We start from the raw sequence: 60,948 nt of genomic DNA on the forward strand, positions 1-60,948 counted from the left end.
TAAGAGACGCACTGAGAATGATTTGGTCTTTATTTATAAACTTTTGAATGGCCTTGTGATTTGTCCCGAACTACTTAATAGGATTTCATTTAATATTCCATACCGTAATCTGAGGGCAAATTGATTGTTTTCTTTGCCTTATCATCGTACCAACTATGCTATGCACACGCCTGTCGAAAGGACCTTGAGGCTGGTAAACTCTACTGGAATTGAAGTTTTGGGAATTTCCTTATTGCATTTTAGGAGTCTTATTAAGAGTTTGTAGGATTTTGTTTTTTGAATTAATTTTGCTCCATGATTAATGATTTGAAATACATTTGATCATTGTCATTGATAATATATTTTGTTTTTTCTTAGCTAATTTTGCATTGTTAATTGTTCTGATTTTGAGAGAATATTGTTACTACTTGTAAAACGGTTTAATTATCCTTGGTATTAAGATTAAGTCTGATAATTATTGTTAATTAGTAATTAGTGGTTAGGTAGTATAGCTTTTATTTCTTTTTCAGAAATATATATATTTTTTGTAATGGAGTTGATCCCGTGTATAAATAAATATAAATAAATAAATAAATTTTTTTGAACCTTCATCGCCCTGTATCTCAGAAACAAAGCAACTCCCGACATACGCTCATAGGAACTTTTTTTCATAAAACGACCTAACGATTCACCCTGTATAGTTTTGTACCCTGTATATATCAAACTTAATTGCTAAATATGGGACAATCAAACTCCTTGATTTAATTGGTTTATTTAGGAACCAATGTTCTTAAGGCAACTGCTTCCAGGGAAAAAAAAGAAAGACAGATTTTAGCTTACTTAGATAAATGTATTCTTTTTTCAGTGTACTGGCCCTTTCCATGAGTTGAGTCTTCAATCTTCTTATTTTCAACTACTTCTACCCCTTCTCCATCTCCAGACTGTTCCAAACTATGTCTGGCAATCATGTAGAGCTGACCAATTCGATACTAAGAAAAATGGAGTTTTGATGTTTTTTTATATAAGGTGTGGGATGGAATTTTTGTAAATATATATAGCATTTAATATATTATTCCAAAGCTCTAAAATAACTTAGCCAAACTAGGCCGTGTAATCCTTTTTCTTGCCGAATATCATTAAGTTAAATAATAGTTATTGATTTTATAAAAATAACTTATGGAGGTTACCTCTTCCACTGTTAATGGCATACATATGCGATATTCTTTTGTTAGCACCATAGTAATTTATTGAGAACGCTTCTTAGATTAAAATCAGCGGTTTTAATGATTAATTTTTAAAATTTTGAATTATGAACTTTTTTGATCTAATTTCAAAAATTTAAAAAAACATTCAGCTGAATTTGACAGAAGAATCAGCTGAATTTGACAGTTGGTGACTGCTAGTGCTGGGCGATGCTTATCGATGGTTTTGAAACATTGATATTTGATGTTTGCGCCATCGATGTTTTATTTCACAAATGTTGATGTTTACCTTTCGATACTCGACGCTAATAAAAGTTAATAAAAATTAGTGCAGCTTGTGGCAGGTTCAAGGAAGAAGCATTCAGAACGACTTAAATAAACTATTTTTAGTATTATTAATATTTTCTTGTCATGTGGACTGAAGAGAATTGACTTGCCTTAATTGAATTGTGTATGCACTTTCAAAATTCGGAAAAAGAAATTTTTCGACCTTTTTTTTCAGCCCAAAAGTTGGCTCTAAAAATGCGTTATCTCGGCTAATATGAGAGCTACCAGTTCTCATTAGATTTGGAAGGAGAAAACTAAGTTACAACCGTTTGAATTTTCCCGATAGTGCCCATAGAAGCCGAGATATCGCCCTTTAAAATTTGGGTTTTTTTCATTTTTCGGGTACATCCTCCCCGTATCGATTTTTTCACCAAAAATTGATTTTTTAAGATTTCGAACTAATCATATAATCATCTTGTTCGCTTTCCGTACATCACGAAAACACCTTTCTTGTTAATACAATAATAATAATGTATAATTATTTTTATAAAAGCTACAAAGAAAACAATAAAAATTGTAATCTAACGTAATTGCATACATAAACATTTAAAGAATACAATACATTTCACTAAATATAGAGACCCCTGTATATCTCCCCTCTCCTATATATATATTTTTTTATTTAAAGGGCTTTTGCGTAATCAGCAAAAAGCACAAGATGATTATCGACAAATGATTCTATGTCATTTATATCTGTACTTTGGTAGAATAAAGGCCAATGTCCATTTCAGCTGTTTTGAGAAAAACAGGGTTAATGAGATTGACTTTATAGAAAGAAAGAAAGAAAGAAAGAAAGAAAGAAAGAAAGAAAGAAAATGTGCTATATTACGTAAGACAACAAAATCTTGTGTACAAGCATCCTAAAAACTAAATTTGTCTGATACATAGAGGAACATGGTTGTAAATTTTTTTGCTAAGGTATATAAGTGAGTTCTTGGTGAGGGAGGATGTAGGGATTGGTAAGGGAAAATCGTTAACCTGGCGAGTCATATGACCAGTGTTAGAGGGAGGTTTAGGACATTTATGAATAAGAGTAGCTGTTTCTAAGATAAAAAGAGAAAAAAGAGTTAGGATTTTTTGAGATATAAAGGGAGGTTTACAAGAATCTCTTAACCCAGCGGAACATAGGTATCTAACTGCCTTTTTTTGAATCACAAAAATTATGTTTAATAATCCCTTGTTGCTTAAACCCCAAAAAGGCAAGCCATAACGAAGGTGGGACTCAATAAGAGAAAAGTACACTGAACGTGCAACTACCCCTCCCAGCTCATGCCCCGCCATTCTTACTGCAAAGCATCCAGAGGATAATTTTGATGCAAGATTTAGGATATGATCTTCGAAGCGAAGGCGACCATCAATGGTAATACCAAGGAACTTACAGCTTTCTTTGTTTTGCAAGGGGGAGTTTTCACTAAACATAAGGCCCTGAACGTCACACTTAAATCCCATAATAAAGGTTTTGTCCACATTAAATACAAGCCTGTTTGCAGCACACCACTCCGATAAAATCTTAAGATCTTTAAAAACCTGAGCTCTAATATTATCAGAATCTCTATGATTCCATAAAATAGTGGTATCATCAGCAAACTGAACCACTTTGCCCTGCAGTTTTAATAAACCCAAATCATTTACACAGAGCAAAAATAATAGTGGTCCTAACACTGAACCCTCAGGTACTCCAGTTTTAAGGGATCTGGAATCGGATATAGACATAGAATAGACAGATAGGAATCCAGCCATTGCAATGCCACACCTCTAAAGCCATAATTATTGAGCTTAGACAGCAGTATTCCATGATCTACACAATCAAATGCCGTGGATAAATCGCAAAACACTGCCGCCGCGGACTCTCCAGAATTCAGGGACACATAGACACTCTCCAAAAAGCCGAAAACAGCGTCATGAGTCCCTTTTCCCGTTTGAAATCCCAACTGATTTGCAGATAAAATGCAATTATGTTGCAAAAAAGATAAAATTGTAATTTTTGCAAGTTTTTCAACTATCTTGGAGAGGGTAGATAATATAGAAATTGGACGGAAATTACAAGGCTCACTCACATCTCCACCCTTATAAAGAGGGATAACCACTGCCTCCTTTAAACATGCTGGAAAGATGCCATTATGAAAGGAATTGTTTATGGCAGAAGCTAAGGCATTCAATGCTGAGTCAGGCAAAAGGAGTAGTAATTTTGATGATATTCCATCAGCTCCAGCTGATTTATGGTTTTTTAAGCTTTTAATTGCATCTCTAACATCAGTAAGGCTAACAGGATAAAAGAAAAAAAATTTTGAACTGACACTTGTTGAATATAATGCAAAGGATCAATATTAGTATTCACATCCTTGAGCAATAAATGAGGAATATTACAGTAATAATCATTTAAACTATTTGGTCTTACTTCTGGTTCTGAAACTTTCTTGTGAGAATGCCTGAAGTCATTTATAATTGACCAACATTCTCTCTGCCTATTTGAGGACATATTCAAGCGGTCACTATAATATTTAACCTTAGCTGCTTTTATCGTCTTTCTATATAGACTACGATATTTCTGATGATAAAGAATAATGTTTGCATTAGTTGTAAACTTGCACAGCTTAGCCAAAAAACGGAGGTTTTTAGCTGAAGTTCTGAGGCCTGCTGTGACCCATGGTTTTCTATTTTTCATTTTAAGCCTCTTTTTAGGAAAACACTGATTGATCTTGTCACATAGCACATGAAATAACAAAGTAAACGGGTCAGGAGCCATTTCAACTGCATTCCAATTAACCAAACCTGTAGTAGAAGAAAAGGCATTAAAATTTGCTCTGCTGAAAATTCTTCCTATATAATGAGATGAAGGAAATACAGTGTTGCATGGAATCCTAGCGAGAATGGCTTCATGGTCAGAAATACCAGATGAGAGTACTCTACATGACACATCATTTAAATTTGTATACAAATAATCAATAGTAGTTGCAGATGAGGATGTTATACGTGTGGGTAAAAGAACATGCATCTTCAAGTCATAAGTTTCCAATATACTTAAAAGGGATGTATGATATGATGGCAAGCTTACATCAGTGAAGTTAATATTAAAGTCACCAGCCAATATAACTATGGAGTGTAGAGACAATTGGGATAATAGAGAATCAAGTTTGTCCAGGAACATACCAATATCTCCTGTAGGTGGTCTATATATATTTTTATAAATTGTGACCCTTTTTTCCTACTTTACTTATTTTTGGGATTTTAAATCTTAAGAAGGGATTCTTTTTGAAAATGTATTGTTAGTCTTCTAAATTGCAAAAAAAATGGACATTGGCCCCTAAGCACGGACATTGGCCAAGGCGGTATTAAAGAGCTAATGGACATCGGCCTTTTTGCTACAATAAAACAATCCCAATTACGAAAATAATCTTTATTTATACACGAAATTCGTATTTTTTAGCATTAGAAAATTAATTTTCTGTGGTCATAAATCTTTACTGTTTATGATACCTACACTAAAATAACAGAGAAAGATAGTTATTTTCTTCATGCTCAGGGTCTTGTATATCTTCAACATTTAAGTCGGAAGATCTTTATAAGTTCTCATAAAATGGCTTGTTATAATCGCTAATGTAAGGCAGCAAATCTAACAAATCTTTAATTTTAAGATCTGCCAATGGTAAAGGTTCTTGATTTATAGGTTTAGGCATATCAATATCCAGAATCGCAGGCCGGTTTCGTACAGAACCTCTTCTCAGGTCAACAACCTTAAACTCTTTACTATTGTTAAAGTTCGTTTTGTAAAAAATCTGAAACTGGTGTTCAACGGAGAACTTCATCCGTTTAATCCGCATCCACGGGACAACTTCAGGAATCTCATTTTTTTTCTATGAACCAATTTTTCCGTCAAAAGTACTGTTAAAATTTAGGAAGTCTTTTTATAACATTTCCTTAACTTGTAGGGGTGGATTTCGGCGCACAGTTCTCTGATAAAATTAGTCCAGTCATGGGGGCCTTCTATTTCAGCAGTCGTATTTTTCTTGCATATTTCGATTGCTGCATGGATTTTGTCGGCCTTCATATGAGTGTGACCAGGCTTCATAAATTTGTGGTTGATTTCTTGCAAATTATGTCCTAGATCTTGACATTCTTTCAAGACATAGGTCATCATAGTACACATAAAAATATTTCTGTTTTGCCCCGAACATGAATCACTATAAAGATTTAAAACTTCCGTTTCCTTTGGTAATGACAAGATGTATTTTCGGACGCATGAAGCAATTTCTTGACCTCCACGAGCAGCAATTGTCTCATCCAATAAAAAGCAAATTCCCAAATTGCCGGCAGTTGAAGTCTGATGAATAGTTAAGTTATAAGTCCAGAGTTGTCTTTTATAAAAAGAAACGCCATTACGCAAATATGGTGTAGGTAAGCACTTTTGTAGGTCGAATGATGCAACAACAAATTTGATGTCTTTCTTGCTGTTTTCTTTATCTAGTGACTTAAATTTCAGAGAGATTTAAGTGAGCGTTTCTTTGTTCCAAAACTTCAATTTTAGTTTTTTCTTCTTCTGTAAGATTTTTACCATTAAATGTCTTAAACTTTACATTTAGAGCCAGTGTCGTTCGCAGGGGCATGAAATGAAAAGTTGAATTCTTCATTAAAAATCTGTCTGTAAAGTGACTCTTTTTCGGGGCTTATGTTTTGTTCCTCGCAATACTGAATGTAAATTCGATACATTTGGGCAATTGAAAGATCGGGACTTAAATATTTTTTTGATGTCCTCTCTCTAGAGTAATGACTGCTGGATGTAGGAAAACTATTAATATGTGATTTAATAAAATCTCTTTTTTCCTCGGTAACTTTATAATGATTTTGATGTTTTCCCAGACCGTCTGAAGAGCAAATATTTGAATCATTTAATCTTTTTTTTTCGACAATTACTCTCACTTTTTTAAGGGTCAAATCAAAAGTATTTAGGTACATTTTCTGACAAACCTCAAAATTCTTGTGATCTTCATTTGTGAGAAAGTACTTTCTTAAAAAGTTTCTTCGACTAGGTTTAATTTTCTTATCAGCTGATTTTCTTTGTCGTTCTCTAAATTTTGCACATTCCTTAACAGTTTCCGCTATAAACTGATCTTGACCATGCCTTGATAAATTGTAGAAATCTCTAAATAGATTCTGCCTTTGGACATTTTCAAATTTTCTGCCAACATTTTAGTTTACATTCGCACGGCTCCTTTAGCTCTTTTGCCCTTTGTAGGATTCCTTTTTTTGTCTTATATTCTTTTCCTTTTTCTTTGCGATCCCTTCTTTCATTTTCCATCCAACTTTTTTCATTCCTTACACGTTTTTTAGTTTTTTCTCAGTCATCTTTGCAAAATTTCCAGGGTCCATTTGCTCATTTTGATAATTTAACGTTATTCAAACACATAACACAGTTTACTAATAATATAATAAAATACATTAAAAATTTGAGGTTTTAAAAACTAGGTACGCATTAAAATCTTAAGGCCAATCTCCTAAATAAAATAATACAAAAGGGCCAATGTCCATATTATGGACTTTGTCCATTTAATTTATTCTTCTAATATATTGAAAAGGCCTAAGTCCAGAGATTGGCCTTTTTTCTATTAACTAGAATTGGACATAGGCCTTTGTGTATTTTGTTTATTTCGCTAAAACACAAGTATTTTGGACTTTGGCCTTTTCAATAATGTTAAGTCATTAATAAACTAACTTCCTATGCCTATAAGTCAAATATGGGAAATTTGGACATTGGCCCTTTTTCTACCAAGGTACAGATATAAAGAACGATAAAAGCGACTTTTATCGTTCGTTCCTTGTTTGTATCTCGTTATTTTTCAAGTTGAAAATTAATTGTTTTTTGAGATTTTTGGTTGTTTTTAACGCTTCATTTGAGATTAAAGACATTTTTTCTTTTGGGCAATTTCTGACGATGGATTTGGCACGACAAACGTCCTTCTGGGTTAAGGATTTTCCGGGCTAAACCTATTGTTCTAAAAATTTCCCTGAGGTATTTCCTGCAAATTTAAATAATGTTTCCTGGAAATTAAACAAATCGATTTGCTTCAAACTAAGTGAAAACTCAATTTTCCCTGTACTGCTCTTAGAAGCCAGATATCGACCTCCAAACTTTGGGATTTTTCATTTTTCAGGTATATCCTCGTATCGAATTTTTTCACTAAAAATTGATTTTTTTCGAAATCGAACTATCTATACGAGCGGCTTACTCCCATCCTACATACATTACGAAAACATCTCGTTGAATTCGGAAAAACAATTTACTTTATCTCTACCCGTTCCAAAATGGCGGCTTATTAAAAATGTGATTTTTTATATTAGTATTCCTTATTTTTAATATTGACTTCCGAAAGTTACTTTCTTTTTTAGTGATTTGCGGTCCTATTTTTTGCAGAAAAGATTAAAAGTCTGTTGGTGACTTTTTATACTGAATTTTTATATTGTCCGCTGATCTGCTGAAACTTTACGTCTTGCAAGTTCTAAGCCAGAACGTTTTTTATATAGTACGCCACTATCGGCGAGAATTTCGTTTTTTTTAGTAAACTTTCTGCAATTACTATGCAACCACTACCCAGGGTTATTAACGCTGCAATGTTTTCGTTCTCAGACATAGTAACGAAGTCATATATATACAATAAAGGTTCTTATATATATATATGAACTTTATATACAGGGTGTTCCGTTGATCATGTTACAAACTTCTAGGGCAGATAGAAAACGTCAAAAGAAAAACAAAAGTTCATATAAACATGGGTCCGGAAAAGCTTCCTCAGGGAGGTAGAGCTCTTTGAAAATAACCTTTAAAAACTAGTTTTTTTTTAATAGCTCCGGAACTACTTTAGCTACCGCAACCAATTTTGGGAGGTAAATTATTGTTAGTACGTTTATTCTTTTGAACCTACTAAATAAAAAAAATATTAACCAGGGGCTTCAGAATCAGGGGGGTATTTGGTAAATTTAGGCCCATTTCTTTAAGACTTTAATTTCTGTCCGTTTGGGCATTAGATTATGATGTTCCTATGCTTTTTACATAGAAAAGGTGCTCTTAGTAAAAGTCGGTAAATGGCAAATATCACCGTTTTTGTTAAAATTGACGAAAAGCAAGTTATGAGATACAAAAATGAATTACCTACTATTATTAATAAACAATTAAAAAAAAATATAGCGTAAATAAAAAATAAATGTTTAAAAAAAGTTAAGGTAGCCACTTTATTAAATTGGTACTCAAATTAATTAACTGTCACTTTAATTACCTTGAGGCATAAAATGTTTAAATGATTTTAAGTGTAATAAAAAGCCAACAAATTAACAATTTTAGAAACGTAAACAAATTTTATTAAAGATTGGTATTACAAAAATAAACTTAAAATATTAATTGCTCAAAATTCCGGCCGCCACGATCGATACATTTATTGTATCTACGCACCATATTAAGGTTGACGTGGTTAAAAATATCAGGCGTGGTTTGGATTACTTCAGCAGCTGCGGAAATTCTGGCCACCAGGTCTTCTTCTGACTCGACTAGAGTTTCATATACGACACTTTTCATATGCCCCCAAAGAAAAAAATCTAAGGGTGTCAAATCTGGTGAGCGCGCTGGCCAGGTGACAGGGCCTCCGCGGCCAATCCAGCGCCTTCCAAAATTTTCATTTATAAACTCGCGGACATTAAGTGAAAAATGAGCTGGTGCTCCATCGTGTTGTAGCCATAAGTTCTGTCGTATATTTAGGGGCAGATCATTTAATAGTTCTGGCAGTACATTTCTTAAAAAATTGAAATAAATATTTCCCGTTAAACGAGGAGGCAACATAATTGGACCAATTAAGCGTTCTCCAACAACCGGCCCTATTAACCGAAAACTTATGTTGATAGCTCCTAAAATGAATACCATAAGGGTTTTCCTCACTCCACACATGATTATTCTTAGAATTAAAAATGCCTTCTTTTGTAAGCATCGTCAGTAAAAAGGACATATTTTGGAAATTGAGGTTCTTCTGTACACCGGTCAAGAAACCACTGGCAAAAATTCACGCGGAGCATAAAATCATTGGGTCCTAATGATTGCACCTTTTGCAGGTGGTAGGGCTGAAGAAGCTGTTCATTAACAACGTTCCATACCCTAACATGATTTACATGCATCGCATCAGCTACTGCTTGAGTACTTACTGATGGGTTATCTTCAAATCGCTGAAGCACTTCTTCCTCAAAATCCGGGATTCGGATGTTCCTTTGCGCGCCATTATCTTGGCGTTTTATTTTAACGGAGCCAGTCTCCCTGAGCCGTTGATTGACCCTTTCAAAAAGTGTGTGAGCTGGGATTCGCCTTTCGGGAAACCGCTCTTCAAATAGTCGAAAAGCAGCTCTACCATTACATCGAATTTCCCCATAAATTAAAAGCATATCGGCGTATTCAGCAAAAGTGTAATCTTCCATTACTTAACGGTAATAAAAAGGGAATTAATATCATGTAAAAAATAATGACAGTGGCAATGAATTAGCATTATTATTTTTGCACTTTTAATATCAAAGCTAAACCATAATGTAATAATAGTGAGCGATTTTAACGTGTCTGATTTCTCTATTAACTCACCTAGAGGTAATCATGTTAGTCAAAAGTCTATTGCTGTGAATAATTTTGCTAACACTTTTAATCTTGTTCAGTGTAATCACATCCTAAACTATAATAACAGACTGTTGGATCTTGTTTTATCTAACTTCACCTGTACTGTTTCGCGTAGTGACGTGCCTTTTGTCTTGGAGGATTTGCATCACCCTGCACTGGAAATTGATTTTACCGTCTCAGGCCAACGTGTCCATAATTTTCAGCTTAATAAAAACTTATCTCATTCTTTTAATTTTAGAAAGGCCAACTTCCATCTCCTTTATGACTCGATCCTTGAAGCTGACTGGTCTACTGTGTATTTATCCTCTAACGTTAATGATGCATGTGGAGCCCTATATGATATATTGAATGGCATATTTGCCGCACACATTCATCTTAAGCAGCAACGTAAAAGAAGATTTCCAAATTATTATTCTCGAAAATTGATTAGGAACATTTATAGGAAAGAAAAGGCTTTCAAGGACTTTAAAATGTACAATTCTCCATTCTTTCAAAATAAATTCCATTCTCTTAGACGCCTTATCAAACTACAAATACGCAATGAATATAAGTTGTATATATCAAACACCGAAAGGAATATTTCTTTGGACCCATCTATCTTTTGGAATTTTATTGGTTCTAAGAAGGCTGGCACCAGGATTCCTGGTATGATGAGGCTACCCGATGACGTGGTAATTAAAGACCCACAAGACATAGTTGATGCTTTTGCACTGTTCTTTGGTGAGGCATTTATACAATCAAATTTCATTAACCATTCGTCGACGTCTGATAATGTGCCCCACTTTGACATTTCCAACGTTGATGCTTCCCCGATTATTTTGGCCAGTAAAAAACTCAAAAATAAGTTAACATCTGGTGTAGACGGTGTGCCTAGCTTCTTGATTAAATATTGCATTGGTGTGCTGGCTGATCCGCTGACCTACATTTTCAACTTAATACTGTCAACAGAACAAATCCCTGAAATTTGGAAGACTGCTAAAATAATACCTTTTTTAAAAGCTGGGGACTCTGATCAAATCGTGAACTACAGGCCAATCTCATTACTCTGTAACTTCTCAAAAATTTTCGAAATTATCCTGAATCGGTCGCTATTTAGTCACGCAAAAGAACTCATCTCTGTAGACCAGCATGGATTTTTTAGCGGGCGATCTTGTGTTACTAACTTATCCTGTCTGTCTAGCCACATCTGTGAATCACTTGATGTTAATACTGTTATTTATACCGACTTCCAAAAAGCTCGGAAGATCGGATAGATCACTATATTTTGCTGCATAAATTAACTCAGTATGGTTTTTCAGGGAGATTATTTAATTTATTTCATTCCTACTTGATTGGTAGATCTCAATATGTTGAATATGAGGGCTTTAAATCGAAACTTTTTAACGTAACGTCGGGTGTGCCACAGGGCTCGAACCTGGGTCCGCTCCTGTTTAGTTTTTTTATAAATGACTTGATTGAGTCACTCACTTGTCATAGGCTGGCTTTTGCCGATGATTTGAAGCTATATTTAAATGTATATGGTTTGGAGGATTGTGTTTTTCTTCAGAACTGTCTAAATACATTGGAGGTATGGTGCGCTGTTAACAGGTTAGGCTTGAATGCGGCTAAGTGTAGTGTGGTCAGTTACTCTAGATCAAAAATACCCTTAAATTTTAATTACTTTATTAATGATACTATTTTGAGTAGATTAGAGCAAATTACTGATCTTGGTATAACCTTTGACTCTGAATTTACATTCGTTCCACACTTCAATAACATAGTCAAGTCAGCCCTGAGAAGGCTTGGGTTCATAATTAGAAGTTCTTAGAGTTTTACTTTGGAATCTACATTAAGACTGCTTTTCTGTTGCTTTGTGAGATCAAAACTGGAGTTTAGCTGCATTATATGGAACCCGCTCTATCAGAATCATGTTGGTCTCCTTGACTCTGTTCAGCGTAGATTTGCTAAGTCTTTGGCCTTCAGGCAGGATGGCATATATCCCCTAAGAGGGTTTGATCATCGGCAAATATTGGAACGCTTCAATCTACATCCATTACATCTCAGAAGAATGATCTTCTCTGTAAAATTCCTGCATGGGTTACTGAATGGATTCATTGATAGTCCTGTACTTCTTTCTGGTGTACGTTTCATGGTGCCTAGGCTTAATGCTAGACATCCCCTAACATTCTTTCTGCCAAGGCCTCATACTAACATCCTGTTGAAATCGCCACTATATACAATATGCGCTATATTTAATCGGATCTGTCACATGTGCGATATAAATTTCTCTCCGGTTCATGTGATTATCGATATCTTGGTGGATCTTTACTCTTGGGATTAGGGCCCATGTGTTTAAGTTATAGTTAGTAGGTATATTGCAGTTAATTTAATTTAATTTTGTTGAATATGTGATTATCTTGTTAAACTTTTATAAACTTTTATAATTGGGTTTTTATATCATATTAATAGTTATTTGTTCTAATTTTTTGGATAACTTTTGAGAATGTGACTTTACTCTTTCTCTTTTCTTTTCATTCTTTTAGGTTTGTTTGTGTGTGTTTTTTTTTAACTATATTTTTCATTGTTTTGCAACTGTTATTGGGCAAGTTGCCTGTTGGAAATAAAGGCTTATTATTATTATTAAAATAATTAATTCAGGTGCTGTATCTTAGTTTGGTTTTAGTCAATTTCCACAAAAACGGTGATATTTACCATTTACCGACTTTTACTAAGAGCACCTTTTTCATGTAAAAAGCATAGGAACATTATAATCTAATGGTTGCAGTAGCTAAAGTAGTTCCGGAGCTATTAAAAAAAAACTAGTTTTTAAACGTTATTTTCAAAGAGCTCTAGCTCCCTGAGGAAGCTTTTCCGGACCCATGTTTATATGAACTTTTGTTTTTCTTTTGACGTTTTCTATCTGCCCTAGAAGTTTGTAACATGATCAATGGAACACCCTGTATATATGACCGAAGTACCCTACACTATTACTCAAACGCTAAAGTAAACTAAAGCTTCTTAAACTAAAGTATGCACTTTCAAATAAAAATTTAATTACAATCAATAAAATCGATTTGTTGGTAAAGCGTGGCAGGCGCTTCTCTTCTAATGGATAAAAATGGCGCCTAGTAAGCGCGTCCCAACAAAATATTCTACCAGGCACGTTCCATGCGCGTCTCGTTCAATGTATACGCGTCTTTAGGTTTTGATCGATTTTTCTATCTCGGACTCGGTAGTAAAGCGTTGAATCCAGGAAATCCCCGCAAGTCTGTGTGTTCCCCGCAGTGTTTTTTAGGTGTAATAATCAAAAATTAGATTAAAGGTATGTCCAGAACAAGTAACATCGCCAGAAACATAGAACTTTGCAACATTGCAACATCGAGTTTCCATTAACGGCTTGTATCCGGCAACATGTTGCACTAGATGTGTTGCGCCAAATGTAAATGTGAATATTATAGCAACAATAAAACATTTAGTAAATAATATGGGACTGCTTGGAAGCCGCTGGAATTACTGCAGCTTTTATTATAATTAGTGCTCATCAAAAACAAAGAAAAAAAAAGCGTTGGTGGAGAAGAGAATTATTTAAAAATAATGAAAATTATGGAAATAATTTAATGGCCGAATTAATTCTTAATGACGGAAGTGTTTTTAAAAACTTTGTGAGAATGACTAAAACAGATTTTGAAGAATTATTGTTATTGGTAGCTCTAAAAATCTGTAAAAAGAACACGAACTTATTGTACTTATTTAAAATATCAAAGCAGTCCATATCTTTAATCGTTCCTGAAGTTTGTGAAGTGATTATTGCAGTTTTACAAGAATATTGTCAGGTAAGTAAAGAAACACTAATTTTTAATATTTTCTAATGACTTATTACAAACTTATTGATAAACATCACTTGATTTTAATACTAAGAATTCACCAATGGTTGAATATTCAGCGGTTGATGCTTGCCCAGTCATTTCTTCCATGGGGGAGTTTATTTGCTTTAAGGCTTGCTGAGAGTATTGAGTTGTTAACCCGGTGGTATGAGCAGGTTTGCACTGATAGGATTGAAACTGACGAGCAAAGGATTGACTGTCAGTAATTGTATTTGTAGGAGACAACATTGGAGATGATGAATGTGATGAATATACAGAAGAGTGCTCGGGGGTTTGATTGTATGCAGTAGGTTTTTTTTGAATATCGTCATATTCACCCATCTCCAATTTGAATAAAATGTTATCTATGTGATGCTTAGCTAAACATACAGCTCGGTGACTTTGCTTGGCATTGCGCATCCTGCAAGAAACATTTTCCCCATAGACGGCATAATCATCTCTGTTTTCTATTTTCTGCCTTACATTTGTCATAAATTTATACGCTTCATCGACTTTTTCATCTTCAGCTTTTTTCTTAAGTTTTTTATTTATTATTCCTGGCATTGAAAAACCATTTTCTTTTCTTTTTACTGCAATTGGTTTTTGAATGTTAGAAGGACCAGGATTTAATAGATTTTCTGGTTCCGAAGCAGTATAATTTTGTTTCACAATAGTTTCTATATTGCTGTCGTTACTCTCATTTTCATCAGTTTCAATCTAAAATTAAGAAAAGAACTTTTAAAATATTTTTATTTTTTACACATTTTAATAAATATTTTTCAGTATTTTTTTTCAGGTTCCTTTATCGGAAAATGAATGGTTAAAAATCGCGGAAGGATTTGAAAAGAAATGGAACTTTCCACATTGTTTGGGAGCGATTGATGGGAAGCACGTACAAATTAAAGCACCAGAAAATAGTGACAGTATCTACTATAACTACCATGGAACATATAGTATTGTTTTAATGGCTATAGCAGATGCAGACTATAAGATCAGGTATGCCGATATAGGCTGCCAAGGTAGAATTTCAGATGGTGGTGTGTTCAATAGTACAGATTTTCACGACAAGTTTGTTAATAACAAATTAAAAATACCCAATTATAAAACATTGCACAGCTTACAGAGACCCCTTCCATTTGTATTAGTAGCTGACGATGCATTTGCATTAAGCACGAATTTAATGAAACCTTTCCCTGGCTCTTATGAAAAAGGATCAAATGAAAGAGCTTTCAACTATCGATTATCTCGAGCAAGACGAATTATTGAAAATGTATTTGGTTTACTGGGTGCTGTTTTTAGGATATTTAGAAGACCTATAGCTTTAGAGCCTAAAAAGGTCACTTCTATTGTTCTTGCTTGCATTCATATACATAACTATCTTGGGAGGAATTTAGAATCGATCCGCTCATATAATCCACCGGGTACATTTGATTATGAGGATACTGAAACCGGAACGGTTATTTGTGGGTGGACATAACGGAGCGCCGACCATCGCTCTGACCATAGCATTGCACCATAGCTCTGCTCGCATAAAAAATAAATACACACTGTTAGATCTGTGTGGCAACATTGGAGCGCCGACCATCGCTCCGCGCATAGGTCGGAGCTAAGGTCTCTACATCGTACCAGGGTAAAAATCGAGCTTAGTATTTTTTACACCCTCGACCGGAGAACCTCGCGTTAAATCGCTATCGTCGCTTAACATGGATAAAGAAAAGTTAATCGGGCTTGTTTTTGCTCGAGAGCCTATTTGGAACAAAATAGACAAAAATCATCATAACTGCATTATTCTTAAAAAAATGTGCAATGAAAAAGCAAATGAGTGTGATGTGCTGAAAGTAAAACAATTTTTTTTAGACTACCAGTTTATAATTTGGTTCTGTTGCATAAAATAAGTTTTAAAATTTTCTCGTACAAATTTTGCCTCATCGTTGTATTCTCGTATTTTGATACCTTTGATATAGGTACCACTTTTTAGCACTAGAACTCAAAATAATATCTTCTTCATCTGATGAAGAGGAGGTTAAAAAATCCACGTTTATGCGACGCTTGTTTACGCCAAACTAGTGTAAAAATGCGATGCTCCAAACCTCGATGTGACCACTGCGGCGCATGGGTCGGAGCGAGGGTCGGACCAATGGTCGAGGGGGCTTTGCTATGGTCGAGGATCAATGATCCCCGTTATGTCCATACCCTTAGAGGTAATTGGCGCAGTGAAATAGATGGAATAGCTATGCTCAATTTACAAAACATTCCTAGAGGGAGCTCTGAACATGCTAAAGAGATCAGATGAATTTGCAAGATATTTTAATTCACCTCAAGGAATGGTACCATGGCAACATAATTTTGCATAATTATTATCTTAAATCATTAGGTAAAAATATAGTATGAAAAAATAAAAACTGATGTTTTAGTTATACATGCCATTCCATCGTAAAAATGTTAAACTAGTTGTCAGATTTAACGGAACACCTTACTTTTTTTGAGCAAACTTAATCTTCAACAATTTTCCCAACCCATGTAAGTACATAATTATATTTGTACAATGAAAAAACTTATAATTATGCTTATTAATATTGAAAAAATGGTATAGTGAAAAATGTAAGATTAAACAACGACACTTACCTCTAGAGTACTACGGCTTCCTATGGAAACGCTATTTTCAATAAGAAAACTTAAGGGATTAGATTAAAGATTTAATTTTTTTTGAAATCTCCTCACTCTCAACATTAAAATGCTTAGATATTTTATTTATCTCATCAAACTTTATATTTCTATCTCTATACTCTTTTTTTTGCAAATCCCACACTGCAGGGGCTGCGTGAAACAGCTCTATAAGTTCTAAAACTTTATTTTTGGTCCACATTTTGCCTATAAATAAACATTAATTTATAAAATAGAAATCAAAATACAAATAAAGTAGATATATACAAAATAAACAAAATATACTAATAGCTACTTACCTACAGCAAATTTTTAACACTATCTATGCTTAACTAGATCCTATATCTGTATCTGATGTATATATCTTAATACCGAAAAAAAACCAACCCAATTATATTAGTTTTGCCACATACGGTCCACACTGGCCGATGTTACCCATTTTAGGCGGGAAACACGCAACAACCAACATTCTTTGATGTTTATGCCGTCGTCGCTTTGTCCGATGTTGCAAAGTTGCCGCCACAATAACAACATCGAGAATCGCTTTGTTGCCGACGATTATCGTCCGGTCTGGACTAAGCTTAAGAGCATTCAATTAAAAAAATATAGTGTCCGTCAAGTGTACCGTCTGATTATTAATACACAAATTATATTTCGGTGCTTCATTCTTCATAGATTACTATACAATTATTCACTATGTGGTACCGCGTCCGGTGCTAGGTGGCGCCAAGTGTAAAACTCAGATAAATTTATCTGACAGGTCTCCTACTTACCGACACGGCTGTCAGCCACCACTTTCGTTTTTGGCGCTTGGGTGGTAACAAGTGAATTTTTCCACAAATAAATTTCAGCTCAAATCCAAGGAGTAAGTTGTAATTTTAAGTAATAACGTTATTTATTTCTTTCAGCATAATGGGAAACGGTTCAAGGAACCGAAGAAAGTCAGTTTCTGGCTCCGATTCAAGGGAGTCAGCGCTGGCTTTCCATGACCTCTACGCCCGTATGAAGCGTATTGAACAATTCATACTTAAAACAACACGTGGAAATACTAAATCTAGAGGCAGGCCAAAAAGAAGCCGATCTAGATCATCCGACTCGTGTTCAGAACATTCAGCACGTCCTCGAAGACGCGACTGGATTTCGCGGAGCCCTGACTCGAGTGAGCAGGAGCCCCGAACCCCTTATCCATCCACGTAAGAGGTATAGGCGTCTAGACTCGAGTGAGCTGGACCAACCTAATCATAGTCCTTCCAAGATCACCGAGCAGGTGCAAGTGCACAGCAGACCAATAGACCCTAAGGTGGACAATAGAGAGAAGATCCTAGTCATCCACCCAGACAAGGATACAGAACAGTTTCTAACTCTGAAAGATGACATTCTTGAATGCTTGGGCACAGACCCCAATGACATTATAAGTGAGGGCATTGAACTACACCCAGCCCTGGTCTCTAAATGGTCTAACATAATTAAATGTGGCCTAGATAAACAAGAGAGACTAGATCTAACTAAAAAATATCTTGTACCCAAAAATTTAAAAATATTAGAAGCCCCAGATCTAAATGAGGAAATTCTAAAAATTTTATCACAACACGCATTAAAAAAAGATAAGTATTTAGCTATTGTTCAATCTCAGTTAGCAGCTTCTTTAGCAGCCTTGGGTTCATCATTAAATAAAATTCTAGGTTAAGAAAGTAATGATCAACTTAAAGCCATTATAACTGAACTATCAGATACTGGCAAATTACTAACTGATTTACATCATTATGTATCAATATCTAGGAGGTATGTTATCATACCATCCCTAGATGATTCCCTTCGGCAAGTGGTGGTCAAAACGGCCCCAGACTCTAAGTTATTTGGTTCTGATTTTGCGGATAAAATTAAAACTGCAAGAGATTTAGAAAAAAAACAGTAGAGAATTAAAAGCCACAAAATCTGGTTTAACAAGAAATCCCAGAAGAGCTGTTCAAGAAGCAGACCATTTAAACTGGAGAGTTCCTCGAGGAAGTTCAGACATCAGGGGCAAAAACCTCAGCAGAATGTGACCTACAGGCACAGACCAACAAGACCAGCAAGACAGAAATATTAAAGGTTAGTATCTTAGCAGGTCGTCTCAAGGCTTTTTCACATCGTTGGTACATCTTAGACCCTAATCCCTTAGTTTTAAATTGGATAAAAGGGTACAAAATTGATTTTAATGGCAACTTCATAATGTCATCAAAAACATATGCTCAGAGGTTTAATAACATTGAAAAAACTCAATTAAGTCAGGTAATCAATGATATGTTAATCTCAGGTGCAGTTAGCCTATGTAAGAGCATTAAAGGACAATTTTTGTCACCTATTTTTTTGATTAAAAAACCTAATGGCAACAAAAGATTCATACTAAATTTAAAGAGATTAAATGTACATATAAAAAAGAATCATTGTAAAATGGATGACTGGCGAACAGCTGTTAAATTAATGCAAAGGAATTGGTTTATGTCAACCATAGCCTTGAAGGATGCATACTACCTAATTTCTATGCATCAATCTAGTAAAAATATCTCAGATTTAAATTTGATGAGAAACTTTTTGAATTCAACTGTCTACCATTTGGGTTGTCTAGTGCACCATATATATTTAGCAAGGTTATGAAGCCAGTTGTCTCATATTTACATAAAAGGGGCATATGCTGTGTTATTTACCTTGACGATCTATTAATTTTGTCCAACACAAAAGAGCAAAATAGACAGGATTCTCTTAGATGTTTAGAACTTTTAAAATATCTTGGTTTTCTGATTAATGATAAAAAGAGCTCATTAGAGCCACAAACAAGATGTGGCTTTTTGAGATTTATACTTGATTCTAGACAATTTTCTATAGAATTACCTCTTAAGAAAGGGTAAAAAATTATTAGGAAGATAAAAAAATTTAAGACACTCACCTTATGTTCCAAAGACTAGGCAAAATATTCGAGAAGATAATTATTACTTAGAAATTTCCACAGACTCTTCAAGCTCTGGCTGGGGTGCTTACTCAGGAGGGGAGAAGACACATGGGTTTTGGGGCGAGGCAGAAAAAAAGAACCATATTAATTTTTTAGAGCTGCTCGCAGTATATTATGGGCTAAAATGTTTTGCTTTTAAAATTAAGATCCTGTAATGTTTTACTTAGAATGGATAATGTCACAGCAATATTTTACATAAATCATATGGGTAGTGTAAGAATCCATTTATTAAATAAAGTAGCCCAAAAGATCTGGAAATGGTGTGAACAAAAAGATTTATGGATTCACGCTTCATATATCTCAACTGATCATAATTTGGCTGGTAAAAGCTCCCGCATAACAAGTCTAGGCACTGAATGGGAACTATCCAATGCTGCCTTTCAGATGATTGTTAAAAGGTTTGGGAAACCATCAATTGACCTGTTTGCCTCAATCATTAATAAGAAATGTGAAAGATATATATCATTAAACAAGGATCCATCCTCTTGTGCAGTAGACTCTTTTACAGTATCATGGAGGGGAGAATTTTTTTATGCCTTTCCTCCATTCTCACTAATATTACGAGTTATTATAAATATTATTAATGATAGGCTGAAAGGAATACTAATTGTACCAGACTGGCCAGGTCAGGCATGGTATCCTACTTTTATCAAGCTCCTTACTATATAACCAATAATTCTTGGTCTAGACAGTAATTTGATTACATCTCCTTTTTGGGAACCATTCCCCATAGCAAACCTTACCCTGGTTGCAGGGAAATTATCAGGAAAGCTTATCGACTGAGGAACGTACCAGAAGAATGCATGGATGTCATGGTGGAATCCCTTTCTGCCACAACACAAAAACAGTATGACACAGATTGTAGATCCTGGTGGAAATATTCTGTAGATAGGAATATTCCTGTATTCAAGGCAACACCCACTCAAGTGATACAGTTTTTTCAATTTGTTTTTAAACATGAGGTTTTAAATATGGGTCATTTAACAATTTCCGTTCGGCCTTGGCCTTAATAATGCCAGGCAGTTTAGGTAAACACCCCTTAATAAAAAGGTACATAAGAGGCATTTCAAAACTACGTCCACAGACTCCTAGATACAATAAAACTTGGGATCCCCAGGTACTACTAAATTACCTCAGAAATCTTCACCCTAATGAAATTTTTCTCCCTTGAGTTGCTCTCAAAAAAGTTGATATCTCTTTTGGCTTTAATTACGGCCCAACGTTTTCAAACATTTGGCCTGATTAAAGTAGAAAATATCATTTTCACAAATGAAGTTGAGATTCTTATTTTTATCTCTGATGCTATAAAGTTCTCTGGCCCAAATAAGAGTCAACCTTGTTTCCAATTTAAAACATTCACTGAACAACCTGAGGTCTGTTTAATTTCAGCATTAATGCAGTATATCGACAAAACAGCTACCTTACGGAAGATAAACAATGAATACCTTTTCATTTCATATTCTGCTCCTTTTAATAGAGTTTCTAGTCAGACATTAAGCAGATAGGTAAAGGACTCCCTAACAAAAGCTGGAATCAACACAAATATTTTCTCAGCTTACTCCAATAAAATAATAATAATAATATAATATAAAAAATGGCGGGCGACAAGAACGCATCGTCAAGTGACTCGTCATCAAATATCTATTTTGAGTGCCATAAATCTACTAAGTCAAGTACAATTGTGTGCATAAAGTGTGGAAAAGCATTTCATAGATCTTGTGCCGAACGCGACTATTCCAAAAAAGTGCAATTTATTGACGCCACTCGTTTAACATGTTGTGATCACGACTTAACCTCCAATACCAGGGAATATCCAGAAACGGAAACCATTAATGTTGACCAAACAACTGAGGTACAACTATTACGAACTCTTGTTAAAAAACTACAGGAAAAAAACCTATTAGTGAAAAATACTGCCCTCTTGAAAGAAAAAATTAAGTTTTTAGAGGAAAATAAGATGACAAAAAACATAAACCAAGGTAACAAAAAATCCCAACAGAATAATGTCAACATCCCAAATATGCAGGTACCACTTCCAAACACAACTGATACTGTCACCGAGCAGCTTGAAGTTGGCCGCGAAGCAAGTGGCCATAAACAAGTAGCAACCGAAACGAAGGATGGTTTCCAACTAGTTGAAAGAAGACGGAAGACTAGAGCCGGGCAACAACTATCGACTGAAGTCAAAGTCGATGGTCGCTCTATCTCTGAGCATAAAATGCCCACAAGAAAAAGAGCAAACATAGGAACGCGTGTGGAGGATGGAACTATATTCGGTCAAGCTACTGAAAAAAACGAGGACAGAAAAATATGGTTGTACCTTAGCAAAATCTCGAAAGCAATTACGAGCGAGGTGATTAGAACCTACGTAGCAAAGCACATTGATACCGTTCCAGAAAACGTAACCATTAAAGAATGTCTACCCAAGACAACAAAATCTGAGCGGAAGAGATATATGATTGGCGTAAGCCCCGTCCACAAAGACTTAGTGTTTTTTTTTTTGTTTTTTTTTTTTTTTTTTTTTTTATAGACGTGTCCACGAAAGTTGAATCTCATTCATGTTCATATTCTACTAGTAAAATTGTTGAAATTAGCTCTTCGAAAAACTTAAGTATCTTTATTCTTAATATACAATCCCTAAGAAACAAGATGGATGAGCTTCATCTTTTGCTGGACACATGTAATTTTCCTGATATTGTACTTCTGACTGAGCACTGGTTGAGGCCTAGTGAATGTTTTTTAATATCTGATTATCTTCCTATATCAAATTTTTGTCGTCAACAATCTATACATGGAGGAACCATGATCTTGGCTAGGCAAACAATTGAAACGATTTTTTGTAATATTGATAAGTATGATCATCTTCTGTTAGAGAATGTTTTTGAATTCTCTCTTTCTTTTTGTAAGCGTTTTAATTTATATATTCTTTGTGTTTATAGGCCACCTACAGGAGATATGTCTATGTTTCTGGACAAACTTGATTCTATTTTATCCCAGTTGTCCCTACACTCTAAGGTTATATTGGCTGGTGACTTTAATATCAACTACACTGATGAAACCTTGCCACGTACTTCTCTTTTAAGTATTTTAAATTCTTACGACTTGAAAATGCACGTTCTTTCTCCCACACGAATAACTTCTTCATCTGCAACTACAATTGACTATTTCTGTACAAATTTTGATGACGTTTTATGCACAGTACTCCCATCTGGTATTTCCGACCATGAAGCTATTCTTGCTAAAATGCCATATAATACTGTATCATCTTCATCTCATTATATGGGAAGAATTTTCAGCAGGAGAAATTTCAATGCTTTTTCTGCTGCTACAGCTTCGGTAAATTGGAATGCACTTGAAACGGCTTCTGATCCACTTACTTTATTTTTTCAAGTTCTGTGTGATAAGATCAATCAGTGCTTTCCTAAAATGAGGCTTAAAACTAAGAAACGAAAACCATGGGTTACAAGAGGCCTTAGAATTTCTGCTAAAAACCTCCGTTTTTTGACTAAATTGTGCAAATATACCACAAATGAAAATATCCTTGTATATCATCAGAACTACCGTAGTCTGTACAGAAAGACAATCAAAGCAGCAAAATCTAATTATTATAGGGATCGCTTAAATATGTCATCAAATAGGCAAAGAGAGTGTTGGTCGATTATTAATGATTTTAGACATTGCCATAGAAAAGTATCGGAACCGGAGTTAAGACCTGACATTTTAAACGACTATTATTGTGATATACCTAATATCTTGCTCAAGGGCATTCGTAGTAACATTGATCCCCTACACTATCTTCAACAAGTGTCGGTTGAGCATTCATTTTTCTTTCATCCTGTCGAACTTACCGAAGTAAAAAATGAAATCAAACGCCTAAAAAACCATAAATCATCTGGAGCTGATGGGATATCTTCGAGGTTGTTACTCTTTTTGCCTGATTCAGCCTTAAATGCTTTAGTTTCTGCCATAAACAATTCTTTACATAATGGCATTTTTCCTTTATGTTTAAAAGAGGCAGTGGTTATCCCTCTTCATAAGGGTGGAGATTTGGATCAGCCTTGTAATTTCCGTCCCATTTCTATTTTGTCTACCCTCTCTAAGATAATTGAAAAACTTGCAAAAAGCAGAATTTTGTCCTTTTTACATCATAATGGCATTTTGTCTGCAAATCAGTTTGGATTTCAAGCCGGTAAAGGGACTCATGATGCTGTTTTTAGCTTTTTGGAGAGCGTCTATGTGTCCTTGAATTCTGGAGAGTCATCGGCGGCAGTGTTTTGTGATCTATCCAAAGCATTTGACTGTGTGGATCATGGAATACTGCTATTTAAGCTCGATAAATATGGTTTTAGGGGCGTAGCGTTGCGATGGCTTGAGTCCTATCTATCAGATCGTACTCAGAAGGTTTCAGTGTCTGGGCGTTTGTCTGCTTCTAGATCCCTAAAATGCGGCGTTCCCCAGGGTTCAGTGTTGGGACCACTGTTATTTTTACTGTATGTGGATGACTTGAGTTCATTGAAACTGCAGGGCAAGGTGGTTCAGTTTGCTGATGATAGCACCATACTATGGAGCCATAAAAATTCTGACGATATTAAGACTTGTATCCTTGAAGACCTTCAGATTTTATCAGGGTGGTGTGCTTCCAACAGGCTCGTGTTTAATGTAAGAAAGACGTCTATTATGGGGTTTAAGTGCGATGTTCAGGGTCTGATGTTTGACGAAAATTCCCTCTTGCAGAATAAAGAGTGCTGCAAATTCCTAGGAATTACCATTGATGGTCGCCTTCGGTTTGAAGATCATATTTTACATTTAGCTGGGAAATTATCTTCTGGATGTTTCGCAGTAAGAATGGCAAAACAAGAGCTGGGAGGGGTGGTTGCACGTTCAGTGTACTTTTCACTTATTGAATCTCATATTCGGTATGGCTTGCCTTTTTGGGGTTTAACCAATAAGGGGCTACTTAACATTATCTTTGTTATTCAAAAAAAAGCAGTTAGATACCTGTGTTCTGCTAAGTTAAGAGATTCTTGCAAACCCCTCTTCATTTCTGAAAAAATCCTAACTCTTTTTTCACTCTTTATCTTAGAAACAGCTGCTCTTATTCACAAAATTCCCAAACTACCCTCTGACACTGGCCATTTGACTCGTCGTGTAAATGATGTTCCCCTACCTATTCCTATGTCTTCCCTTACCAAAAACTCATTAATTTACATAAGTAAAAAAATTTACAATCATGTTCCTCTGTGTGTTAGACATATATCGAATGTTAAAAAATTTAAAAGAGAGTTAAAGTCGCTTTTATTGGCTAAGGCATATTATAACCTGGATGACTTTTTTAATGATAGGTTTTAACCTTAGACATGTTGGAAAGTTTTCTTTTTTTTTCCTTTTTTCTTCTCTAGTTTTGTCAACAAGTTTACCTTTACCTTTATTTAGTAATTGATTGTTTTATTTAGTTATCTTTAATTTAAGTATGTTCAAAAAGTTTTGTCTTCTTGTGTTTAATTTTGTTCATTGTTTTGTCAATTTTTGAAATTGTATTTGTGTTTTGTTTTTTTAGCTTGTAGGATGCTTGTACACAAGATTATTCTTACGTAATATAGCACATTTTCTTTCTTTCTTTCTTCTTTCTTATGATAAGAATTTCTGGCCACGTGGAGTAAGTTCCGAAAGGTTCAACTTCTCGCGTGGTCGTAATTTTTTAGACCATCATCAGAGAAGTCAACAAGCCACATGAGTCTGCATTCTAACCTAACAGTTGCTATGCGGGATTTGCATCGCAAGAAGCATGAAAACTATTCTCAGTGTGGGTCTCACCATTCTGACGCTGAATACTTGTCACCAAATACAAATACTTTCAGTAATTCTGCACTAAAGCTGCTTAACTACAATGTGCAAAGCTTAAACAATAAAGTTCTGGAGCTCCAGGTTCTGCTGGCTACACTATCTCCTGACATTCTTACAATTACTGAACATTGGCAAAAAAACCAGGACATAACACTTGTATACATGGGTATAACCTCTCAAGTTACTATGGTCGCTCTTGTTCAAAAGGAGGTGGCACTGCTATATTTTATAAGGATGATCTCAGTGATCATGTTAAAGTAGAGGAAGTAAACAGTCTACAGACAGGCACAGAAAAAGACTTTGAATTTTGCATTTCTAAAATTGTTATTAATAGCAATAATTCCATAATAGTTGTTTGTGTCTACAGATCACCTAGTGGTAACAGCCAATTTTTTCTCCACAATCTTGCTAACCTACTTGATGAGATGTATAATAACAAAATTTCTTTTATTATTTCAGGAGACTTTAACTTTAACTTTAGTAATCCTGATGACCATGGCGTGATGGCCTTGCTTGGACTAATGCAGACCTTTGGTCTAATACCTTACATTAACTCCAACACTAGAATCACTGCTCACTGTGCCTCTCAGTTGGATAACATCTTTACAAATATGAACTCAAGTGTTGTCATATCTTCTGGTTTCTAATCTGTCTGATCATTATCCTCAAATTTTTGTTTTTAAGACATAGATGGAGGTTCCTCAATGTGGTATGGTTGTGAAGCGACGAAAATTCTCAACACACAACATGAATCGATTTTACAATATGCTGATGTCGGAGGCATGGGAGGAGGTCTATTCTGCTGAAGGAGTTGAAGGAAAATATAATACTTTCTTTCGTATTCTGTTCTATTATTTTGATTTGGCTTTTCCAATATGTACGACTAGGTTGAAAAATAAGAAGCCAACCTGGATTACACCAGAGATAGAGATACCATTAAAAATTATAGGTACACCTCTCTTGAATGCTGAGGATGTTGAGGCATGTTTAATAATAATATCCTTTATTTGCCAACAAAATCGTATGCAGGACGACAAAGCAACGTCATACAAAGGAGGATCTAGCTCCCATAGGGTACATTAATTTTTCTTATCTAGAGTCCATAGAGGCAATATACTTATATAAACAAAATAACAAAATTTAAAATAAATATTCTAAATATCTAACCTAAGTTAAAATTATTATCCAAAAGTAAAATTATTAAAACATTTAATCTGCAACCAGTGGTAAACAGCTTTTTTAAATTGGACTGTAGATTCAATGCTTCTAATATCAGCAGGTAGCATTCTATAAGCCCTGATGGCCATATAATGAGAACCTCTTTCATAGTAAGCTGAATTATGCAATGGAATGCGGAGATCGCTTCTATGTCGTGTAATCATAGTCACATCCTCAGCGTACATTGCCCTATTCTCAACAAACAAATGATTGTATCTCTTCACAAATAACACCAAGGAAGAAAAGTATAAGGAGGGAAGGGTGAGTATTTTTAGTTTGCAGAAGTAAGGTCTACAGGAAGTTCTGTAGGTCATGCCCAATAAACAACGAATGATACGCTTTTGCATTCTAAATATATCTAGAGCTCCTCTTGCAGATCCCCAGAAACAGATACCATATTGTAAGATCGATTGTACCTGTCCGAAATAAAATAGGCGAAGAGATACCTCAGACACTACATCCCTTAATCTTCTAATCAATCCGCACAAGCTAGCTAATCTGGAATAAAGGTTTTTAATATGTTTCTCCCAATTTAAATTGGGGTCAATGTGTATTCCTAAGAATTTAATACTATTGGCTACAGGGATTGACTGCCCACCAGACCACACAAGTAGAGATTCTGAGACAATATTGGCCTTCGAAAAATTAATCAACCCCGTTTTACCAGAGTTCAAAGACAACTTACTGTCCAGACACCAGGTCCTCATGCGCTCCACTGCGGATGAGCAGCCCCGTGAAAGATCTGCCACTGTCTTTCTGGCAACTATAACTGATGTGTCGTCGGCGAATTGACAAATCATATCAGAAGGGAACAGCTCAGGCAAGCCATTGACATATAATAGGAAGAGCACAGGTCCCAAGATTGAGCCCTGAGGCACACCTCTTCCTATAATTTGGGGGCGGGAAAACGTTGGTGAGCCGGAATGTGTCACACAAACTATTTGTTCTCTTTGCTCTAGATATGAACTGAGTAATTTAGATGCTGCACCCCTGATGCCATACCGTTCCAGGATGTCCAGCAGTAAAAAATGGTCAACCGTGTCAAACGCCTATGAATTTCCGTAAAACTGCAAGCTGGACAGAAACTTTTGCTAAGTTCTACAACAGGCCTATAGTTAAGACAACGGACAACATTGCAGAGGTACTAGCAGAGGAAAAGTTACCCTATAGGTGTGTTATTGTGATTTATTATTTGTTTGAATCACTATGTTGATTAACTGTTTTCTTGTACTTCAGCAATCATTTTCATTAGGAAGTATATAGGAAAACATTAGGGTAGAATATTTTTTTAATCTTCTAAGAGAAAGTAGAATTTTGTTAAAAGTTTTGTAAGCAAACTGTTAGTGGAATACTTTTATTTCCTTTTTGCTAAATATATGAACACTTAAGTCTAGGAATAAACATTATAACCAGATATAAGAATGTGTTATTCTCCACAAGAATTTTCTAAAGTCTGACCAACAAACAAAATAAATAAGACATTAAATAACTACATAGTGAATAATTGTATAGTAGTAATCTATGAAGAATAAAGCGCCTCATATAATTTCGATCGAACTTCCTAAAGTTCGTTTGATCGATAAAAAATAAATCATAAAATCCATGCATGTGGAAGGTGATATTTAGATCCGTCAGGCCTGTTGGGCAGCCACTCCTAACCTATAAGAATATAGTTGTCAATAATTTACATAACCTCAAATAGCAATCACAAACATTTTAAAACAAAAAAAAATACGGATTTTTGTATTGTTTAGTAGCGTTTACAAGATGTTAGATAAGGTAAAACACATAATTCTAGTATTGTCTGGCAAAGGGGGCGTCGGGAAATCCACTGTCAGTACGCAGTTGGCCTTAACTTTAGTGGAAAAGGGTTTCAAGGTATTCTCATTATTTTACACTAAATACATAGAATTATGTAAAATATGGACATATATTTAAATGTATCTGTTTTACCCGAAGGTGGGTATTCTAGATGTAGACCTGTGTGGGCCAAGTGTGCCTTATTTACTACAGTTAGAAGGTAAAGATGTACACCAAGCTGATGAGGGGTAAGTCTCTGTCAAAAGTGTTATTAATTTTATCACATTATACCTGTATCATCTGATTAGTTGGGTGCCAGTTTATATGGATGAGAACCAAAAATTGGCAGTGATGTCTATAGGATTTCTGTTAAATAATAGAAATAATGCAGTTATTTGGCGAGGACCAAAGAAAACTTCTATGATTAAGCAGTTTTTGACAGATGTTTGCTGGGGAGAACTTGATTATTTAATTATTGGTATGCCAGTTTCTTATTTCCCTAATAATATACAGGGTTCATGTGGGAAATCTCTCGGATCCAGGTAGAACATCGAAAAATAATACCGAACATTCCTATAAAAAAAAATTCCTACAGGCCTTCTTTACGAAGATACAGCCTCCTAAAGGACACTGCTGGAAATTGGTTTTTCATAAATTACTTTTAAACTACCCGGCAGAATTTAATAAAAATTTTAGCTGATGAACACTATTAGGGATCTCTTAAAATGACATCCTTAAAATACATTTACTTTGTTTACTTTACCAGGGGCGAACTAGGTTGTACACTTTAATGCGTATATTTTTAACACCCTGTATGTTAAAGTCTAAAAAAAATAAATTTGGATACCTTGAACCCTAGGCTAAAAAAAAGGTACTCTTGTTCATTATCAATAAAATGATCGTTTTGGAGAAAAAAAATAATAAATGAGCCAATGTTTTTTTTTTAAATGAGATAAGTACACCAGTTATTCAAAGATCAGAAAATTTCGATGTAAGTCATTTAATTTTGAAAAAAATACATGTTCCTTAAAATACAGTGGTGTCCTAAAAAATACTTTTACAAAATAATTTAAAAAAAACCTATGATAAGTGTATGTTTTTAAATTAGAAAAAACAACTTGCAAAAAAATGCCAAAAACCAAATATGTAAACAAAAGTTAAATTCTTCAATACGAGCAATAAACAATTAATTATTAAAAACTTCATAAGTAGGTTCGACGTGGGCTCCGTGAACTCTAACACATTCGCGGGCACGACGAATCGAGGACTGCTGCAGTCGCCACAATAACCCAAGATTGTTTTTTATATTATCACAATGAAATGTAATTCTTTGGAGCAGTTCTTCCCGAGAGTATCGACTGGGGTGGAAAACACCAAGGTTTTGAGGTGACCCCCATAGATAAAAATGTAATGGCATTAGATCGGGAGACCGAGGAGGCCAAGCAACAGGTCCTCCTATACCTATCCAACGGTTTTCAAAAGTATTATTTAAGTGGTGTCTACACTACAGCAAGGCTAAAATGGGGTGGGGCTCTATTATGCATAAAATACATATCTCGGTGGGTTGCAAGGGGCAAATCTTCTAATAAATCTGGAAGATTGTTCTGGATGAACTCCAAATAGAGTTCTCCGTTTAAACGTGGTGGCAGTTCAAATGACCCCAATCAAAAAATTGCCAATAATTCCTGCCCAGATATTTATTGATTGGAATTGATCTTGATGATGAGAAATAATAGTATCACGGGGATTTTTATCAGCCCATACATGCGAGTTATGTAAGTTTTCAACTCCATTTTTGGTAAACCCTGCTTCATCCGTGCTGATAAAGTTAGGGTTAGTTCGCTGCTGATCTAACAGCCAGTTTGCGAAGTGTATTCTAGGAGCAAAATCTCTGGGCAGTAGTTCATGCACTTTTTGTAAGTTATATGGGCACAACAGTTGTTCTTAAAGTACCATATGTACAATTGTTTTGGACGAATGAAGCTGAGCGGCTAATTTTCGAGTACTCGTTGTAGGAGTGTCAGCTACAGCTGTCTAAAATATTTTATTCCAATTGCACTGTACGTGTACTGTTCTCCTCCGACCACCATTCTGCCCTCCTCAGTTAAAACGTCCTAACTACAAAATTCTCTTTTTTTGGCTTATTACATTTTATTAACCTATCAAATGATATCTACCTCCTTGGCTAAATTAGAAAGTCCTAACTACATTTTTTATGCCTTAAATTCACCTAAATATATTGTCCTATGTGCAGGAAAGACGATAATCCCAAATTAAAATGTCCTATGTATCTTTTTCCAAGTTAAAATGTCCTAAGTAGCCTTCAGTTTGTAAAATATTTATTTGTGCCAGTAGGGGCATATTCGAAAAGCCGGTGGCAATAATATGACACGAAGGAGTTGCGGGTCGAAGTAAGGAAGATTTAATTTCAACTTTTTTTGATTTTTTTTTATATAACAGACATGCGTAATATTACGATCTGGCTTGACAACTCAGCTCAAAACAAAAATTGGGACTTATTTTGTTTACGTTGTAAACTCTACCGGGACTGAACTGGAGAATTTCGAAATTAAATACTTTCAATCTAGTCACACTTATATGTCCGCGGACTCGTTCCATCACCAAGTAGAACAATCATTGAAAAGGCACGAAAAAGTATTCGATTTTAATGATTTTAGATCGGCTGTAGAAAAAGCAAACTCATCTAAGGTCCGTGTAAAAGAGATAAACAACACAAAACTTTTTTGAATGGAAAGATTGTTCATCCAAGTTTAAGCTTCAAAAGATTGTTCTTAAACCTTCCTTGCAGAATATGGGACATTTGCACTTTAAAAGGGGAGTAAATGTGTTGTACTACAAAAATGCCTTTTTGGAAGAATTTAAGCTCTTGAACTTATTGTGCTAAATATTATAAGGATGGGTTACCAAAACCTTCTTGCCAAACACGATGTAGAGGTGTAAAATTAGAAATAAAGCAAAACTTGATTTTTAAGGTACGTCTCATTATTCCAGCTAACCGAATGATATTCTAGGAGGAATTAGTCTTTTCCCTAAATAATGATACTGACCATAAAGAGAATGTATATTTCCAGTAAGAGTAAAGCACTTTTTGAGTAACTGATATCCATTCATAATGATTTCATGATTTACTTTCATACTGTTTAAAATGTTCTAATGTTTTATTAGTTAGTAATTTCGTTATAATGTAAATTTGAAACGTAACTCTTGTGTCTTTAATAAAAATCAGTCCAAAAATATATATATTTTTTTAGTATAATTATTTTACTAAGTTAAAAAGTCCTATGTAACTTTTTTTTCTAAAATTTCACCAAATTTTGAATCTAGTCCTTTATTAAACTTTACCCACAAATGTAAAAAACAAATTTCGAACCATATAAAAAGAATCAGGTAATTATTTCAAAATATGAGGACCTCATTATTATTTTTCCATAGACATATTAGTTTTCATAAAATCTCAATTTGCTCAGCTTTATCGATTTGCGAGTTAGGATGTTTTAACTAAGGACGGCAGCATTATTCTTTTTTTTTTCAAAACAACAAATTTAATAGTATTACCTCATTAAGTGGAAAACAGAAACCTACCAGTTTCCCTTAAGGTGGGTCCAGACTACTCGTGCTCGCGCTCGCACTCCGGCTTTTACTTGTACTTTTTGAACTAGATCTACTTGTGCCACCATTTACTTGGACCGTCCACATAGACTTATTTATTTGCTAAATTGCTTGTACTCCGGCTGTTCCAATGAGCGACGACGAGCTTGTGGCGGCTAGTGCGGCTTTTAGTGTAATTTATTGTTTATTAAATAAACAAAAAACAAAAATGAGAAAGAAGAGATGGTGGTGGGTTACGTCGTTATTTAAAAGTCGAAGCAAATGCAGTGGAAGCAATTTACTTAGCGACCTTAATATTGAAAACCTCCACTTTCATACATTCTGTAGAATGTCGCCTACTAATTTTGAGGAAATCATAATTTTAATCGGCCCAAAAATTATGAAGAAAAACACAACATTTCGAAAAGCAATTCCTGTAAAAGAACGATTAGCTGTAACACTAAGATATTTAGCATCGGGTGATTCGTACACTAGCTTAAGCTTTTTGTTTAAGTTTTCCAAGCAGTCAATTTCGCTGATTGTGCCAGAGGTATGCAGTGCTTTATGTGAAGTTTTTCAAGATTTTATAAAGGTAGGTAAACAATAATTCGTTCAAAACTTTATTAATAATAATTCACAAATTTTAATATTGATTAGTGTTGAGAGTGTTAATCCATGGCGTTAATGAATAGTTGTTATCGTTGGTTTGTTCGGGCTGAGAGGTTGTAGGTGTAGGTGTTAGTTGTGACGGTTGTAATAGTGGTTGATGTTCCGTGTTTATTGCATGAGGCGAGGGAAAAGGACTTTGAACCGTAGAAGCTGATTCAGTGGTTGAAGGGGAAGCCGTACTCCAGTACGCCTGTAGTGTTTGGGCCCTATAATTTCCTAGATTGGGTCTTTGCATAGGGTATTCCCCTAACTCTGCCTTAAACAGGATGTCATTAAAACCTTTCTGGACGTAAACAGCTGTTCGTTTATCCAATGATCTTAACTTACGAGCGATGAATTCACCATATGCGTCATACTCATCTCTCTCTTTATTGTTTATCTTCTTTAATATTTCAAACGATTCTTTTATTCGTGGATCTTCATTACTACGTATTCTTTTGCGTCCAGTGATTTGCCTAGTTTGGGCCAAACTATTTTCTTGTGGTACAGTCTCTTCAATAGTGTTGTTATTAGGTGCTTCTTGTGTATGTCCTTCTTCACTTTCTACTTCTTCCTCTTCTAGATTTTGTGTTGAAGTTTCCTAAAAAATTGACTTATTAAATTAATAAAATCTGTCCAAGAAAATCTACAATATTTAAATATTATTAATAAATGTTTCTTTTTTTCAGATGCCTCAAACAGAGAATGAGTGGCTTCAAGTAGCAGCTTAATATGAAAGACTATGGAACTTCCCACATTGCATGGGGGCAATGGATGGCAAACACGTTGTTCTTCAGTGTCCAGTAAATACAGGCAGTGACTATTTTAATTACAAAGAAACTTTTAGTATTGTTCTTTTTGCTGTTGTTGATGCCGATTATTGTTTTCTCTACGCTGACGTGGGCTGTCAAGGTCGAATATCAGACGGCGGTGTTTTTCGCAATACAACCTTTTACAAAAAACTGGAGGATGGCTCTTTAAATCTTCCAAGTAGTAGAAAACTTCCTGGTAGGGAAATGTTGGTCCCGTATGTTTTTGTTGCGGATGATGCATTTCCGTTGCATAATAATATAATGAAACCATACTTAGGACAGCAAGAAAAGGGATCAAGCAAAAGGGTTTTTAATTACAGGATGAGTAGAGCCAGACGAATAGTAGAGAATGTTTTTGGTATAGTCTCAGCAGTATTTCGGGTTCTTAGGAAACCCTTACTTTTGGAGCCCCAAAAAGCTCAAGTAATTGTTATGGCTTGTGTTTATTTACACAATTATTTAAGACATAATGCAAGGAATACATATACACCAACCTTAACATTTGACTGTGAGCAAAATGGAGAAATTGTTCCAGGAAATTGGAGAAATGAACCAGAGCCGAACTCTACATTCCGGGCTTTAAGAAACATACCTCGTAAATCTTCTCAGAATTCCCAAAGATTATTTCGTGAAAATGTTTAAAGGCAAACCAAGGAGAATATAATGACACCGGTCGGAACCTCACGAGTAACGTACTTGCCTGGCTTGCGCTGCTCCCACTCCGACTTGTCGCCACGTCCACATATAGGCAAGTCGCAAGTAAAAGCCGGAGTACGAGCACGAGCACGAGTAGTCTGGACCCACCTTTAGACGTTAATCAACACGTTGAAATGTTTTCTGATCCGGAATAATGCGATTGGGAAATCTTTCTTCGTACAATCTTTTTGCTTCCAATGCATTGCAAGACGCCAGACCATACATAAGATGCATATCTGCATACTCAATAAAAGTAAACTCCATATTTTGACGTAATTTAAATTAAAAGTTACCAAAAAATACAAAAATTAAAAAAATATTATCAAATAAAGGATGAATATGTTGACAAAGATTAGGTTTAAATGATAGATATTTGCTAAATTTGGAGTATAGCAACGTTTATAACAATAATGCGTTCAAAAATGCAAAAATTCCGATAAATAAGTCAGGTACAATACGATTGGTTTACATTATTTTTTTAGTTTTTTTTATGTTTAGTTTTTATCTGAAGAGTAACAAAAAAGAAATAAACTTATAATAAATAAGAAATATTTTGTAAAAGTATTTTTGAGGACACCACTGTATTTTAAGGAACATGTATTTTTTTTAAATTAAATGACTTACATCGAAATTTTCTGGAATAACTGGCGTACTTATCTCATTAAAAAAAAAAAAAAAAAACATTGGCTCGTTTATTATATTTTTTCTCCAAAACGGTGCATTTTATCGATAATGAACAAGAGTAGTACCTTTTTTTTAGCCTAGGGTTGAAGGTATCCAAATTTATTTTTTTTTAGACTTTAACATACAGGGTGTTAAAAATATACGCATTAAAGTTTACAACCTAGTCCGCCCCTGGTAAAGTAAACAAGGTAAATGTATTTTAAGGATGTCATTTTAAGAGGTCCCTAATAGTGTTCATCACCTAAAATTTTTATTAAATTCTACCGGGTAGTTTAAAAGTAAACTACCAAAAAAATATACATTGGATGGGAACGATACCCTGCATATGAAAATTTAGCAGTAAAACAGTGTTTTAAATGTTGTGGATATTACCACAAAAGTCCAGACTGCCCAAATGAAACCACCTGTTCATACTGTGGAGGAGAACATAATCGAAAGGACTGTCACTTAACCCAAAATAAAGAAAATAGGAAATGCGTGAATTATGAACATTGAAATAAAAAATATAAAACGAACCATAATCTCAAACATGATGCCACGGATTCTGAATGCCCCACAAACCTATACCATCTAGAAGTATTAAAAAGTAAAATAAATTATGGCTAGACAACAAGAAGTGGAGCTGCTTGAAACGATATCCAGTGAAATTTTTAGTGAAACTGTGGAGCCTGTAGAGATCTGTGGTAAAATAGACACAGATAAAAAACTTTTAAATATAATGCATGTTAACATAAGAAGTGTAAAAAAAAACTTTGATGAACTGTTACTATTTTTAGAGACTTTCAAAATTTCTTTCTGTGATGTTATAGTCCTAAGTGAATGTTTTCAACTCACCTCTTTTTTAGAATTTACTATTCAAGGCTTTACCACTCACTATAGTAATGGAAATATCACACGAAATGATGGTGTTCTTATTATGGTAAGAGACAATCTAAATTCTAAAGTGGCATTTCATGAACTTGATTCCACTAAAATAAAGGTGGGTCGAATAACTTTGGAACATAAAAATGTGCACTATGAAATCTCTTGTATCTATCGATCTCCTCACTCATCTATCGAAAATTTTGTACAGGATCTTAATGTATATTTTACAGGAAAGTCAGGAAACAAGTCAAATAATGTTGAAATTTTAGTTGGAGACATAAATATTAACCTCTTAAATAATACTGATTTAAACGTGGTAAATTACATTTCAACATTAAGTTCATATGGTTTTCAATCACATATAAACTCAATCACCGGGCCAGAATCAGGCACATGTTTAGATCATATATTTGTAAAGAACAATAATAAAATAATTAACATTCACACAAAACCGTATATAATAAATTATGATATAGCGGATCATTTTCCAATAATGTTAAATTTTTCACATGCTTTAAATATTAAGAGAATAGAAAATATTGTAAAAACTGATGTTAAAAATAAAATAAATTACATAAAACTAAATTATTTATTTGAGAATGAAAATTGGAATGACGTGTCTAAAACAAACAATCCAGAAGAAGCCTATACACTTTTCATAAACAAATTTTTAGAACTTTACTTAAAATGTAAAACAACATCAATTTTTTACAATAAAACTAACAAAAAAATTAAACCCTGGATCACAAATGGCATTATTGTATCAATAAAAAAAAGAGATAGATTAAAAAAACAATTACAAAATAACTTTACAGAAGAAAAAGAAAGAGAGTATAAAAGATACCGTAATAATTTAAAAAAATAATTGACTACACAAAAAACCTTTACTACAAGACAAAAATTAATGAAAATAAAAATAACTTAAAAAAATATACGAAATATTATCTGAATATAACAATAAATATAAAAAACAAAATAAAATCCCTATTAAAATTCCCATGGAAGCTAAAAATAATTGCAATTTAAAAGAAAAAGCAAATTTTTGTAATGATTACTTCTCTAAGATAGGCCTCGATATGTACAACAAAATACCAAACTCGTCAAATATATTTCAATTAAAAAATGCAAATAACTCAATGTTCTTAAGGCCAGTAGATCACAATGAATTAATAAAACATATAAACTCTTTAAAAAGTAACAGTGCTCCGGGACATGATGGTATTTCAGCAAAACTAATTAAAAAACTTCACATTTATCTAATTGAACCCTTGACATATATAATAAACTTAATCTTTAAAACCGGAATTATTCCTAAATCTTTTAAAACATCCATTATAACCCCCATTTTTAAATCTGGAGACAAAAGTTTAATTGATAATTACAGACCAATCAGTACAATTTCTAATTTCGCAAAATTGTACGAAAAGCGTTTAAGGGAGCGACTAGCCGGGTTTTTGGATAAAAATGGACTTTTGTCTGAAAACCAGTTTGGTTTTTCTTCGGGCTTGAGTACTGGCGATGCCATGCACAAACTCATTGAACATGTAAGGTATAAATTGGACTTTGGCAAAAAGTGCTTAGCAGTATTTTTGGATCTGGCGAAGGCCTTTGACACGGTGCCCCACAAACAGCTTCTTGATGTCCTCAAGAAAAACGGGGTGAGGGGTCAGTGTTACAGGTCTTTGCGAACTATCTTGTGGAGCGGCAACAGTACGTTAAAATAGATGACACTTTAAGTGACCCATGTACAGTGAGAATTGGGATTCCACAGGGGACCGTTCTGGGACCGTTGCTGGTTGTTTATTCTGTACATCAACTCACTTACAACTTTAAACATAAACGGTATAATTATTTCATACGCAGATGATACTGTTGTTGCTTGTGACGGAGATACGTGGAAGGAAGTGAAAAAATGTGCCCAAACTGGAATTATGCTTGTAAAAAAATGGCTTGATATATACAAATTAACATTAAATGTCCAAAAAACCAACTATATTGCATTCTCAAAGACTAAAATAAATCGACCATTGTTCACACACTTAGATATTCAAAATCTACCAGATAAAATACAAGAAGCATCAAATGTAAAGTATTTGGGAATTATCATTGATAGTAACATGAAATGGGACTTACATACTGCACATTTAACAAAAAAATTAAATTTCCTAGTCTACAAATTTTACACTATTAGAAATATTTTAGACAGAAATATGCTTATAACCATATACCAAAGTTTAGTGGAATCAATACTAAGATATGGAATATTACTCTGGGCAGTATGCATTACAATGCTTTAAATCCTCTTCAGATAATGCAGAATAAAATATTAAAAATAATCCTTAAAAAACCATTCTTATACTCTACTAAAGAAATTTATAATGAAACCTATATAAACATAAGAACTTTATTCTGTATAACTGTTTGTTGCTTCATACACAATCGTGAAAATATTAGATATCCAATAAACCATCACCAAAACACTAGATCTAATGAAGATAATCAACTAATTCTTCCTGTATGCTATAGTGAGTTCGGAAAGAGATCCATTAAATTTATAGGACCAAAACTGTACAATGTATTACCTAAACATATTAGAAACATCAAAAATAAAAAAAATTCAAAAATAGTGAAGGAATATATTGTAAACAATCTTAATAAGTTTAAGTCTGTTGTATCCTAATATTAGTAGATGACTTCCCTTGTTGAATTGTTTAGGTACTTTATTACCTCACTGTTATTATTTTATAAATATACTTAGGAGCTCATATTAATGTATATATTTTTTCTTTAAATAAGTTGAACAGAAGAAAAATGTTTATTGTACGCTGTTCATTTATTACTTCCCATACAGATGCTTGCATCTAGGGTAATATAACTGCATAATTTTGATATTGTAATAACTTATTATAACTGTGTAACTATAATATGATGTTATAAATAAATAAATAAATAAATAAATAAAAAAATAAAATTTATGAAAAACCAATTTCCAGCAGCGTCCTTTAGGAGGCTGTATCTTCTTAAAGAAGGCCTGTAGGAATTTTTTTTTTATAGGTACGTTCGGTATTATTTTTCGATGTTCTACCCGGATCCGAGAGATTTCCCACATGAACCGGGACACCCTGTATAATTAAAGCTCTAGGATATGTTTTTAGATACACCTCCTGGTACCTCAGATGAACACATAACAGTTATGGAAAATTTAAAAGTTGTCAACTGTGATGGGGCAGTAATAGTTACCACCCCACAACAAGTGTCAATAGAGGATGTTAGAAAGGAGATTACTTTTTGTAAAAAGACTGGGATACCTATTATTGGAATTATTGAAAATATGAGTGGGTAAGTATGAGAACTTTCATGTTTTAAGACAATTCATTATTTCTTTATAGGTTTGTATGTCCCCATTGCACGCAATGCACCAATATCTTCAGTAAGGGTGGTGGAGAGTCCTTGGCCCTAATATCTAATTTGCCGATCTTAGGGTCCTTACCAATAGACCCTAAAATAGGTGAACTATTGGGTAAAGCTTGTCTAAAAGAGTTTCCTGAGTCACCATCTGCTAAAGCATTAAGTAATATTGTTGATAATATTGTTAGGTCTAAAAAAAGTTCATAAATATATTTTTTTATTGACAATATATCTCCAGCACTTGAGACTTACTTTAGATACATAACTTAATTACTAATAGTAATATATCTTTCAAATGCCTTTATGGTCCCAAACAATATAAATTAACTAACAGATAAAAAAAAATTGACTAGCCCACTCACTCTTAAAATTTTGTGTACAAACTATAAACCTAAAAGTGGAAATAAAAAAAATTACAAAAATTAGGGCTGATAACAAGTCTACCTCTAAAAAAATATACAAATAGAAAACAATATGCAATAAAATATAAAAATACCAACAAAATATATATAATAAATGTTCTTTGGCAACAATTAAATAAAACTAATTATTATTTACAGTCCGCTCATGCATTTTTTTCTTATAACAGTTGTCCCAATCTCGTCATATTCGGTCTTTTGGACGCATATATTTTTCGGAAAGGTGCTGAGGGATCCCAAAATAGACCCTCCTCGCCACACAAAAATTTTCCTATCTGGATCCGAAATTATGTTGATTTTCATGCTTGGTGGCACTTTTTTTTCCAGGTCTTGTATCAATCTCGGCTCCAGGCCTTTAAGAAGGGTATTACCTACAAAAAATATTGCATTAACTAGATTTTTAGATAGAATATTTGGACAGACTTGCCTCCAGAAAGAATAATATTACTAGCAAAATCTCTTCTTAAGTCAAAACCACATTTGAAAATTGATTCGTAGATCATGCCACTTAGCCCTGGCAGATCATATTGTTCTACCAGCGCAGGTTGGAACAGTGGGTCTGTAGCTTGAAATCTCTCGGATCCTAAAATGTGTGAATATAAGACGAAATGTGTGTAATTAAAACAGTTTTTACCTAGAATAATATTTCTTCCATCAGGCAAAGTGTAACACTCGTTCTCCTCACTGTCTTGTTTAGCCAGATTAGGTACAAAACATAAGTTTTCTTTAAGCAGTCGTGCTTCTTCTGGTCTAAAATTATGTATAATGAGGTTTGAGTAATGGGAACTTACTTGCTTACCCTAAAGTTTCACCAGTTCTTTGTTCATAAATTTTGCCTAAATATTGATCTAAGCTGCCCCCTCCGATATCCAGTCTTAAAATCGCCTCCGAAATCGCGTAGCCACTAAGAATTGGTACCACTGTCGTCACTCCATGACCACTTTCTACAATTAAACCTGCTTGTCTACCTGAAAAATTGTTAATATTGTAAACAATTTTTTTTTTCAAAAATATTGGAAAATCTAGTATATTCAAACTTTAACAAACAACCTGTTTTAGCCTTGTCCAGGTGAGTACCTCCTAAATCTGGGGAAATTTCAGAGCTACAGAAATTCTTCATATTAGTGGAGTAAAAACAAGAAAAGAAGTCGCTTCTTTCTCGATTTTTTTTTTTTTAAGGTATAACCACATGAAACCTTTACAGGATTATTAGTTAGGTCCCTGTGCATGTAAAATAACTAGTTACGACATCTTTTGAGGGGTCAGACATTTTTTATCCCGAAAAATGTCAATAAATTGTCAAAATGTTATAATTATGTTTTTTTTACACATACCACGCGATAACTTCGAAACTAATAAACATATACACATGAGGCTTTTTTTAATCGATTGGAGATATACAGGGTGTTTCACTTTTTTGTAGCAGGACTTTAACAGTATTTAGAACAATTAATTTTAAGGTAGGTTTCTCATATAAATATTGATCATCAAACTTTTTGTTTCTGAGATACAGGGCGTCAAAGTTTCCCAAAAAAAAAAGTTTTTATTTTTTAATATCCGAACTATCAAAGATATTAAAATCAAAATTGGTATAAACAGTTCTAGGATGAAGGGTCATAATCGTAAATAATGTCATGTTTCTACGTTGGCCAGTGGCGGAGATATGACTAATAATTAATGTTAATGTGATTAAAAAAGTAGCACGCCACTGGATTAAGTCGATTAAACGATCATTTCTAAATAGTGCATTTAATTGTAAACAAAAATGCCCTCTTGATATTTTTTCGTATCTGACTCCGTTTTCTCCTCAAATTGGGATGTAAAAATCACTTAAGATTTGAAGATAAATTTATTTCAACCGTCTAATAAATCGCAACATAGAACAATACCACAAATACTTATAACTTATTTATAACAAACAACAGATTACAAGAACACAACAAACAATTAACAAATTTAAAGAAGGTGTTCGAAATGTGAACCATTTTCTGCAATACATAATTCACATCGACGAATAACCGAACGTGAAATGTTATTTATATTAATTTATTTTAATAATTTGAATAGTGTGCCATGAAATAAAAACAGTGTCATAAAATGTAAATGTCATATTAGTATTATCGTGTCAAATTGCAATTGCGTTCTCAAAAAGTGTTATTTGTTTATTTCTTCTTATCGTTTTTGTGTAAAAATGCCATTTATGTTTTCAAATCAAGAGTTAGCGGATATCCACTTTATTTATGGGGTTGCAAATGGAAACCCGGCAGAAGAAGCCCGGGAATATATGCGCAGATATCCGATTAGAAGGCATCCAGATCCTTCTGTATTTGTAAGAGTCCATCGACAAATTATTGAGAATGGTTTAGCCAATGTACAAGGAAATGAAAATAATGTAAATTTTCGAATAGAGAGAAATAGGCGTGAGTTCAACAAAGATCCTACAACAAGTATTAGAAGAGTTTCCGCTGGTTTAGGAATTTCAGCTTCCCGTGTTTACCGAGTGTTAAGACGGGATCATAGACGTCCTTATCATTTGCAGCCTGTTCAGGGATTACAACCAGGAGATGAAGAACAAAGAACTGCATTTTGTCGTTGGATTCTTAATGCAGCTAATATTACTCCGGGTTTTTGAAATAACGTGTTGTGGAGCGATGAGTCGTGCTTCACTCGGCGTGGGAGTGGTCAATTTCCATAATCAGCACATTTGAGCGCATGAAAATCCACATGGAATTGGAACAAGAAACTTCCAGCATGAATTTAGTGTTAATGTCTGGATTGGTATTTATGACAATCGACTTTTTGGACCATATTTTTTGCCACCACGGGTAAATGCTGCAGCCCTCTTGGAATTTTTAGAACGGGAGCATGCGAATATGTGGGAAGATATTCCTTTAAATTTAAGGAGACGGAGTTGGTTCCAGCTTGACGGTTGTCCTACGCATTATGGGAGAATTGTGCGAAACTGGTCGGATACCCATTATCCAGAAAGGTGGATGGGTCGTGGAGGGCCAGTAGTGTGGCCTCCACAATCCCCAGACTTAAACCCCTTAGACTTTTCAGTATGGGGATTTTTAAAAGAAAGAGTGTATGCGACACCTGTTCCAACAAGGGATAACCTTATAAATAGAATTAGGATTGCTTGTAATGAAATAGTACCATTTTTAAATAACATTTCACGTTCGGTTATTCGTCGATGTGAATTATGTATTGCAGAAAATGGTTCACATTTCGAACACCTTCTTTAAATTTGTTAATTGTTTGTTGTGTTCTTGTAATCTGTTGTTTGTTATAAATAAGTTATAAGTATTTGTGGTATTGTTCTATGTTGCGATTTATTAGACGGTTGAAATAAATTTATCTTCAAATCTTAAGTGATTTTTACAACCCAATTTGAGGAGAAAACGGAGTCAGATACGAAAAAATATCAAGAGAGCATTTTTGTTTACAATTAAATGCTCATTAAAAAATTAAATTAGAAATGATCGTTTAATCGACTTAATCCAGTGGCGTGCTACTTTTTTAGTCACATTAACATTAATAATTAGTCATATCTCCGCCACTGGCAAACGTAGAAACATGACATTATTTACGATTATGACCCTTCATCCTAGAATTGTTTATACCAAATTTGATTTCAATATCTTTGATAGTTCGGATATTAAAAAATAAAAACTTTTTTTTTGGGTAAATTTGACGCCCTGTATCTCAGAAACAAAAAGTTTGACGATCAATATTTATATGAGAAACCTACCTTAAAATTAATTTTTCTAAATACTGTTAAAGTCCTGCTACAAAAAAGTGAAACACCCTGTATAGGCGGTCATAATAGTGCTAATTCAAGTCCCCTGATTAGCGTATTTTTTCTTGGAGAATGGAGTAAATCCGAAATTTTACTTTTATTGCTGCATGATTTTCGGTAAGCGAGAAACTTTTTTGTTTCCAGGAATTTTACCATAGTATCTGCGTATGAATTAAAGAAGAGATACTAGAAAAGTTTTTAAAATGAAAACCAACCGTCTGTGACACACAGTTTTTAAGATATCGGCATTTAAAATTGTAATTTTTCGCGCGCCCGTGTAGTGCACTTTTTGGCCGTTACGTATGCGTTGCTAATATAAGTCGGTTACGTGGAATACTATTGTTTTGCGTGTAATCTGATTTTTCTGTTGGTTCATGCGTTCAGTCCATTACGCGCCTCAAGTTCTTTAAATTGTGTTTAATTTATTTAATATTTAAATAATTGTACATTGTTTGATTATGGAGTGTTTAATTTGTGGAGAAACTGTAAGCCACGGTGACAAACTGGTAGTTCAAAATCCTACAATCCGGGGCTTAAAAACATTAATAAGTGCTGCAGAAAAAAGACAAGACAATTGTGCAAAGAATATATTGGGCCAAAAGAATGATATTTTAACAAAGAAAAAACTAGTTAAATATCTACATTGTAGAAAAACTTACACTAGCCTACGAAATCTTGAGGATGCGTCCCAAATTGCGCATGGAAGTCCCAAATGCGTCCCAAATGCGCAACGAAGCTTGTTCATCTCAAAACAGAATCCACAACAGAATCTTCGATATTTGAAAAATGTGCCTGATATGTAATAAAACCGGCAAAAAGGGCAAAAATCAGCAACTGATAGCTATACAGACAGGTATTTTTTTGCACTTTAACTTATTCTTTTCTTTATTATAAATCTATTATTGTATTGAAAATTCTGCGCAAGACGGGTGTATGCTTGAAATATTAATGGTTGAGCTCCTCACATTTTTTTAGTCACGATTTATTATGCTACTGCAACAAGACTGCTTATTATTATATTATTATATGCGGGGATATTTATTTTGGTTAACTTTTCTTACAGGTACAGGAAAGTCCACCTATACAAAAATATTAGCTGCTGCAAAAAAAAAGGAATGATATCAACATGATTTCTATGCTTTCTGGTTATGATGATCTATTTTGCATACGATGCAAAATACCACAAAGTGTGTTATTGTGGCTATATTGCAGATAGAAATATTAGGGCTTCTTAAAACAAAGACAAGGTCTCTGGTGGATTGTCCAACATAAATAATGAATCTGCTAGCTCGGAAACGAGTGGTTCTGAAGAAAATTATTCTGCGAGGCCAATAGAAACTGATACCGGTAATATAGAAAACGAAATATTAAATTTTCATAAAGCAGCCAGTATTTAAAAAAAATACATGCATGACTTTAAATTTTCACACAACTATTTTGACAGTCCAGATGATATAAATCAAGCCGAATTTCAGAAACAAGTTCCCAATATGCTTCTAAAATTTGTATCATGACTGATAAGCTTCGTGGGATGCCATACAAACTGTCTAATGACCAGACTAAGATGGAACAGGATGCATATAAGGAATCTAAGAAGTCTTTATTAGATAGAAAATCTGCTGGTGAGGAAAACCTGATTATTCAGTATCGTAGAGGTGTTCCAGTGGTTGTAGAGTCCAAACAAAAAAACTTGCTTCAACCCCATTAACTGTGTTTTACCAAAATGTTGGAGGTTTTCGTACGAAGATTCAACCATTACTCAGTAGTATTATGTCCTGTTCTTATGATATAATTATATTGGTGGAGAGCAATTTGAGTGACAGTATTGTAGATGCTGAACTGACGTGCAAGGGTTTCAGGGTCTTCAGATGTGACAGAAGCTATCGAACTAGCAGTAAGTTGAGTGGAGGTGGTATTCTGATATTTGTCAGTGATAGTATACAATCACAGTGCATTTCTATTCAAAAGGACCGTATTGAGCAAATTCTGATTCTATACCAGTGTAATGGGACTAAGTTCATTATTGGTGGTGTTTATATACCTCCACAATCACCTCGGGATACTTATATCTGGCATTGTCAAACCATGGAGTGTTTTACTACTCAATATGCCAACCTAAATGTATATCTGTTTGGAGATTACAACCTACCAAGGGCTGCATGGGGCAATGACGAGCATGGTCTCCTGGTTCAATGCCCAAGAGGTGACCCAGCTTTAGATGCTGCACAAAGATTTGGTTATTTAAAATTTTATCAATGTAACTTGATTCCTAATGATAGAAATGTATTTTTAGATCTGGTTTTCTCTAATGTTAAGGATTTAAATGTTCTTAAAGCTTCTGACCCTCTTTTTGAAGCTAATTTTCATCATATTGGATATGAGTGTCATTTGGATATTTCAACAGCAAATACCTCAATTTTTTTAAATCTAGCTTATGAAGAATTTTTTTATGATTTCCGAAACGGTAATTACAATGAGCTTAATATCTTTCTATCCTCAATTAATTGGAACGAGTGTTTATCTCATAGTGATCTTAACTTATCAATCAGCGTTTTTTATGAATATCTCTCTATGGGGATTGCATATTTTATTCCTTTAAAGAAATATAGAACTTCCTCATTTCCTAAGTGGTTCTCCCCTGAACTTAGAAAGTTAAATAGGAACAAAAGGAGTGCTCATTCATTATATATGAGAGATTATACAGACGAAAACTATATAAAATTTTCTCGCCTTAGGTCTGAATGCAAACGTATGTCTGATTTGTGCTTCCAACAATATATTGAAGGGATAGATTCCGGCTTACATAATGACCCTAAATCATTTTGGAAATATATCAATGATAAGAGGTCCAATTATACCCTTCCCAATACCCTCTTTTATGGTGACAAGCAAGCGTCCAATGGTTTGGATATTGCGAACATGCTTAAAGAATTTTTCCAAACTGTTTATTCTCCTGGTATTGATAATAATCAGCTGCAAAATGGTCCCGCTAATGGTTTAAATTTAAACATTACTAAGATCTTAACATATGATATATTTGAAGGTATTAGCTCACTCCCTAACAAGATTACTGCAGGCCCAGATGGGATTCCGAATTTTCTCTTGAGGAAATGTGTATGTACTCTTGCCATTCCTTTATCTTTGTTATTTAATGCTTCCTTACAAACATCCACATTTCCAATTGCCTGGAGGGAAAGTTTGATTGTGCCATTGTTTAAAGCTGGCCGTCGGGATGTCATAGATAATTATAGAAGTATTTGCATTCAATCTTCAATACCTAAACTTTTTGATAGCCTTATAGCTAATCAACTTTCTTGGTTATGCAAAGGCTTAATATCAGATTCACAGCATGGTTTTTGCAGGAATAAGTCTACTACCACTAACTTGATCTGTTACCATTCTGATCTTATGAGTAAATTAGAGGATTATAAACAAATTGATTCTATATACACCGATTTTAGTAAGGCGTTTGATCGTATTGATCATCAAATTCTTCTGTCAAAACTGATCTCCGTAGGGTTTCATGTTGATTTTGTGAGTTGGATTAAAAATTCTTTAACTGGCCGTATTCAAAGGGTCGGGGTACGTGAACATCTTTCTGATCCTATCAGCGTAACATCAGGTCTCCCTCAGGGAGGGCATACATCACCCTTATTATTTAATTTATTTATTAATGATATAGTTAACTGTTTCCTGTATAGTCAGTGTCTGATGTTTGCAGACGACTTAAAATTTTGGAGGGTGGTTGGTAGTATTGTGGATCAAGAATTACTACAAGCTGATATGGATCGCTTAAATAATTGGTGTGAACAAAACAATCTTCATTTAAATGTTAAGAAATGTTGTGTTATTAGTTCACTCGCAGGATCAACCGGTTTCAATCCAATTACTTCATTAATAATGAGCCACTGAATTATGTTGCATCTATTAGGGATTTGGGAGTTGTTTTTGATGAGAAACTCACATTTATTGATTATATTAATTCAATTTCTGTAAAAGCATCAAAATTGCTAGGGTTTGTTATGAAAGGTTTATTGCTCCCTAGTAAGAACTATATTGGAGTACTGCTCTGTAGTTTGGTCTCCATACCAACAGATTCATATCGATGCTTTAGAAAGAGTTCAACATAAATTCCTGAGATATTGTGCTCATAGAACTTTAACTGTTATTGAGAACCATGACTATTCTTATGTTGAAAGTCAATTATCTATTCCGACACTGTCGCAACGCCGTAATATTTCTGGTGCTAGTTTTATATATAAGATCGTTAATAGGCTTATTGATTGCCCTGATCTGTTGGGTCGCATACGATTTAATGTTCCTCATCACGGGTTGCGCCATAATGTAACCTTTAACATTCCATTCCACAGAACATCCTATGGAATTAATAATCCTATGGATAGGTATATGAATTTGTTAAACAATTCGAATATTGATGTGTTTAACATAAGTTCCTTAATGCATCTAAAGAGGTCACTTACTTCATAATTGTGCATAAAATTTTGTATTTACATTCTTGCATATAAATTATTAAGGTTGTTTCTATAGTATATGTAGTATAGGTGTTTTTTACTTTAGTATTAATTTTTTAGGTAGGTTTAGATTATGACAGTTGTTTAAGTAAATATTATTGCTTTGTAAAATTTACAGTTAATGGGGTTTTCCCGTATTATAAATAAATAAATAAAAAAAATGATAAACGATGATTTTTACAATACTCCAGATGATGTTGAAATTGATATGGTTGGAAAAATGATGAAACTCACTGGAGACCAATATCAGCAATACAAGATCCGATCCCCAATGAAGTAAGAAAAGCATTGTCAATTCGATGTTCCGACAAAAATTGCAACAATAATAGGTGCACGTGTTTAGCTCAAGGGTTAAAATGTTGTGACGAATGTAAATATGCAATATGTAGTAACAGACCACACGATGAAGAACTAAGCTCTTCAGATTCAGAGTCTGAAGAAATCTAAATCTTTTCAACTTATGTTCTTTTTTTGTTTTTGCAATTCCTGTTTTAACTTAATATTAAAAATATAAGTGTAATTCCAGTTCAGTCTGCGTTCCTGATAAAAAAAATTATCGAATCGCCAAATTAGTCAGGAGATTACCCAAACGGGCCTTCAAAACACATCGAGAGCGCGGTACCGTGTGACATTTTGTGGGCATCTCCAAATAAGTATATTGCGCATCGCCGCGCGTCCCTGTGTTAATATTTTAAGTGACGATAGCTCTAAAAGTATTTGTCACAGAAAGTTGGTTTTTACTTTAAAAACTTTTTCAATATCTCTTATTTATTTTATATGCAGATACTATGGTAAAATTCCTTAAAATAAAGTTTCCCGCTTACCGAAAATCATGCAGCAATAAAAGTAAAATTTTGAGTTTACTCTATTCTTCAAGAAAAAATAAGCTCACCAGGGGATACGAATAGGTTTAATGTGGTTATACCCTTTAAAAAATTTTTTTGGACATTTTCCCACCGTTTTTACTCCACTATACAGGGTGCCTCCGATTAAGTCGGCACTATTGGTATCTTTGTTAATATTTAAGATACAGGGTCGGTTAAATTAGCAAACTAGTAGGATTTTTTCTGTTGATTAAAATGGTGAAAACAGAAAAAAAAATTGAACATCGCGTTTTCGAGAAAATGTGAAAAATGTACTTTTGTTAAATGGAATCCCCTGTATATTTTTACATAAATCAAAAGATAATAATTTTCTTAACACGTTGACTGCCTATAAGTATTTTGTGCCCTTGTTCAGAAGCCGTCGGGACTATTTGCAAAAAGTAGTTCGAAAATAGGATTTTTAATACTTTGTATGATTAATATTGTGTTTTTTTTTTGCTTTTTGGGCCTAAATCTACTTTGACTCAATAGCTGAGTCACCGGCCCCTGAGGTATATTTCTCCTAGAATATGCCGGTGACTCAACATTTGAGTCAAATTTTAAAGTCAGAATTAAAATAAAAAACAAAGAACTTTTAACAGGTATATTTTATATTATGTATTGCACGTGTAATTCTTATCACTAAAACTTTGCAAACACATAACGTAGCGAAAAAAAACATAAATAATTAATTTTTCTTAGGAGTAAATCACAAAAAATAATAACAAAATTAACATTTTTTAAAGAACAAATGAAAAAAAGACCTATTTTTCATCGTGGTAGATTCGAAAGCAATTTCCGAGGCAAAGACCTGGCTTATCTGGACAAACCGGGCAGAAAAATGGCGTGTTCTTGCGCATTTTCTGTGTATAACAAACCCTGCATCTCTTTCTCATTTGACGACCTTTATTATCCATTTCACATTTTTCAGGCAAATGACTAGGCTGGTTTTGTTTGACTTTAGGAGGCTCAGGTGGTTTTTCTTTGGCTTCAGACAACAAATTCTTTATAATATTATGCCTATAATCATAGTAGCTTAACTTTTGCTGAGTAGAATATTTGTTATAAAGGTGATAACTATTAAGCAGCATCATTGATATCAGATGAATAGCAAGCTTCTTATACCATCTGATGGTTTTTCTTTCGCTGGCATAATAAGCAAGCATCTGATCTTGCCTGTCGATTCCTGACATGTTTTTATTATAATTAATGATAGCATTTGGCTTTTCTTTTTCCTCGTTTCGTCTATTTGGTTGCTTGATCAGTTCCCCACTAAACTCTGTAGATATAAATAAAACCTCCCTTTTGTCACGCCATTTACCCACTGCAATGCCTTTAGAGTACTTTGTAATAGATTCACCTTTTTTAAGTTTTTTAGAACTCACTTCGGGAGGATTTCCTTTCCTGTTCAGCCTTAAGGTTCCAGTAGCATAGGTTTTTTTTAAAATTAGCTCTTTACATAGTGCAATCGAGTTATAGTAATTATCCATGTATAAGGAATGGCCCTTATCAAGATAATTCTTTGTCAAACTTAAAACAACGTTTGCTGCATGCCCTAATTCTCCCTTCATATCTTTTTCGTCTCCAGTATATATCCTAGCTTTTAACACAAGCCCATCAGGTTCTGACAAAATATACAGTTTCACCCCAAACTTGTGCTTTTTATTTTTAATATACTGGCGAAAAACCAGTCTTCCTCTCCATAGCACCATGGACTCATCTAGTGATAGCTCCTTGTTTGGGTAATAGATCTTGTCAATTCTGTCATTGAAGAAATTTTGAAGCCATCTTATCCTGCACAAACGGTCACCATAATCTGGGTCACCTCTTTCGGGATTTTTAGAAAAATGTAAACATCTTAGAATGACTAGAAATCGATTTCGACTCATGTTATTTCTGAAACAAGACAGATTATACAATTCATCGGTCTTCCAGTAGTCCTGCAAACGGTTTAGCTGAATATTGCCCATGTGAAGCCACAGACCCAAAAAAGTTTTCAGTGTTGGCACTGTCAACGGCTTCCATTCAGTGATTTCTCTTTTGTTTCTTTACTTAAAAAGAGTTGTTTGGCATAGTTGTTAGTTTCGGTAGCAATATGTTCCAGAAAATCGTCTGTGATAAACAATTGAAAAAAATCGATGGGGTTGTCCGAGGTTAAATTTACTCTAAGTCCAGGCACACCCGAAAATAAAAAGTCATTTTGATTAGGCACATCAGTCCAGGTCGGAATATCACTGTTACTGTTTTGAACACTAATCGTCTCATTATTCTCAATGTCGGTAAGGCTTGCATCCTCTAAAGCGGCAACATCGGGCAATTCGTCTTCGTCGCTTGAACTCTCATGATCAGTAGGCTCGTATTCACTGCCACTGTCGACGAACGGGTCCTCCTCACTTTCTGATAAATACAAAAGTTCTTCTTGTTCAGATAATGTCAGGGGTCTCATCATTTTGAAATCTGTATGCCTCCGTTTAGGCCGAGAAGGACCTGGATTTTCTTCATCCATGTCAGGAAAACTACTTATCACCAACAAAAACCGATTTCGAAAAAACACGTGTTTATAAGTACACTTGCGACCGGTGAAACGAGACGTATCCCCTGCGGAAGCCGAAACAATACTAAACTCATATACTAAAGCCATGCACATGACTCAACAGTTGAGCCACTGGCCATAGGAGGGGTACCGCCGTGACTCATATGTTGAGTCATTGGCAGTGAACGTGTTAATAAAAAAGTTCATTTACACTAATAGCCTAAACCTAAAAACAACAAAGTTATAGCGATATTAATAATTTTGTCAAATTTAGGCAAGTTGGCGTTAAACTTTTTGAGAGCAAAACAAATAAATCACTGTTTGAATAATAAAATGACAGTAGCCGTAGATTTTATTAAATAAAGAAATACTGACAGTTACATGTTAGCAAAGTTTGTCATTTTTGTAAAATCTAAATTAGTAAAATGCCTTTTACGCATATTTTACGAAAAATGTGATATGTTAGAATGTTACCTTGTATGTCGAAAAAATAGTGACAAAGCGCTAGAAGAGTACCGCCAGAGATTCCAGACTTGTAACTTGCCAAACCGTAGATACTTTTTAATTCTCTACAGAAAATTTAGAAGTAACGAAAACGTGTTTAAAAGAACTAGAAGAAGGAACCAATTTATAGTAAGCGAGGATGTTGAAATTTCTATTTTGGCATATTTTGAAGCTCATATGGAAAACTCAACTAGAGATGTAGCAAGAGCTTACGGTGTGAGCTTAGTAACAATTTGGCGGGTCTTAAAGAAACAAATTTGTTTCATATAAGTATCGATCAGTACAAACATTGTTGCCTGGCGATAACGAAAGAAGACTTGCTTTTTGTAACTGGTTACGTAATGCATATGAAGCTAATGATAATATTTTAAACCGTATAATTTGGAGCGACGAAGCTAATTTTTCAAACAAAGGTATGTTAAACCGTAAAAATGTACACTATTGGTTCCAAGAAAATATTTTCCTTACTGATCCCAGAAATCCTCAAAATCAATTTAGTATAAACGTTTGGTGCGGCTTAATAGGAAGCCAAGTAATAGGACCTGTGATTTATGAAGGCACTTTGACTGGAAGGAGATGTGTTGTGTTGATCTCATATTATCTGGAGCCCTAAAAGATTATTTGGATAATGTTAACTTGGAGAGACGGAAACAAATCTATTATCAACAGGATGGAGCACCTCCCCATCAACTAAATGATGTAAGAATATTACTTAATAGACTGTTTGACGATAAATGGATTGCGACACGTGGCCCGATTCATTGGCCCCCTAGGTCACCAGACCTAACCCCTCTAGATTTTTATTTTTGGGGTTACATAAAAAATGAAGTGTATAAAAAAAACAGAACCGTTGATGAACTTCAAACACATATTAGGCAAATAATTGGATCAATAGATAGAAGATCAATCTTAAAAGCTACAAGAAGTGTGCTCAGAAATGTATTGAACAAGATGGCGATGTTTTTGCTCATTTATTGTAAATTAGTAGTTTTACTTGATGTTATTTATTTCAAAGCCAACTTGCCTAAATTTGACGAAATTATTAATATCGCTATAACTGTGTTATTTTTAGGTTTAGGCTATTAGTGTAAAGAAACTTTTTTATTAAGAAAATTAATATCTTTTGATTTAGGTAAAAATATACAGGGGATTCCATTTAATAGAAGTACATTTTTCACATTTTCTCGAAAACGTTTTCACCATTTTAATCAACAGAAAAAATCCTACTGGTTTGCTAATTTAACCGACCCTGTATCTTAAATATTAACAAAGATACCAATAGTGCCGACTTAATCGGAGGCACCCTGTATATAAAATTATTAATTAGGAATTGCTTCAACTTCAAAAGTTTGTAAAAAGCCCTATATTATTTTTTAAATAGATAGAAAAAAGATAGAAGTTGATTTTTTTGTAAAAAAAAAACGTCAAAATGTAACTAAACCAAAACTGCTATAGCTGATTCAATTTTTCACACTAAATAGAGGGTTTATACATGACTACCACCCTTAGGAATCCTTTAAGAGAAAAAACTAATAAAAAGTATCCTTCGAGCCGGATTTGAACCAGCGACCTATGGATATCTACAAACCGAAATCCCCTACAGTCCACCGCTCTACCAACTGAGCTATCGAAGGTTGATTTCATTTTAAATGAAAGTTATTTGTAAGTGCATTTGGTACTTATCTAAATCGGGGTCAGTTAAGTAACACACCTTGCGCGATAACCGTATGTTTATCCGACCACTTCACTTTTAATGAGTCAGACGTTAGGAATTATTTTATTGATGATTTACTGCGGCTTACCTGAAGAATAAAAAGTCAATACCGAGTGCACTTCCTCATACAAAGCGGGCACGTGGAATTTTTCAAATAAAATTTCCGCCAATTTCTCTTTGTCCCTCTGGGGATTTTTTGGGGGTTGGGTTACCAATACTGGATGCTCTTCAGCCCTATTTTTTTTTTAATTTAAAAAAACTCTCATTTATATAATATCAGTTGCCTCACCTGACTTGTAGTTCTTTATTGAACACATGTTCAATAAGACGCTCAACATGTTCAAAGTTTTGTATGATTCCATGTTCAACCAAATGAGCATTTTCTAGGGATTTTGTGGGAATAGTACAAAGGGGGAAATAATTATCTGCTAGACCTGCTTTGGTGTCTCCTGAGCCTATGTCAAGGACTATGGTCGGTTTTAGGTCGTCCATTTAGGGTCTGAAAATAACGATTAAGTCATTTATTAGAGTGTACAAGTTCTTTAGGTTGCAAGAGGCAAGTTGCAACAGCCTTCCTGCTATATGAGGTAGTAATAAACGTTTCTTAGTAAAAATCTTTTTATTAATCCTTGGTTTAAAATATGTTAGTCTTTTCAGGGAATCGAAATGTGTATTTTCATTTTCCTTTAGGCAGATTTACATATCGTAATTTGAGCTGAAGCAGGAATAAATTTACTACTGGACCTGTATGAACTTCACCCATTGAACAGTATGGAAAAAATAGCTCAACTCCTGCAATAAAAAAGAATTTTCTTTTGTGCTAAAGAGCAATTTTTTAACGTCAAATTTACTACTGGAAAAAGAAACCATTTAACAGTTGAACAATTTACTTAAATTACTGAAAGAAAAAGGAAGTTCTTTATGGTGCAATAATTATTAAACTCCAACTTTAATTGTGTCGAAAAATTTCAAATTTACTACTGGAACTGCCTGAAAGAGAAAAACTATTTAACACTGTATAGTTTACGTGAACTACTGGAAAAAAAGGAAGCTTTTTGTGGCAATCTAAGCAAAAGCCAACTTTCCCTAGAAAATTTAGAACTTTACTACTGAAAATACTTGAAGAAAAAAGTATAATAATTTTAACTCTCTGTAAGAGATAAACCACTAAACAACCTGGAAGAATTACTTAAACTACTTTAAGAAACACTCACCTAATGCTGATTCTATATCCAATAAAACACAAGAATTAATAATATTTCGGGACTGTAATATAACGTCCCAACCCAGCCCAAAAAAATATATGCACTCCAAAATCAACTTTCACACGCGTTAGACCGGCCGTTTATTGAACGAATCCGAATATTTTAATATTAAATGAAAAGAAAAAAAATACCAGAACCATCAACCGGAACCATTATGACAGACCCGCGGCACCATCGTATCAAAACTAAAAATAACTCATTAACTAATTGGTTTCGACGACAGCCGAGTAGTAGTACTTATTTCGGTACCTATTTACTCATTTCTCAATTTTAATCAGTTTATTACATGTTTACTCAGATAAAAGTCGATGTTGACAATGTACGGTACTTTTATTGTACTATTCAAACCTACGATAAAATGCGGTAAAAAAATGTTTTCGTTGCACAATATTTTACCACTCACGTGGCTTGTACCGCTATATATGCATAAGAATTTCTTTATTAGGTATTTAATGGATATACAGAGTGGACCGTTTCTGGTATTGTAAATTAGGTGAAAATCGTTGGAAAATGTAGACATTTTTCTTTAAAAATCCGACAAGTTTCATCCAGAGATATTTTGAGTGTTGTTCAGAAAGTTTTTGAAGAAATATATTATTTTCAGGAGAGTATGAATGTGACTGTTTTTATATGTTACAGTACTTTTTTTCAAGAAACGCTTAAAGATGTCCAGTCATTTTAATTCAACAATTTTTGATACAAATTTGGAAAAGTTTAACTTTCTTAGTTTTTTTCCTTGAGTTATGGGTAAGTTAAAGACAAAATTAATGCAAAATTTACAGAGTTATATTTTTGTTTTTTATTCTTAAAATATTCACGTTATTGTATGTACGTATAGTGAGGGTCTTTACCAAGTAAACTTTAAAATGAACTTGTAGTAAAACCGTTTTTTTTATTGAATTTTATAAGCAGGGTTCGTGAAGCAATATGTAACTGAAAAAACTTACTTCTTACCGAGTCTACAGGGTCTCGAATTATAAAGGGACTCTGTGCAACTGGCAACATAGTACCAATAAAAAATTCTGGGTCGCCCAAAAATGATCCAGTCATATCGTCATCTAAAATCTAGGGTATTTGGAGGAAGGAGGGATGAGTTAAAGTTCTACGTCCCAAGAATAAATGTTTTTCAGGCTTTCGGATAGGTCCGGTACACATGTAAAATGCATACAGTGCGAACGTAAAGGTTGGAATAAATTCATTTAAAATTCAGGGGTATGTTCAAAAAAAAAACGCTCGGACATGTCGATTTTTATTTTTAACTGCGGGTTTTCTTACTATAATTTTATGTATACAGGGTGGCCCAAAAATAAGTTACGGTCATCGACGTAATTTTTTTAAATGTAAACACCTATTTTTTATTTTAGATTTAGGTTCTACATCAAATTCTAAATACATTTCGTGTACCATGTCCTATACCTAAACTCGACCGTTGACGATTGAACACAATAAAAGGCTATTTTTGGAAGAGTTATTTATATCAAGCAACCTATCAGTTATTGTTTGGTTATTTACATTTGTGGTTGGTGTTTTTGATTGCTTGTCACAATTTGTTGACATCAAATAATTTTGAGTGAATTTAGTTTGATTTAGATGCCTAAGCAAAGTTTTGCTTGTGTTAAGTTTATCAAAAGATAAAATTAAAATTTCAAAAAATGGTACGTCTTAGTGAGCGAGAGCGAATAGAGATTTTGATGATGATAGGTTATGGAAACAGGATGCGCACTCAGATGGAAGTCTGTGAAATTTATCATGCCAAGTATCCTGATAGGCCACGTATATCTCAAAGTACTGTCAGTAAAATAGAATATGAATAATCGGGATTTGGGTCATGTCAGGGATAATTATACGAAAGGTCGGTCAAGTATATCAGAAGAGAAGCAACTAAATGTTTTGCTGGCAGTTGAAGAAGATTGCCATAAAACGACTCGCAATATTGCGTTAGAAAATCAGATATACCAGACATCCGTCATTAAGTATTTAGGTATAAATAATGGGCACCCTTATAAAGTTTAATTGGTTCATGAACTAAATGAAGATGACCCAGATAGGCGTTTAGAATTTTGTGAGAGACTTATGGACTTGTGCCATGCTAATCCACAATTTTCAAAAAAAATTGTATTTTCTGATGAGGCAACGTTTTGTCTTCATGGTAGTGTAAACCGGCAAAACTGCCGATATTGGGCTACTGAAAATCCGCACTGGATGATGAAGTGCCACAGCCAAGTCCCTCAAAAAGTAAATGTTTGGGCGGGGGTGATTGAAAACAGGGTTATAGGGCCCTTTTTCTTTGAAGGATACTTGAATGGTGAGAGGTATTTAGAGTTTTTAGAAAATGACTTGGTACCATGCCTTGCCACTTTATACCCCGATCCAGAAGACCCGGATATATTAGATAATTCCTAATGGTATCAGCAAGATGGAGCTCCAGCCCATTACACTCGTCCCGTGCGCCAGTACCTGGATACCGTTTTCCCTGGACGTTGGATTGGTCGGAGGGGTGCAATTGAATGGCCGGCCAGATCGCCGGATCTGACTCCTTTAGATTTTTTTTGTGGGGGTATCTTAAGTCCAAAGTTTATGTTAATCGGCCAAACAACATTGAAGACTTAAAAATTAGAATAACGGAAGAAATAAGATTGATAGAACCTTCTGTTATCGATAACGTTTTACAAGAATTTCAGCATCGATTGGGATATTGCCAAGAGGTTCGTGCCAGCCATTTTCAACACTTAATAAATTAATTAAAATATTTTTATGTATTCTTGCTTGATATAAATAACTCTTCCAAAAATAGCCTTTTATTGTGTTCAATCGTCAACGGTCGAGTTTAGGTATAGGACATGGTACACGAAATGTACTTAGAATTTGATGTAGAACCTAAATCTAAAATAAAAAATAGGTGTTTACATTTAAAAAAATTACGTTGATGACCGTAACTTATTTTTGGGCCACCCTGTATACATAAAATTATAGTAAGAAAACCCGCAGATAAAAATAAAAATCGACATGTCCGAGCGTTTTTTTTTTGAACATACCCCTGAATTTTAAATGAATTTATTCCAACCTTTACGTTCGCACTGTAGATTTATGTATACAGACATTTTGGAAAATGTGATATGGTAACTTATACAAATGAAGGAATGCCTTTAACATTCGTGTTTCAACACGATAATGATCCCAAACAAGCTTCTAAGCTTGTAAAATATTAGTTGAATAGAAGTCCATATTTTGTAGGAGAATGTGTATATAAAGATTACAAAATGGGGAAGTCTTTATCTCCAAGAAAAATGCATGTATGTCATTAAGTTAAATGTATTATGCATTTCGGCTGTGTAAACAGCCATTATCAGATACAGAACATCACAAAAAACATAAACGTTCAACAAATAAAAGTAAAAAAAAAGCTACCCGTTATCGGGAATAAAAACAGCAATAAATGTTGATGTTGAATGTTTATGAAATGTTTATTGTTTTTTTTATTCCCGACAACGGGTAGTTTTTTTTTTTGAGTTTTATTTGTTGAACGTACTGTAACGGTTGATTTTTGTTTAAACCATTTTATATATTAATCTAATTCTTTAAAAACAAAGTTTCTTAACTATTTAATCAAACAATTAAAAATTATCGAACTGTATATTACTATTTAATTCACAGCCATCCTGTATAAATAATATTCGTTTGAAAAGAATCCTAGTCTGGCATTCTTTGTACGCGTTCTTCGTTTTTTTTGGGTTTTTCGCTCATGGTAGACCGTCGAGCATCGGTCATTTTCTGCCAAGATCTACTTCTGTGCAACTAGTATAGACTAAAATCGCTGTTTTGTGGCAATTTAACGCTTTAGTAATTTTTGCGTTCCTTTGTGGATTAATAGCTACAAAATTAGCAAATTAAATGAATTATATCTCTGTAGGAGTTCTTTTGAAATTCATTTGCTGACTTTGGTCAGGATAAATGGTTTTGGTCTTATAGTAGCATAGAAAATCTTTCGGTAAGTTTCTGAGACTTTATTCCAGCTTAGTTGGTTTTTTTGGGTGACTATAATAGGTTTAAATTTCTTTTTAGCTTAAATAAATCAATTTATATTGGAGGACTCGAAAGCTAGAACAATTTTATTAATTCTGTTGCTTTCCCATTGCTGAATTCTGAAAGTGTAAAAAAAAGTACTCTAAATTTAAATTAAATATTTATTCTTAAATTTATGACAAAAGTTACATGGGTACTGGGGTATTTTAGGGTTGAAGGATAGGGTGAAAAGAAAGATCCAAAGCAGTTCTATTCTTCCTCGTTGGTCTCCGGTTTCCAGATTGGATGAAAGTTAGTTTGGTATGATGAAGTTCCAGATATGTCAAGTTGTTTGATGGTGTCCTCGATTCCTTGAGTCTGTTGTGGTGTCCCAGGCTCCCAGATAAGTCGTTTTTTTTGTAAATTTGGTGCAGCCTAAATGCTGAAAACAAATTGATTAATATATATTTTTTTTGTAATTTAAATTAAGGCTAAATTGAAAACTTACCTATTTTTACTTACCGTGTCCAAAGTGTAATTTTTGTAGGTATTTATTTTATTCAAAAGTAGTGCTTAAAATATTACTTATCGATACAAAAAGTGTGATAATACAGTTTTTTATATCGGCAGAAGTGTAAACCAAATTGTGATCACAATAAGGTGGGTTTATCTTCGTTGTATTTTTTTATAAACTTTATTAAGTGATACCACAGCATAAAGAAACCAGCAGTCTCACTCCGCTCGAAAATGTAAGCGAACTAATAGCATCCTTAGCCATGCCGCAGCCATGTTCTCCGGATGCCGAGCTCACTGTTTATCGAACTGTGTTCATAGGTGTATCGCCTAGTTCAGCGCCGTACTTAGTGACTATTTTGATAGCGTTTTTACAAAGCGTAGCGTTTTTTATAAAAACTTTTGTATTAAAAGAGGGGTATGTCAAAAATTATTAATGAAGCAAAATAATTGACTTTGCCAAAGTTTTTAATAGCTGCAAATTTGGCTGTATGGCTTAAATAACATAATTAAGCATCAGTTAAAGTTGCAGCAATGTTATATTTTTTTTTTTTGGATTTTTAAGGACATTATTTATATTTCTGCCATTTTAACAGTATTGCCATATTTAAAAGAGTTGCAAAATTGTATACTTTTACTTTAGTTGGTACTTAATAATATAACAAAAATTCGCAGATGTTAGAATTGTTTTGAATTTTTGCCAACTATTTGTCTTTATTTATTGGCCTAAGAGTTTCTATTTGTTTTGAAATATTACTTTATTTGTATAATTAGTTATCCTTAAACTACTATGTAGTCAGATGTTAATCTAAAAGCGTTACTATACAGGGTGTTAATTAAGTATGTACCATAAATTATTTAACAGGCTAATTTACCCCTAACATGATTAAATTTATTAGGTTCAGTGTAATCTCGTACGGGACCTGAAGAAATATTTGTGGCAAAAAAATTGGGGCACCTGAATTTTGTGCCATTTTTAATATCTTATTTGATTTACTCAAATACAAATACAACTTTTTCGTATCTCGCTTATTTTTCGAGAAAAAAAGTCCACTTAATTGCATATCCCTGGATCACACAAGGAATTTGGGGAAAAGTTTCATTTGGAATTTATTATTAACTAAGCAAGATACGAAAAAAATTTAAGAGACAGAAAAGTTTTATTTGTATAATCCACAGAACATAATAAAAATTGCACAAAAGTCAGTGGCATATATTTTAGTTGTTGTTAAATTTTAACACCCTGTATATTGAGAACGAAGAATTTCTGGACATATGTTTATATGAACCTTTTGTTTTAAAATTACTCAAAGAATGGTCTCTTAGTTATGGGTTCATACCTAATTAACTTCCTGCACGTATTCTTCTATATCGTCGTTGTTAGATGTAGAAATCCGATGTTTATTTTTGTTTAAATATTTTGTTAATGTATGAACTTTATTTATATTAAAAAATCAATATTTGTACTATGTAGGTATTTTTATTTTACAAGATAATAACATCTAAAAAAATGTTTAAGTCCGGCTCTAGCCAAGGCAAAAGCCGCGTGGACCGTAGCGAGTGTCAGCGGCATCCCTACT

General features: G+C 34.0%; 3 protein-coding genes, 1 long non-coding RNA gene and 1 other non-coding gene across 5 annotated transcripts in view; 2 read left to right on the forward strand and 3 right to left on the reverse strand.

Moving 5' to 3' along the window:
* LOC126734856 (cytoplasmic phosphatidylinositol transfer protein 1) overlaps nt 1-1,360 on the reverse strand; it is a 5,563-nt gene extending 4,203 nt beyond the window's left edge. The window contains exons 1-2 of the mRNA XM_050438638.1: nt 1,167-1,360; nt 820-968 (exon numbers count right to left, since the gene is read on the reverse strand). Coding sequence (XP_050294595.1) covers nt 820-968; nt 1,167-1,217 — 200 coding nt within the window. The 5' untranslated portion in view covers nt 1,218-1,360. The remainder of the gene's footprint in view (nt 1-819; nt 969-1,166) is intronic.
* A 27,009-nt stretch (nt 1,361-28,369) lies between these two features.
* LOC126734864 (cytosolic Fe-S cluster assembly factor NUBP2 homolog) lies at nt 28,370-39,469 on the forward strand. The gene is made up of 5 exons (XM_050438669.1): nt 28,370-28,581; nt 28,663-28,751; nt 28,812-28,981; nt 38,972-39,155; nt 39,206-39,469. Exons 1-5 carry the CDS (start codon nt 28,471-28,473, stop codon nt 39,429-39,431), a joined length of 780 nt encoding a protein of 259 aa, XP_050294626.1. The 5' UTR covers nt 28,370-28,470; the 3' UTR covers nt 39,432-39,469.
* On the reverse strand, nt 39,425-55,185 carry LOC126734832 (actin-like). Its single transcript, XM_050438596.1, has 7 exons — nt 54,803-55,185; nt 53,878-54,087; nt 53,677-53,822; nt 40,443-40,611; nt 40,278-40,393; nt 40,071-40,226; nt 39,425-40,014 (listed from the first exon to the last, which is right to left on the reverse strand). The coding sequence occupies exons 2-7, from the start codon at nt 54,078-54,080 to the stop codon at nt 39,779-39,781; spliced, it is 1,026 nt and encodes a 341-aa protein (XP_050294553.1). The 5' UTR covers nt 54,081-54,087; nt 54,803-55,185; the 3' UTR covers nt 39,425-39,778.
* On the reverse strand, nt 53,417-53,508 carry Trnay-gua (transfer RNA tyrosine (anticodon GUA)). Its single transcript is given in 2 exon segments — nt 53,417-53,452; nt 53,472-53,508. It is a non-coding gene; the product is annotated as a tRNA-Tyr (tRNA).
* A 3,267-nt stretch (nt 55,186-58,452) lies between the features above and the next one.
* LOC126736205 (uncharacterized) lies at nt 58,453-59,619 on the forward strand. The gene is made up of 2 exons (XR_007660628.1): nt 58,453-58,841; nt 58,916-59,619. It is a non-coding gene; the product is annotated as an uncharacterized LOC126736205 (long non-coding RNA).
* The last annotated feature ends 1,329 nt before the right edge of the window (nt 59,620-60,948 follow it).

Source organism: Anthonomus grandis, chromosome 1 (genome assembly GCF_022605725.1).
Source record: "Anthonomus grandis grandis chromosome 1, icAntGran1.3, whole genome shotgun sequence".
NCBI classification, from domain to species: domain Eukaryota; kingdom Metazoa; phylum Arthropoda; class Insecta; order Coleoptera; family Curculionidae; genus Anthonomus; species Anthonomus grandis.

What these genes read in the sequence shown, in the direction of transcription:
- LOC126734832 (XM_050438596.1), bottom strand. Translation starts at nt 54,080, where the DNA reads ATGGACGACCTAAAACCGACCATAGTCCTTGACATAGGCTCAGGAGAC. An exon ending in AATAAAGAACTACAAGTCAG is followed by an intron (nt 53,823 to 53,877) that starts GTGAGGCAACTG and finishes AAAAAAAAATAG; the next exon opens with GGCTGAAGAGCATCCAGTAT. An exon ending in TGGAAGAAATATTATTCTAG is followed by an intron (nt 40,227 to 40,277) that starts GTAAAAACTGTT and finishes CACACATTTTAG; the next exon opens with GATCCGAGAGATTTCAAGCT.
- LOC126734864 (XM_050438669.1), top strand. Translation starts at nt 28,471, where the DNA reads ATGTTAGATAAGGTAAAACACATAATTCTAGTATTGTCTGGCAAAGGG. An exon ending in GTACACCAAGCTGATGAGGG is followed by an intron (nt 28,752 to 28,811) that starts GTAAGTCTCTGT and finishes TCATCTGATTAG; the next exon opens with TTGGGTGCCAGTTTATATGG. An exon ending in ATTATTGAAAATATGAGTGG is followed by an intron (nt 39,156 to 39,205) that starts GTAAGTATGAGA and finishes ATTTCTTTATAG; the next exon opens with GTTTGTATGTCCCCATTGCA.